The following is a 69,090-nucleotide window of genomic DNA, read 5'->3' as shown; positions in this document are numbered from 1 at the left end:
GTTTCCACTGTTTGGGCCAAAACCATCTGTGTGGTCTTGACTTTCAGGATCGCTGCTCCTGGGAGGAAAGTTGGTTGGTGTCAGGGGCACCTGACTTCACCTTTCTCATCCACTCCCCAATCCACCCGACGCTCTGTGGAATCTTCCTGGGAACCTCTCCTCTCTTCACTGACACAGACACGCACTCCAAGCCTAGATGTGTCCTCCTCGCCTGCAACCGGGGCTTGGTCCCTGTCTTCTACTGTGTCCTGGGATACCTGGGCTCCTTGCCCTGGGGAGCTTCAACAGGGCTTTCCTGGCCCGGAACCTGCCCAGTACCTTCAAGGAAGCCAAGCTCCTGACCTTCAGCGTCCTGCTGACCTGCAGTGTGTGGGCCACCTCCCTCCCCGTCTACCACAGGCTGAGGGCAAGGCCATGGTGGCTGTGAAGATCTTCATCTTCTCCATCTTGGCCTCCAGTGAAGGCTGCTAGGCTGCATCTTTGCCCCCAATCACTGCTAAGACCAGACGGGAACACCCTGAAACGGATACGGAATAAGACAGGTTCTGGGTGCAGGCAAAACAAATACAGACCCTTAAAACTAAATCACCCATTTTGCCCAGATATTTGACGAAAGATTAAACTTCCTACTTACACTCTGGTTGAGCAGGTAAGCTCTGTGTGTTCTGCAAGTTTCAGGGACCCCGGCCCATCAGTGATCAGGTCCAGAAGCTTCAGTCACCTTGGACACCTTCCTGGCACACGGAGTCTATACCTCATCGTCTGTTCCACCTCTTGACCCTCTGCTCCGGCCTGGGCCCCAGCTTCCTTCTACTTCCCGTTCTCTATTTTTCCCAATTACAAAAGTCTTCCCCACACTAAGGTTTTGAACCTATTTTCCCTCTTTAAGGTTTGTTTATGGCCTGATCTATGCCGCTTGCCTGACATTCAATTTTGTGGATGGTGAGTGAGGGGTTCCCATTCCAGGGCAGAAGTCATGGGGGCCCGCTTCTGAAGCCCCATGTGCACAGGGGTCCATGTGACCAGAGGGAAGGGGTCAGGACTGGGGGAGTTTCAGCTTCACTGAGTCCTCCAGGGACACAGGGAGTGGACAGATGCAGGCGGGCACTACTGAGACGGGACGATCCGAGGGCAGAGGTCCCGGTCATTCGAGGGGAGGGACTCTGAGGCCTGGGCCGGGGCTGGGGTGGTACATCCCCAAGCAGAAAGGGGACAAGGAGCCCGCTCCAGGCCCAAACCCCATGTGTGATCTTTCAAACTCAACGACAGCCACCGCAAGGCTCCACCTGGCAGAGCCCACAGGAGCTGCCCTCTCAGCGGACCTGAGCACAGCCCTGCACACAGTCAGTCTCTGGGGGTGCTGCAGAGGACCCAGGCTCCTGGGGCCACGCTCTTACCCACATCTGAACTTCTGCCCAAGCCCTTCCACTTGGGGGCCTGCACAGGGGCCCCCGGCAGAGGCCTCCTTACTGGGAGGAGGGAAGAGCTGGAAATACACCTCTCCACTCGACCTGGACTCAGGTCTCTGCTAGCCTCCCCGGCCCCAGGGGCCAAACAGCGGCAGGTGTCTTTTGTTCAGGGCTCTCTCTGCAGGGTGACACCCCGACTGCTTGTGCAGGTCTGCCTGACCCCCAACCTGAGTGCCACAGGAGAGTGGAACGGGCAGTCGGCCTTTCTCCTGCACCCCTCCTGCCCACGTGACCAGAGCAGCAACACACGCATGGCTGGTTCGCTCAGCTGAGCCCCCAGCCGGAGAGGGTCTCCCCCTCTGCTGTAGGAAGAGAGTCCTCAGAACAGCCATAAGGAAGAGGTGCTGATAACATCTGTCAAGCAAACGCCCTATTTTACTAAAAATCCACATAGACGTCACATTTCACAAAAACGGCATCCACTGGGATCTCTCGGTCCCTTCCCATACCCAACAAAAGACAGGGGTTCTGAGGAAGAGTCCCCCTCCACACGCTAGGGCTGCCCCAGGTACCCCCAGACCCCTGGCCCAGTGCATGGAGGTGGGGTTAGTGGAACCCACACCAGGATCCAGCCTGGGGCCTGTGCAGGGCCTTAACCGCCATCCTGGGTTAGGGACCTGCCAGGACCATGGACACACTCGCTGCCCACAGCCCGAGCCCCAGCTGGACACGGCTGAGGCCCCAGGAGGAGGAGACCTGAGGGTCTCAGGAGGAGGGGACCCGCAGTGGCTGCAGCCAGCCTCGCCCAGGGCCAGTGTCAGTGATGGCTGGACTTCCGCTCCAGCTCCTCCTCCTCCAGACAGTGCCGCGGGGGCCGGGCTTTGAAGAAGTCGGAGACGTAGCGGACCTAGCAGAGGAGAGGAGGGCAGGAGCTGACTGGGCGGGGACAGGACAGGATGGGGCGGCACAGGGCAGGGAGGGGCAGTGGAGCCCAGGAGCTGAGGGGTACAGTGGCGGGGGCAGTGAGGACGGCAGAGGTGGGATCTTAGGGGAAAGATGGGAGGAGAGGGCTAGGGTCCTGGAGAGGCAGAAAGAGGGCAGGAGGGCCCCAGAGGGGGGTCTCTGGTCAGGGCAGGGGGTCGGGGCCCGGGAGCTCACAGTGAGGCCGGCCACCAGCGCCCCCTGCAGGAGGCCAACGAGAACATCACTCCAGTGGTGTTTGTGGTCAGACACACGGGTGTAGCCCACGTAAAGGGCAAAGGCCACCAGGAAAAACTGCACGGTGGGCCGCAGCAGCCGTGCCCACTTCCAGCACAGCCGGGCCTGCACGTAGAGCTGGGGGCCAAGAGCAGCCGTCAGCATGGGAGCCTGCCAGCCCACCCCCACCGGACGCACAGACGGTGACACTGAGGCCAAGAGCCTGGAACCTGTAGGCCCAGGGCCTCCAGTTTTTATCAACAAACCAGAAGCCCATCCACCACCACCTCCACCCACCCCGCTTTACTGAGGCCCAGGGAAGGGCCTTGGCCTCGGCTCCACAACAAGCACGTCACAGAGAAACAAACTCACCGCCAAGAACATCATGCAGTACATTCCAAAGGAGGAGTGTCCAGAGTAGAAGGATAATCTGAGAAAGGAGAGCGCGGCAGGTTTCGGGAGGGCCCACACTCAGCACCTCTGCCGTCAAACACCCCCGGCCCCGGTCCCATCCTGCCATGCCTTCCAGAGTCTGGGAAGATTTCACGTAGAAACACGGCCACTGTTGGACACCATCAGTTCTTCCCTTTCCATTTCTGTGACAGTGCGATAGGGTCTCACGGTCTTTAAGGCCTCACCACAAAGATGCTGCAGGCCCTGAACACAGAACCGAGGGCAGACAACTGTGTCCACCCAGCAGCTTCACTTTCACCGTGTTTCTTTTCAAGACTATTTTCCACCTGTGGTCACTGATACAAGGCTCACATTTTCTTTTTATATAATTTCAAGTTTTAACAAAGGACATCAACGGACAAGAGAAAAGATGGCAGATTAAGAGACTCCAAAGGTCCATCCCCCCACCCCATAAAAGCAACTAAAAAACTGACAACAACGGTAAGAATCAGATTGGTGGTGGCTGCGGAGGGAGAACAGAGCTCACTTACAAAGAACTGAGATTGTCCGGTCCTGTCTGATGGCTCCCTGGATCACTGGTCGTAAATATTTACAGCAAATGTAATGGTCACCACTGCCTGGGGCAACGGATAGCAGTTGCAGCAAACAGACTAACCAAAAAGCTTGGGAGGAAAGGCCAGGGAATGAGAAGCTCTGGAGAATAAGGGCTGGGATTCCAGAGGCCAGGGCTGGGCCTCAGGGCTCAGGAAAGACCTGAGAAGGCCCTAAGCTCTCACCTCTGGCTGACCAAGCAAGAAGTAAAGGTTAAGGCAGAGTTGTCAACTGACATGCCCCAACATAGCACACAAAGCCCGTCTGTAAAATGGAAGGTTTTTTCCCCCGGTTCCAGGTATTTAAGGACATATCTGTCCAATCGCTAGCTGATCTCTCAGCTAACAGCAGAACTTCACGGCCACTCAGACTCTACAAAATTAGTTCACAACACTCACTAAGCAAACAACCAACAACTACAACAAACAGCAGAAACAAGCCCTGGGGAGAGTAGAATCTGATTTCCAGAGTTGCTAAATTATAACATTTAAAATGCCCAGTTTTCAACAACAACAACAAAATTATACAGCATGCATGAAAAAATGTGGGAAATAGCCGGGGGAAAAAAATCTATTACTAGAAGCTGTCCCTGAGGAGGCCCAGATGTTAGACTCACTAGATAAAGACTTTTAATCTGCCATTTAAAATACGTTCAGAGAGCTAAAGGAACTGTGAGAATGATGTCTCACCTAATAGAGAACACCAAAAAGAAACAGAAGTTATAAAAAGGAAACAAATAGAAATTGTGGAGTTCAAAACTATACTATCTGAAATAAATCACCAGGCAGAAAAAATCTGAGCAGGCAGAAGCGTGTGTGAACATGGAGATAGGTCAATCGAGACTTCTGGTCTAAGGAACAAAAAAAAAGAATGAAGAAAAATGAATGAACCGCAGAGTCTTGTGGGACACCATCAAATGTACCAACATATACACAAATAAGAGTCTCAAAAGGAGAAGAGAGAAAGCGGCAGAAAGAATGGTTGAAGAATATTTTCATCAAATGAAAAACATCAATCTACACATCCAAAAAGCTCAATGAACTTCAAAGAGGATAAACTCGAAGAGAGCCACAAAGAGACACAGTATAATCAGGCTACCAAAAGACAGTCAAGGAGAAAATCTTGAAAGCAGCAAGAGAAGGGATTCATTGTGTACGAGGAATCCTCAGTAAGATTAGTAGCTAATTTCTTATCAGAAACTATGGAGGCCAGAAGGATGACATATTCAAAGTACTGAAAGGATAAAAACCCCTGTGAATCACGAATTCTACATCTGGCAAAATGATCCTGTAAAAATAAAGGAGAAATTTAGACATTCCCAGACCAACAAGAACCAAGAAAATTCATAGTTCATACACCTACAAGCTCTACAAGAAATACTAAAGGGAGTCTTTCATGGAGGAATGAAGGATACTAGACAGTAACTCAAATCCACAAAAAAACCGTAAAAGTCACCAGTAAAAATAATTACAAAACATAAACAGCAGTGTTAAATGTATTTTGGTTTATAGTCCTGCTTTTCCCTACATGATTAAAAAAAGAAAAAACAACTGCACATAACTAGACTTACTGGATCATTCCACAATAAATACAAACATCTCATCATTATGTTGTACACCTGAAACTAACATAATGTTATATGGCAAATATAGCTCAATTTTTTAAAAACCGCATAAAACAGTAATTATAAATCTATGTTGATGAGCACACAATGTATAAAGATATAATTTGTGACAATAACCTCGTAAGGGGTGGGGGTGGAACTATATAGCTGCAAATTTTTTGCAGAGTAAATACCTATTAACAGAAAAGGCAGTAATGGAGAAATTGAAATACAAACAAAAAAGATACAATATACAGAAAACAAATAACAAGACAAAGAACATTATATAGTGGGAAAAGGATCAATCCATCAAGAAGGTATATCAATAACAGTTACAAAGATATAAGCACCTAACAACAGAGCCCAAAATACATGAGGCAAAAACTGACAGAAGCTACGACGTGGGTGAACTTGGAAACACTGCAGAATCCAGACCCAAAAGGCCACACAGTGTGTGATTCCACTGATGTGAAACATCCAGAACAGGCAAATCCACAGAGACAGAGAGTGGGTTAGTGGTTGTCAGGGGCTGGGGAGGGGGCGATAGCTCATGGACATGGACTTTTTTGTGTGTGATGAGAATATTCTGGAATAAGATAGCAGGGATGGATGCACAACACGGGGAATGTACTAAAAACCAACAAATTGTACCCATTAAGATGCTTAAATTGGTGAATTTTATGCTTTGTGAATTTTTATCTAATTTTTAAAGAAGGAAAATAAGGACCTCAATTAAATGAAAAGTTTCCCAGGAGAGACGGTGAGAGGACAGAGCAGAAGCATGAGGGTGGGGCCTGAAATTGAGGGGAGGTGGGTCACTCCTGACCCCTCCTGCTCTGCTCCAGGGCCCGACACCCCTGGCGCCACCTCACCCCCCTGGCTGCAGGACACAGGCCCACGGGCACCTGCAGGCCTTGCTCCTGCCTGTTCTCTGCCCAGCGTGGAGCCGCTGCACCTTCTATAGCTGACAACTCGTCCCTCAACATCCAGCTCCCGAGGGCCCTTCTCCAGCCCCCACTCTCCTCCCCGGGTGGGGTGTCTGCGGCCCGGGCCCCCCGCGGTACCCACCTGGACTCGGTGACGTCAGCAGGGCTTCCCCTGCACACCTCCACCTGCACGTACACGGAGCAGTTGACGCGGCTCCAGTCCGGGTCACACACGGCCAGGAAGTTGGGCCGCAGCCGGCCGGCCATGTACTTGGCCAGGTCTGTCAGCGACTGGCTCACTGCACCCCCGAACAGGAACGCCCCCAGCACCTTGTAGAGGGCGGCCAGGTAGTTGTTGAAGTCGGAGCGGGAGTAGAGGCGGTCTGTGTACACCAGGTAGGCCTCCCCGGCCGACACCTGCGGGGAACAGCCGGGGACTTCAGGGCCGCTGAAAGGGGTCAGGGTGCGCGGCCTCCCTACGGTCACTGGGGAGCTGGGAACTCCAAGGGGGCCCTCTTCCCCGCAGACACCACCCCGGGCAGGACTCGACCTGCTAACGCCCCAGCCCCCGCCCTCCACGCCCCTCCTGCCTTACAAGGATGATGGTGGCGGTGATGATGACCCCGGCCATGAGCCCATGGGTGATGGTGTCTGGACGGTAGGGGTACCGGATGGAGTCATCTCCGCAGTAGAATCCTCGCTTGTACGGGGTGTTCACGAGCATCAGGATGGCGGAAGGCAGAAAGGCTGGGGTTGGGGAGAGGAGGCCGGTAGCCACGAGGTTCTCTGAGCCCCAGGGCCACACAGACGGGCCTGCGCCGGCACCGAGCGCTTGGACGCCTGCCTCAGCCTCCCTCCGGGTCTCCTCACCTCCGAGCCCACCCGAGAGCCAGGAGGAGCTTTTGTCACAGCAAATGGGAGGTCACTGCCCCATTAAACCCCCTTGTGATTCCCCGTCGTCATCAGATAAACACCAACGTCCTGCCCAGGCCCAGTGTCCACCCCCTCAAGGTCGCCCACCCCCTCCCCACCTCGCTTCCCTCCAGCCTCCTCTCTGCCCTCTGCACGAAGCCGGCAGGCAGGGCCTCTGCTCACGTCCTCCTCGCGGCCCAGAACATCTCTAACTCCTTTCCGTGCTTCTGGGAGCCCTCTCACAGCAGGAAACTTCCATTCTTCATGGTTCTTGCCTGTGTGCAACTGTGCAATCACCGTGTGATACTCGAATGATTTCCCCGGCTACACACAGCGCTCTGTGAGCACCTGGGGTGGGGGTGGGGGGCGCGGGGGGCGCACCTGTCGTGTTCAAGGCTGAGTCCCTGGAGCCTGCTGGGGCCTGGCCGAGGCCAGTGTTTAACAGGCCGGCCAGAGAGATCAGGAACACACCTCATCCACACATTGTCCCTGAACCGGCCACACGGTGACCCGACAGGCCCGGCCCAGGCCCCGGGAGCTCAGTCCAAAGGTACTTTCAGGAGCCACAAGTCATGACCGGGCCCCCTGCCTGGCACGGCCGCAGCCCCGGAGTCCAGAGGCCCCACCAGCCAAGGGTGACCAAGGGCGGCTGAGACACAGGGCTCCCTGCTCCCCAGGGTGGGTGCACAGAGACAAACCCAGGCAGGGTGCCCTTTGGCCTTGGCAGGGCAGGTGACACGTGGAAAAGGGTGTGGCTCTGCTGGGGCCTGACGACCGGAGCAGGGGGAGGGCAGGGCCAACTCCTCCTTCCAAAGGCCAAATTCAAGGGCCTCCGGGACCACCGTGTGATGGTGCTGATACAGGGAAAGACTCGGTGAAGAACACAGAGATCTGCCTCATGGAGCTGAGAGCAGCTGGGAATAAAAATAATAGGCACACGATGACCGGAATCAGGGAGGTGGCTGCGGCCTTCAGTAGGGTGTCGGGGAGGCCACACAGGGAAGGTGCCTTAAAGGAAGAAGTACAGGGGAGACCTGGGGAAGAACATCCCCCAGAGGGGTGGCCAGTGCCAAGGCCAGAGATGGGCCTGAGCCTGGAGAGCAGAGTGCTGGGGAGAGGGGCTCTGCGGCGGGGGCGGGGGTCTCAGGAGGGTTGCAGCAGAGGGAGGGAGCATGTTTCCAAAAGACCTCTCTGGCCAGGGTGGAGGCCTAAGAGGACAGGCTGAGAAACCCCATGGCCTGAGCAGGGCAGGGGCTCCCATGGGGGCCCGGGCATCAAGTCAGCCCCCCACCTCCTGTCCCCAAGCCCCAGCCCTCCCCCTTGGAGATTCGGGCACCCCCGATCAGAACTGGAGCTGGGCTCTCCCGGGATTCAGGGCGCAGAGCTCAGAGCACAGGAATGCAGTCTCCCTGTGCCTGGGCCGCACCAGCTCAGATGTCCCCACAGCAGACACCAACAGAGCCTCCCTGCCCTGGTGTCAACCCCTGGTGTTTTCCCCAGGGCCCTTGTCACCATCTAAGACTGAACTGTTCGTGTCCTGAAGCTTCTAGACTGGGAGCTGGCTCTGCCCGGGCCCCCAGCACCTGGCACATGGCAGCTGCACCCAACCTAATCTAAGCTCCAACCCCTCTCCCCCGCTGCTGTGTGACCTCCAGCGGGCACCTGAACATCTCTGGGTGGAAACCGGGGAGCATAACAGCACTCCCTCATAGGCTGATTGGAGAAAAAGGTTTAATTATTTGCATGCTGCTTAGTGCCTGGCATACAGTCAGTGCCACACAAATGTTTAAATAAATAAGTGCTCAGGAAACGATGCCCAGGGTTGGCAGACACCACCTGGGGACCTCCAGTTGCCACCTGGAGCATCCCAAAAGGGGTCTCTTCTAGGACATGGGAGGAGAGCCTGGCCTCTGCCTGCAGTCAGGGCAGACCCCTCGGTCCCCAGCGGAGGAGCAGGAGCCAGACTGGGGGTAGGGCAGTTTAGGCTGGAGGGGCCCCTCCCTGCGCCGAGGGTAGAATTCCGGGCCCATTGTCCGCACAGCCCCGGAGCAAACACACAGCCTTTGTTTCCGGGACCCTGGAGGAGGGGCGGGGAGGGGGCCTCTGCCCCCAGCTTGGCCCGCAAACCCGCCCGACAGGTTTGGCCCGCGCCACGCCGAGGCCCCCAGTTCCACAACAGCCTGCGGCCCAGTCCTTCTCCCGGCTCTCCTGGGCCCGAGCGAGGAGGGCGACGGGGCGCAGGTTCGAATCCCACCACTGCCCGTGCGCCCCCGGCCAGGGCTCCGCCCTCCCAGAGCCCACTGGACCAGCCGACCCAAGGTGCGGGGTGGAGGGCCTCCCGGGGCGACCCGCGGCCGCGCCCCCCGCCCGGCTCGCCCGAGCCCAGCCGACGCCCGCGTGAATCACCGCCCCGGCCGGGCCGGGCAGGGCGGGAGGGGGAGGCATGAGCGGCCCCCGGCAGCGACTTCCTGCTGCCGCGGGCGGGGGACACCGACCCCCTCCGACCGGGGATGCGCGGGGGAAACTGAGGCCTGGGAGGGCGCGCGCGGGCGCCGGGGCACGCGGGGCGGGGGCGCGTTGCTCGATCCGCGGCCCGAGGGTCCTCCCCCGGCTCCCCCCACCTCCAGGGGGCCTCCGAGAGGTAGCGCCGCTGCAGCCCCCAGCCCGTCCTACAAAACTTTGCGGGGACCGGGGATGGGCCCGCCTCGGAAAGGGTCCTCCCACACACACCCGGGTCCCCGCGGCTCTTACCGACCAGCACGCACAGCACGTCGAGCAGCACGAAGACCCACCTCCGCTCCATGCCGCCCGCGACCCCCGGCGCCCGTCCCAGCGCGTCCCGTCGCGTCCCAGCCGGGCCGCGGGATCACATGGCCGGGGAGCCAGGCCCAACCCGGGAGGGGCGGGCAGGACAGGGGAGCGGAGGGCGGGGCGGAGCCTCCGAGGGGAGGGGGCGGACTCTGCCCCCGCCCCGCCCGATGCGCGCGGGGAGGAGGGGCGTGGGGAGAGCGCGGGGGTGGCAGGGGAACAGTGTCGGTACGAGACCCGCGGCAGGAGGGGCTGCGGGTCTCCGAGCTGCGGGGGGGAAGGGGGGTCGTCGGCGCCCAGCACTCTCCCCGCCCCCCGCCGGGAGGCTGAGGCTCAGGGACGGCCAGACCGGTGTCACCCCGGAGCGTCCGCGTCCGGCCGCACGCCCCGGTCACCCACGGATTGGGTCGGCTGAGTCGGGGGTCGGGAGAAGGAACGAACAAACGAAGGAATGATTGAGGGGTGAACGGACAGGCCAGCAGGAAGGGGTGTGGAGGAGGACGGAGCTCGGGCTCCCGCAGGCTGAGCCTCGGTTTCCTCTTTGGGGCACTGAGCTCCTGTGTGCCTGTCTGAATACGTCTGAATCAGGAAGTGCCTACAAATAGATGGGGGGGTGTCACGGCTTAACTGCAGGGTTTTTTTTCTTTCCTCCTGATGCTTAAAATCCTGGCAGCCCTTCCATCCCTGGCATTGGAAAGAAAGTTCCTCAACGCCCACCCTGTTTGTGCCAGGCCCTGCTCCTGGGCGGCACACTTCCTACCCCCTTTTACAGGGAGCAAATCGTGCGGGCGGTAGGAACTTGCCCGCACGCTAGGAAGGGTAGGGTTAGGGTCTGTGCCCTGCACGCCCACCTGGTCCCGAGGCAACCCTGAGCTGGGAGGCGAAGGAGGTCCACACACCCACACGGGATCCTTGGGGCTGGAACCAAATGAGAGGCCTTGGGGAGTGTCACCACCTCCTGGAGAGCCCTGCCTGGACCTGGCGAGACACAAGGGAGGTTCTGCCACTCTCTCAAGGTCACACAGTGGCAAGAGGCAGGGCTGGGGTTTGAACCCAAGCAGCCTGGCCCCAGCCCCACCCCCAAACCACGTTCACCGGCCCACCCCCTCCAACAATCTTAAAACAGAAAGATGTTTCCCGGCTTTATTTTAGAGATGAAGGAAGCCGCTTCCAGAGAGGGGCATCCCCCGGCCCAAGGTCAAGCAGCTGAGACGTGAACTCACAGTCCCCGACCGTGCTTCCTGGGAAGATGAACAGATGCCTGCACCGTGGGGGGAGTGGGGGTTGGGAGAGAGCCAAGGTGTTCGGTGGGGGGGGGGGGGGGGGCGACAATGCTCAGCTGATCTGTGTCTCCTCCACCATTGGCCAGACGGTGGGGTTGAGGGGGGTTTCTCTGGGCCGAGGCCCCTGAACCCCGGAACAACTTTCCCTAAGCAGGCCATCAGACACCGCCCCCCCACAACACACACTCAAAATAACTCAGCCCACCCCCAGGACATAACAAGGTTCTGCATGGAAGCTGCTGGACCTGGATTTTCCGCCCGCGGCGTGGCGGAGACAGTGCGGGAAGCACATCCCAGCAACCCCCCCTTTCCAGCCGCGCGCCCTGAGGAGTTGGGAAGGCACATCCTAAAAATGCAGCTTCCTCCCTCACCCCCAGACTTTCTCCAAGGCTTCCAGAAGAATCAGATTACTTGCCCGGAGGATTTTTCTCTGTCTGAGCAGGGGTGGGGCTGTCGCCAGGGACCAGTTTCGGGCTCAGGGGGATCCAGCAGCCCTGGACTCCTGCCAGCGTGGCCCCGCACCGGGAAGGCTCCGGCTCTGTCCACTGGCTCCTCCTGCTGTACTCACAGGGAGGGGTGGGCCCTGTCATTCATTCATCCGTTCATTCATTCACGCAACGGAATTATACGTGTGAAGGTACCTGGCATACATGTTACATGAATGTTAGCCGGCGTCATTATCATGGTACTTCTTTCACTTTAGCCTTGTGGCAATCGGGTGACTACTCCTCTCTGTGTAGTCTTGACACTTTCAGTTTAGGTAGGGAAGGTGCAACATGATACTGGCATCAATGAAATGTGGGGTTCTTTATTAAGCACCTACTGCGTGCAGGGCGGGGCCAGCCAAAGAGGAGTGTGGTGGGGCCCGACCTGGGTGGAGACCGTGGGGTTGAACACGGGAGGCTCCAGGGGAGGCTCCCGCGGGCAGAGACTGGGTGGGAGGGAGCATGGCCTGTTCCTGACGAGCTGGGAGACCAAGTGGCTGAAGGGAGAGCATGCGGCTGGAGCAGATGTGGCCACCCCCCGCTCCCTGCTGACCTGTCTCACCCTGCCCTTAAAATACCTGGGTGGGCTCAAGATCAAAATGTGGTGAGGGCAGCAAGGATTATGATCAGGGTTAAAATTCGGGCTAGCTGGGGAATCCCCCTGGGACCAGCAAGGCCCGCCCCGGGGGGAGCCGGGCTCGGTGGCATGATGTAACCGAGCCCCTAGTTGGGGCCCGAGCCTCACCTGTGTCTCCTGGAGACTGGGCCTCCCCTTGTGCCTGGCGGTCACCGCTGCCTCACCCCACCTGAGGGGCCCAGGCTTGTCTCAAGGAAGAGGTGCTGGGCGTGGGCAGAAAGGTGCTGGCACACAGTAGGTGCCAACTGAGTGCAGCCTGCAGCCCCGCCTCTCTCTGCACTTCTCATGGGGCTCAGGCCACCCTGGAGTCAGCTCCTTGACACGGGCCTCACTCCCTGCCGAGGGTCCTGGAACCCAGGCTGTACCCCAGGTGGCTGTGCCGGGTGCGTCCAGGCAGGGAAGGCTAAGTGGGCAGTCGGCGCCTCAGTCTCTCCAACTGCACGATGGGCACAGGCCAGCACCCGCCCTGGGGTCATAGTGAAGTGCTTGACCAGTGGCCTGCCCCACTAGGAAGCACTAGACAAAATGGTGGAGGTGGGCACCTAAGGTGGGCTTCCGTCAGAACCCAGCGTCAATTCACCCAGAATCCCAGAACCGCGTTGCTCCCAGGACTCCGCCACCCCTCAAGGGTGCACCACCTTCCAGTCGGGGACAGGGTGACCTTCCCAGTTTAGCACTGAGTTCCCATCCGGGAGCCCCAGTCCCAGTGACGTCGCCCCTCGTGCAGGCCACCCCGACCTCACGGCCCCCTCCCCACCCCTCCTGTGCTCTCAGACTGTATCTGCCGACCCCCAGGCTTGAGACCCAGGAGGCAGGCCAGCACAGACCCGGCGCTCAGTCACTGCTTCTGAATGAGGGCGAGCCCATGAGCAACGAACAGCCCAGGGGCCAGAGCCCGAACTCTCGCAGGATCACAGCCGTGCGAGACGGTCACAGAGCCGTCTTCACGAGACCTGGTCTCCACCTGCTTCTCAAGAAACGGGGGAAGACTGGGCAGGTCACACCATCGAGCATGCTGTCAAGCTCCCACCGCACCCCTCCGTCCCTGCCCGCAAAGCCACAGGCCTGGGTCCTTCAGGCAGGTTATGACTGATGAGGAAAAGTGACACAGGCGGCACAGGAGGGCCAGGGAGTCCTCCAAACCTCAGAGGCCAAGGACCCCCTTTCCGTGACCCCACCACTGTCCTGTGTGTCGCCCAGTAGGGACAGCCCACCGGCGCAGGGGCTGAGTTCACTTCCCAAGTAATCGCCGTGGAGCTCAATCCCAAGTCTCCTCTGAGCAAGGGCTGCGGCTCCAACTACGGGGCGCGGGGGCTGTGTGCGCAGGCGTCGGACGCCCGCAGGCGCCTCCACACTCCAGCTCCGGAGCCACCACTGCCCACCCTCCAATTCTGCTTCGGCGGGGAGGGCTCCTCCAGGGGCTGGCTTGGCCAAGCCCCACCCACTGGACCCCCGAGATAGGGAGGCGCTACAGGCTCCAGTCAGCCCCCAGGCCGGTGGGACGGGAGCGGCCTCTGCTGGACAAAGCCACAGCCCCGCCGCGACCTCCGGACATTCACAGGGTGTGCAACGTGCCAGGCGCCCAGGCTCCATATCCTTACAGCAACCCAGCAACAGGGCTGCCAGGTTCAACGAGGACACGCACAGGACTGCGTTAAATTTCAATCCCAGATAAGCGACAAACCACTTGTTACCATAAGTGCGTCCCAAATGTGATATGGGATATACTTACACTGAGATATCTGTCTACCCGTGACTCAAATCTAACTGGGTGCCCAGTATTTCATCTGGCAGCCCCATGCCAGAACCACAAACCAGGAAAACAAGAACTGTGGGGACAGAAGGGTTGGCTAAACAGTGGGGTCGGGTCTGGACAGCCCAGTCCCACTCCAGAGCCCAGGGAGGCCGAGGCCCCAGCCCAGGACTGTCAGCTTGTGGCCACCTCCTCCGTCCCCCCGCCCAACCCCGGGAGCTGCCTGTGGGTCCAGCCTCCAGTGTGGCCCTTGGCTGATGCCAGGCTCCTTCAGCAGAGGGGCTGGAATCAGGGTCACCTGATTCCATGCCATGGAATCCTGGCATGTCCCCTGGGAAGGCCCCTCAAACCAAGCACCCGGTATGGTTAGAATGTAGGTCACAAAAGAGCTCTACTGCCCCTGTGTAGAGTGGAGAAAACCCTGGACAACCTGGAAAACAGTAATAGTAGAAGTACAACGACACTTCTCTTTGTAAGAAGTCCATCCCAGGGGCTGTGCAGGTGTCCCCTACCACCGGGGACGGAACGGGGGACCTGGGTGTGGTGCGGTGCAGGTGGCAACTCTGCCCTCGGGTCTGGGATGGAAACGAGTGGACCTGCAGGCAGGCAGGGCCTGGCTCACCATCAAGACCCCTGAACCAGAGGTGGACGGCACGTCGCCTCCCGCTCCACTTTCAGGGCCTCTTTGGACACGACGTCCAGCGATAACCAACAGTACGGAAGGTTCCTGGTCAGCAGATGATGCCCCTGAGGGAAGCGACGGTCACTCTGCACCAGCTCAGGAGCCTCGGAGGCCCCTGCTACCTTGCAAGCAGATTTCCAGTCCCCGGGCCTAGAGGGACAGCCTCCTTCGCCTGGCCCTACACTGCCCCCTGGCCCCACTGCTGACGCCACTCCTGTGGGCCCAGCTGCCACCCTTCCTGCCCACGTGCTCTGTGCTCCTGTCACTCCTCCCCCTGGAACACCGGCCCCTCCCTGTGAGGCCTGTCGGACCATGTGAGGGGAGGAGGTGGCCCCCGCCCAGCCAATCTGAAGACCCCTCCTGCCCCGCCAGAGTTACTAGTGTGGTTATGGGTACAAGACCCAGAAACAAGGCTCACCCAACCTTCTGCAGGGACCACAGACTGAGGGTGGCCGCCTCGGTCACCACAAGGGGCCATGTGCCCAGGCATGACAGTAAGAAGCAGCAGAAGGAAGAGAAGCAGTAAACACCGCAGTGACGCTGACGCTTGACTCCTGAACCCACTCCCGTCCACGGGCATCCCTGGACAGCGCCACGAGCGGGACTCCCGTAGCCTCGTGCCAGGCGCTAACATTCTGAAAACCGAGGCAGACAGACACCAACGCGGTTACGGCCAGGAAGGTCCACAGAGCAGCAGCCACGGCCACAGGGAGGCCGGGCAGGGCACTGGCAAGATCTGAGCCGACACTAAGCAAGAGACTCCTTTAAAACAACCACAGGAATGGGAGACGTTGTGATCCATACCATGGGAAAACAGTTAAGAGATGTGTGTCCAGGAATAGCCCAGATGGTGAACTATGCAAAGGTTTAAAGTAACTATTATAAAAAGGATAAAGAACGTACAAGAAAAAAATTGGAGAATTTCAGCAAAAATATAGAAAAAAACAACTGCAAATACTAGAATCAAAACATAGAGCATGTGCGTCACAGACGCAGTGGGACGGGCCAGGTGGCAGGCCTGGAGCAGTGGAAGGAGGTATAGGGAGCAAGGACGGGTCCAGACACACAGGGAGGGCAGGACGACACATTCAGAGTCTGCGGACGACGACAGGGGTCTGCTGAGTAACCAGGGACCCAGAAGCAGAGTCCAGAAGGGGCAGCAGAAATACCTGACACATGACGGCCAGGAAGCCCCCAGCGATGAAAGGCATCAACCCTCAGGTCCAAGGAGCTCCATGTAGGAAACACCAGGCGCAACACATCCAAACATACAGAGAAAATCACGGTAGGAAAAAAAAGACATCGTATTTAGGGAACACAAGTGAAAATGCCAAATTTCTCGTCAGAAACAAGAGAACCCAGGAATAAATGGAACATCTTAAAAATGCTGAAAGAAAAAAAGGAAACCTAGAATCTTATACCAAGTTGAAAAGAAAAATAGTGCTTGAAAAACCAAGGAGGGGTACGGACATTTTCAGCCAGCGGGCGCGAAGAGCACACTGCACACTCACTTCCCGCCTCAGGAGGGTGAGCCTGCCGTTGGGGGCCGTGGGAAGCGCCTGTTGGGACGGTCCCGGCAGCCCCAAGCGCTGCGGGGCCGGGCAGCCTCAGGCAGGGGCGCACGCACTGGCAGCCACCCTGGAGGTTCTCACAAAAGCACAGGGGAACCGCCGCGCGGTCCAGCTCCTGGGTGTTCACCAAACACACACCTGCACACGGGGGGCTTACGGGCGCTGTGTCTACCACCACCACACTGGGGACACCGAGGCGCCCTCGGGCAGGCGAACGGAGCAACGCCACAGTCCGTTCCAGAAAACACACAGTTACTCAGCACGAAGAAGTGAACAACGAAGCCACGAACAGCCACGGAGGAACCTTAAACACACTGAGCGGGGCAAGAAACCAGCCTGGAGAGGCCACTTACTGAGAGAGGAGGAAACCAGAGGACAGCAAACGCCACCTCTGAAGCACTGAAAGCGTGAACAGACCGAAAACTCCGTCACAACCATTCCAATCCCTCCCGTCCCACCCAAACGCCCCGGGCTCCCACGCTGGCACAGCCAGCTCTGCTGGGACTTAGCCCCGACTCCACACACCCAGCACGACCGGCCCCGGAGCCTCCTCCTCCACTCGGCCTCCCTCCCATTCCAGGCGGCCCTCACCCCAGCCCGTCCACAGTCTCCACAGGGGCTGCCGTCTCTGCCCCACCGGCCTTCGGGCCCCTGCCCCGCACGTGTGAGGCCCCAGCCTCGCCCTCACGTGCGCTCACAGGCAGGCCTGTCCCCGTCAGGGTCCAGCTTGAAAGTCACCTCCACTTGCCCGGCCACCTCCCTCGCACCATCACTGAGACACAGAGCATGCTCCCCCACGACCCCCGTGCCCCCAGGTCCCTGGATGGGGCCCAGCACGGGGTCCACCGAGGGACCATCACCTCCTTGCGTCCCACCCGCCTGACCCACCACGAGGCACCCACGGGGCTTCAAATCAAGTTTAATAAATAAAACAGCAAGGGGGTCAAGGCAGTTGTCACTTCACAGTGCGGTCCTTGGTGGTCCGAGGGAAGGTCGAGTCCGGCCCTGCGGACGGGCTCGAGCCAAAGCCCCCCTTGGTGACACCGGGGCCGGGAGCGCTGCCCTGCCCCTGGAGGACCCCACTCCGATTTGTAAACAGAAATATAAATAAAACGAGGAGGCTGGAGAGGAGAAGGCCCAGGACCCCAAGCCGTCTTGCTGGAAAGCCTCAACAGAAACACGACCTAGGGGGTCAGGGAAACGGGCTGGAGCCGGGCCCCTCAGTGCGGCAGGCCAAAGGCCTCGGTACCAAGGGGCTGTGAGTTCTGCGTCCTCAGACCCACGCCCGAAGCTGACGGGGCCCCGGGGTGGGGGTGGGGTGGGGGCATAAAGTGCGGCTTTTCCTGAAGTGGAGAGAGCGGGTGGACGTCAGGGCGGGGCGGGCCGACATCGAGGTATATGGCTCTGTGCCCCACAGGGTTTGGCACCGAGTAGCAGCTGCCCCCTGAGCCCTGGGCGGGGGCAGCCCGCAGTCCGGCCAGGCGCAGGGAGACAGGCGAGCAGAGTGCAGAGGGTGCCGGCGGAGGCTGCTGGTAGGGGCGGCGTCCGGCCCCACCTCCCCACGTCCCTGGCGGGGCCGGGACGCCTTCCTCGCCTCTGCTGGCTGGACGGGCCAGCCCTCAGCGCCCAGCCGCCCGACCGGTCCTGTGGTGGCGCAGAGGCTGGAGCCAGGCAGCGGTGCTGGTGCGTGTGTGGCGTGGGGAGGGGCCACCGCTCAGCCCGGTCCTCGACGTGCTCTGAGCAGAGGAGCTACCGGAGGCCCGCGAGGAGGGGAGGGTCAGGAAGACTGACAGGCAGGCCTCACGGCGGCCCCAAGTCCAATCTGGGCCACACACGCCCGCCTGTGGCTAGGGATCAACAGGTCATCACGTTACAGCTGCAGGGGAGAGAGGGAGAGACAGGAGGTAAGTGCAACCCCAGAGCAAGAGGCCCGGTGCGGGGCGCGGGCGGGGCGTGGGCGGGACGCGGGCTGGACCGTGGCCCCGCCCCCGCCTCGCCGGCAGACGCCGCCCCCACAGCCCGCACAGCCGCCTGGCCTCCCCCTACCGAGGCAGCACTGTCCTCGGCTGCTGCCTGGGGAGGGCTGGGAGGGCTGACAGCTCGGCAGGGCCGGGAGGAACCTGGCACTGGCCCCGTTTGTACCTTCTTGGATTTTGAGCCACATGAATGTATTACCTAGCCAGGAAGCTAAATAAGCCAAATAAAAAACAGAGAATAAAGCCAAAGAAACCGCTAGCCTGCTCCGTGGGCCCTGCATCCTTGGGCCCTGGGGGCAACCCCTCCCGCTGGCCTCAGCTTGGCCTGAGGCTAGGGTACAGCAGCTGGGGGTGGGGCGGGGAGGGGCCGCACTCACTGTGACAGGGGCTCCGAGTGCAGCCCAGGGGCCGGGCACGTGGGGTGGGCGGCCAGGAAGGGATTCACATCCCCGATGCCGATGAGTCCAAACTCGGCAACCGACAAAGCCACCTGTGCGGGGGCCACGGCCTCCTCGGGTTCTCCGTCCATATCCACGTGGCTGGAGATGAGGGGCAGCTCCTCGGGGAGGGCCCCGGGCAGGGCCAAGTCCACAGCCAGCCTTGGGCTGGCACCGGGCTCTGAAGCAGCCGTGGTGGGGGAGTAGAAGGCCGGCTCAGCCAGGGCTGGGGGCCGCCGAGGCAAGGGCACGGCCGAGGGCGCGTCTACGTCCAGTGGCTGGAACGAACAGGGCCCTGGCTCCGAGGACGGGGGACCGTCGGGGCCCTCGCCGGGCTCACCGAGACTCCCAGACGTGCTGCTGCCCACACTCAGGGGCTCTGTGGGGGGAGAACACGGCTGTGGCCAGGCCCCGACAACACCCATGCCCAGCTCCACCGGGTCAAGGGCAACCTGGTACGGCCCGCTCGCCCAAAAGCCACGGTCACCTCAGGCTGTGCCCGGTGCGGGGCTCCAACCTGCCGGGTCCAGCAAAGCCAAGGACCCCTCCTCACAAAACGCTCTCACACAAACACGTAAGACACACAGGGATGCAGAAATGCCCTGTCACACCAGAAGAGCACACTGAGGCTAAGGGCCCTGCCTGGGAAGGTCGTGACCCCCATCTTTTAGGGCAGGACAGGACACAGCACGTTCACAAAGTGAGGGGGACATGGACTCGGGGAGCTTCTGCACACGGCCGTGGGGCCAGGCACGCGGACAACCCTCCGGGCAAACCACAGACCCAACTGGACCCTGGAACCAGGACAAGGGAAGCCCCAGCGTCCAGCAGCCCCACAAAGCAGCATCCTTGTCCCCTGAGGTCCCCTTCAGAAACTGCAGTCGCCACCTGGGCTCTGTCCTGCTCCCGCACGGCCCTGGGCCCGGACGCCAAAGGGGGCGCAACACCCCCTGGGCTGCCACCTGGGACTGCAGAGGAGCCCCACTTGGGGCCCAGGCCGCACAAGTTACCCCCATGTGGAGAGCCAAGTCCCAAGGATGACTCGTGTGTGACACCCTGTGAGACCACGTGGGGGTGAAGGGACATTGGCCCCCAGATGCCACTCGCTCCTCCGTGTCCACCAGCCCAGGTCGGGCTGCCAGGGAGAAGTGCCCCCCGAGAAAAGGGGCCACCCCCCACTCACCGGTGTGCACCCGGGCTAGGGCGTCCCGCTCAGGGCCCGGGCCGTCGGCAGTGGCGGGCAGAGGCAGGGGCGGCGAGGAGCGGGGGCGGCCAGGGCCATCGGGGTCACCGCCGTCCAGGTCCTGGTCCGCGTCCCTGCAGGGAGAGGAAAGGTGAGGGCAGGGGCTGCCTCGGGCCAGGGTGCCTCCCCCACTGCCCCGCGGGCACCCGGCACGTACGTGGTTCCCGACGGGCCGTACTTCCGGCGGCCCAGCCGCGTCTGCTGGGAGAAGTAGTCGTAGCGCTCAGACTTCTTCCACAGGTAGTAATACTCCACGCACTCACCCACAGACCGTGTGCGCACCTGCGGGCGGTGCCGGTCAGCTTGGCTCCCAGCCCCTTCCCAGCCTGCTCCCCACCGCCCCGTGCCCTTAGCTCAGCACCCCATCTCGTGGCTCCCGCTCCATGCCCAGCCTCGGCTCCAGGCCCACCGTCCGCCTCCCTCGTCCCAGACGCCCCGAGGACGGCCGCACCCACGTGTGCTCTGTTCCTCACGGGCCCGGCGGAGGGGGTCGGACAACCCCGGCCCAGAGAGTATGCGGAGCGAGCCCACTTCTCGCTGAGCGTGGGCGTCACTGGTGCTCCAGGGAGAGCCATCTGCACAAGGGCACGCCGGGTGCGTGAGCCAACTTGAGGGCATGTTTACAACGTAGCACGAAAAGCCAAGGCCTGCACCCTGGAAGGCCAGGGTGGCCCCGCGGGCTCGTGTCCAGGGTGAGCAATCGGGGCATCTTCCCATCTCGGAGGATCACCTGCAGCAAGGCCAGGGCTGCGCCCACAGCTGACAACCCCACCACCGCGGGACCCAACGCCTGTGCCCGGGGAGGGCTGAGACAAGCAGGCGCAGGGGCACCCAAGGACTGCCTGATCTTCTCACCGAAACCCCCTCGTGCAACAAGCCTCCCCGGGGCCAGCTTCACGGCAGACCTGAGACTCCAGTGGGAGAGAGGCCACGAGCCCTAAGCTGGGTGGGGGGCGTGCGGCAGACAGCAGGTCAGGACACAAAGGCAGCAGCCCAGGGCGTTCTGGGGCAGAAGCGGCCTCCGCTATGGGACAGGCGCGGCGGGAGCCGCGGGCACCGGTCCCAGAGGACCAAGTGCTGCCTGGGCGTGCTGGGCTCGGTCAGGGGGGCACCATCCCTGTCCTACAGCAGCCCCGCGAGGGCCCCTCACCCACTCCAACCTCCCAGGGAAGACGCCCAGACCCCAAGCGTGAGCCCGGTACTGGCCAGGCCCTGCTTCTCCAACTGCCGCATCCCCGTGGGGAGTGGGAATGGCCAGGGCTGCTGGCCCCAGGGGAGCAAGACAAGACAGGGGCGAGGGGCGGGAGTGGGAGCCACTGCGACAGCGCAGAGGGACAGTCAGGTTCCCAGACGGGCCACGGGCGCCTGGCCAGGCAGACCTCTCTGGGGGGAGAGGGCCAGGGCAGTGACAGAGGTCAACGTGGGAGTCGTTACAAGGGAACCGCAGGCAGGGAGCACCAAGGCAGGGTGTGGGGAGACCAGTGACCCAGGCCTGGTGTCAGGGACACCAGGCCTGGGGAGGACGGGGTGGGGGTGAGGCGGGGGGGAGACATGGATGTGGAGAAGGGCATGGGGACCTGGCGTTAGCAGCCACTTCGGTCATGCCCATTTGGTGCAACGGTGGGATAGAGTGTGTCCCTGGATGGAGTGAACATGGGACCCTCAGTGCCCACGACAAGGGGGTGACGGGGGGTCCAGGCGGGGGTCAGCGCTGGGGGACTGGCAGTGGGCACGAGACCCCTCCCCAGATCGGAACCTTCCCGGGGGATGGGGGAACTAGAGGAAGGTGAGCCGGGGAGCCCACCACGAGCCTGGGGGTTCGTTCTGACCCCCCGCTGCGGGTGGGCAACCACCGGGCCGGCTCCCAAGCCCTCCAGCCCCAGAGCAGCCCCCAGCGGGCCGGGGGCGCGGCGGGCGGGCAGGGCCTCACCTTGTTGGCCTGGATCAGGTGGAAGTTCTTGCCGTGCACACGGAAGCCGTGCTCGAAGTTGCGGCGCTCCTCCTCGCTCCAGGCGCACAGCCCGTCTGCGAAGGTTGGAGCGGTGGGGGGGCTTGGTCAGCGTGGTCCACGGCGGGGGGCAGGCGGGGGGGGCCGGGGCTGGGACTGCGCTCACCTCGGATCACCTTCACGTTGAACCGCAGCCTCCGCAGGGCCTCCTCGGCATTGAAGTTGCATTTCACCAGCTCATACAGTGCCTGGGGGAGGGGAGCCACCATTGCCCAGGACAAGTGGTTCCCCTTGAGTTCGTCACAATCACACAAGCACGCTGGCCCCCGCCCCACGGCTGCTCCACCCCCAGGGCCGCCCACCTGCTCGCTGTCTTTCACTGCCTCTCCCTCCGGGAGCTGAGACTCAGCCACCTCGTGCCACCGCCGCTTCGCCGCCCGGTACAGGAACTCCTCCACCTCCCTCTCAGGAAGGATGTTGGGGTCCCAGAGCAGCTGGTCTTCATTCTCATAGACTGTGCAGGAGGGGGCAAGTTCACGTGCTGGCACGCAGTCTGCACCTCCTCTGACCGCCTCCCCGAAAGCATCACCAGCAGGCCAACTCGGCCCCTCTGGAGGACAAGGGCCCATCGGGGGCCTGGGCCTCCACCTCCGCGTCTCACAGGGCCAGTTCCGGGCACCTGGGTGCTCGAGGTGGCGGGAAGGCAGGAAGGGGTGGGAGGTCAGTGGGCCCTGAGCAGCCAGTTATCAAGGCCAGGGTCCCAGAGGGGACAGCAACTAGCCCAGGCTGGAAGGGGGACTTCTGAGCGTGGCCCGTGAGGAGGGGCTGCAGGACGAGCTCAGGGAGGCGAAAGGCAGAGGCCCAAGGGAGCAGCGAGAAGAGCCCAGACTCAATCAAGCACAGTGGGGAGACCTGGGTGCCAGCGGCCTCGCTCGGGCAAGAGCGCCCACAGCTGCCTCAGTCCCCATAACCGCCGCCTCAGCATCACACGAGCCACGTGAGAGCAGACCTCCCAGGAGAGGAGGGAGGGGAGGAGAGGGCAGTAGAGGTCCTGCCCTGGCGGGGGAGGGGGGCAGATGCATTAAGGAAGGATAAGAAAGGGACTCTGGCTGCAGTCTGCTTTGGGGGGTGGGGGGCGGGGGGACAGCCTCCAGCGGGGGGAAGGACGTGGCGGGGAAGAGGCAGAAGGGAGAGTTCAGGGCCAGGCCCGGGGAGACCCCAGTGTCAGCATCTCTCGATTACCCAGGGAAGAACCACAGGGGCCAAAAACTAAACAACACACACAAGCCAAACACCCAGTGCAGTGGCTGAAGAGTGGAACCAGCTCCATGCTGGGCTCGCTCTTGCGGGGGAACCAGCGACTCTGGGGCTGGCGCCCCTGTAGACCTGCGGCCACCTCTCTCCATCTGCAAAGTCAACCCCGAGTCCCAGCCCGTCTCTAGAGAAAAAGCGACACCTGCCACCATCGCCGTGTGTCTACCTATGGCGTGAAGGTGAGAGGAAAACCACGTGACAACACGTAACTCCACAAACAGCTGGACATCAGAGCTAGCAGACAGGACTTCAGTATAACTATGATTAATGACTTAGGGAAAAGGACAAAATGAATGGAAAGCTGGAGAATTTCAGCAGAGAACTGAAATCAATTCAAAAGAATCACACGGACATTCTAGGGCTGGAAAATGCAATGCGTGAATTATGAACCCACTGTGCAGCTTCAACAGCCGCAGAAGACATGATTAGTGAAATTGGAAAGAATTTCATTGAAAAAAATCAAACTGAAGCTTAAAGAGAACATAGTGTGGGACATGTGTAAGATGGTCAAGCAACCTGAGACATGTATAACAGAGTCACGGAGGAAGAGGACAAAGCATAGGACCAATTTTGAAGAGATAATGGCCAAGCAGTGGTTAAGAACCCGCCTGCCAATGCAGGGGACACTGGTTCGAGCCCTGGTCCGGGAAGATCCCACATGCCACGGAGCAACTAAGGCCGTGCGCCACAACTACTGAGCCTGAGCTCTAGAGCCCATGGGCCACAACTACTGAGCCCGCATGCCACAACTACTGAAGCCCGCGCACCTAGAGCCCATGCTCCACAACAAGAGAAGCCACCACAATGAGAAGCCTGTGCACCACAACGAAGAGTAGCCCCCGCTCACCGCAACTAGAGAGAGCCCGCACACAGCAATGAAGACCCAACACAGCCAAAAATAAATAAATAAATAAATAAATTTAATTTAAGAAAAAAAGGAGTCAGTGCAGTAATGCAAGAAAAAGAAATAAAACATAAAAAGATCACAAAGAAAGAAGTAAAGTTATCATACACAAATGATATGATTGTATATGTCTAAAAGTGCAAAAGAATCTACAAGGTAATAAAATTAGTAAGTGAATTTAGCCAAGTCACTGTGTACAAGATTACTTAAAATAATAAACTGCATTTCTGCATTTCACAAGACTGCTACACTGAAAACTCTAAAACTGCTGAAAATAAAGAAGACCTAAGCAGAGAAGTAAGCTATGTTCGTGAACTGGAAGTGTCAATATCGTTAATGTATCAATCTCCCCAAATTAATAAACAGCCAATGCAACCATAATCAAAATCCTAGCAAGCATTTTTGAGACAAATGACAAGCTAATTTAAAAACTTATATGGACATACAAATAAAAGTTACAAAGTTGGAGGGTTTGCACCATCTCAGACTAACTTCAAAGCTGCAATAATTAACAGAGTGGTAAGGACCCAGGGTTAGACAAGAGAACAACAGAAGAGAAGCCCCAAAAGGCAGATACACATTACGGACATGATTTCTGATAAAGGCAACACTGCAGTTCAGTGGGGGAAAGAATGGACTTTTCCATATGCAGGGCTGGAGTGGGGGGGTCAGCCCTGACCCATACCTCCAAGCATACATTAAAATTAAATTAGATCATAGATGCCAACATAAAAGGGGAAATAAAAGAGCGTATCTTCAAGACCTGCAGACTCCCTAGACAGCATACAAACCCATTGTGGTTAAAATAAAGATAAGCTGGATTTCACTGAAACCAGACACCACAGACTGGGAGAAAACATCTGCCGTGCACACAGCCAACCAAGGACGTGCATCCACGCAGAAAGGACTCCCCCAAGTCACAAGAGAAAGGCAACCCAATTTAAAAGGGGAAAGGCCTCAGCAGGCACCTTGCAAGAGACACCAAGCGGCCAGTAATCGCAAATTAAAGCCACAACAGGGCACAACTCCACACCGGTCAACAAGGCAGGCCACACCAAGCGCTGATGAGGACATAGAGCAACTGGAACTCCCACACTGCTGGCGGGGGCCCCGCTCGGTGCCTAGTGATGACGCCCCAGGAACAAGTGTGTGTATCCACGAAGACAACCACACGGCAAACCACTGTGAACACTGACCAGCAGGAGGATGAGCCAACGCGGCGCGTGCACACGAGGGAACCCAACACCGTAGCGTACGCGACGCACACTCATGCCAGTGGTATCGAGAGACAGACAGACAACAAGTCCAGGGTGGTGAGCGCCCTGAAGAACGGGGCCAGGCGGAACGCAGAAAGACACACGTCTCTGAGGGCATGTGGGACGAGCCCTGGAAGGGGTGAGGGACTGACGCGTGGGTGACATGGGAAGAGCCCACACACCCAGGAGAACAAGCGCAGCAGCCCTGGGGGTGGGGACGGGGAGCGGGGGACAGGGTGGCCCACAGGGCCCAGGACCAGCCAGCGGGGAGGGACGGCCCCTTCCCAGAGTGTCCTGCAGGCTCAGCTGCCCCGGGGAGGTGGCCACCGGACCTGGGCCAGGACCCTCAGGCTCGCTCCGAGGACCTGGGAACTGGCTCTGGCTGGACCCGCAAGTCTCTCCTGGAGGAGTGGGGTTGGCGTTTCTCCTGCTCCCTGTCCCCCCACCTCCCAGGCCCACTTACTCTTCTCACCCTGGCGGTTCGAGTGCAGCTTGCTGAGGTCGGCTTGGAACTGAGGCCCAACCATGATCTCCTGCAAAGGCAAAGGCCCAGGAGAGTCAGGGCAGACGGAGGCCCAGGCGCGCGGTGCTGATGGGGGCTGCAGGCTGCCGCCCAGAGCCAGGCTGCCTGGCCCGAGGTGTGAGGGGGGAGGCAGAGGCCAGCTGTGCGTGTGACTGTGTCCAGTGCAGCCGCTCCTGGGGCGGGGGCGGGGGGGCCTCGGGGCTACGGCACTCACTCGCAGTCGAGTCCCAGCCCAGCAGAGGCCGCGCTGAGGGCGCCACCGCAGGGTCAGGGCCGCGCACCTTCTTACACTTGTTGGCGGGAAGCGGGTCCTCCTCGGTGTCTGATGAGCTGGAGGAGCCAGGCTCCTTGTCTGCATCAGGCAGGAAGCGGGCTTTGGGAAAAGAGGAGCAGGTGAGGCACCTCCTCGGCCCCGCGCGGCCCCCCAGCCAGCAGACCCCGGGGCCTCCATCCCACTCTCCATCCACCTGACCCCCACGTGTGCCCCTCCTGAGAAGCGGCTGGGTCCAGGCCCTGGCCAGGTGACGGGGTGTGACGGGCACAGAAGCGGGGACTCAGGAGGCCGCCCTCTGCTGCAGTCGTAAACCAGGGGCCCAGACCCCCAGCACCTCACGCTGCTGCTGCTCAGGCCACAGAGACGCACAAGGAGTGAGGGGTGCATGGTCCGAGGACGCTGGATCTAACAGACTTTCAGCCACAGGAACCAACACGTTCCCTCCTCACATAAACCAAAGTCACCAGCCTCAGCTCACTGGCAGGGCAGGGCAGGGGAGACGGGTCCCTACAGGGGCTCGAACAAGAGCAGGGCACCCCCAGGGGTCCCAACGTCTGTGCCCCCAGCGGCCCAGGGCCCCTCCTTGCCCCGCCAGCCCAGGGGTAGGAGCGGGTGGGACACCTACGTCCACTCTGATTAGGGAAAAGGTCAGAGGCCTCATGGGAGGTCACAGATGGGGTGAGGTCATCGGCTGAGGACTGTGTTTCTTCCTCTTCTTCCCCTGAAAGCAAATCCTTCGCTATTTGTTCCTTTTAACAAGAAAGTAGAGAACATTTTTGCAGTTTGTTTTAACAATCTCAAATAACCCTAACCCGAACAGCAGTAACGGTGCCAACGCGGACGAGCCTCCCTCTAGGCACGCAGGGCTCCCACGGGGCAGCTCTCCCTGCTCCGCGGACGAAGCACTGGCACGAGGGTGGGCCAGCCAGGGCCACCGAGTCGGGGAGGGACACGGCCTCCCCCCGAGGCTGAGGACAGTCAGAGCCCCTCCCTCCTGGCCAGGCCACGACCTGCTCGGGACCCGGAGCGTCTCTCCCTCCCAGAGCCGTCCCTGCGGCCACCCTGACCCCGGGTGTGTGGCCACAGCCAGCAGCACTAGCTACACCCGCACTGCCAGGCTATAAGCCGCGCTTCTGCCTGTCCGGGGCCTTCCTGCCCACCCCCAAAACCGCCCCCTCACCTTGTCCAGGGTCATGTCCGGGAGGTTGGCTGCGGCGTCGCTGCCCTCGCTCTGGCGCTCCGAGATGGGGTCCGAGGCCTCGTAGCCATAGAGGGCCAGCAGCTCGTCAAGGGGCATGTCGCTGCTCTGGGGGGCAGGGCTCTGTCGGCAGGGCTGCTCTGGGGCTCTGCTTCCCCACCCCCTGAGCCCGTCAGCCCCACGACTAGTCACAGGGACTCACCCCAGCCAAACCGCAGGCCCAGCCCCTCGTCTAAGGGCCCCTCACAGCCCCAGGAGGGCACTGATGAGATGCCTGAGCCCAGAGGCAGCCGCTGTCTGCCCAACGCCCCTGGCCGCGAAGGGCGGAGCCGGGCGGGCTCCCGTCCACCTCCAGCTCCCCGCCCAGGCCTGTGCAAGCTCCACTCAAGCACCGCAAGGACACCCAGTGTCTGGAAGTCAACTGTCACCACACGGGACATCAATAAACCAGAAGGGGAAAAACATGGCCCTTTAATAAACGTAAAAAAGGCATCTGGTCAAACCAACATCACTCCTGATTTTTTAAAACCCTCAGTATGCTAAGTAAAGAGATGGACGCCTCATCAATGTAACAGAGAGGCGGCTGACCCTCACCGCACCAACAACGAACACGAGGACGCTCGAGGGCCCCACGGCCTAACACTGCTGACACTTGGAGCCACCGCGATATGACAAGAGACAGAAATAAGACCCTTAATTACCAGGAAGGAAGAGACAAAAACTACCACTACCTTCCACTCTGGTACTGCTTTCCAATCCTGTTTCTGCAAACCTCGCCTGCTCGTGCCGCTGGCCATGCTACGTCCTGACCCAGTGAGGGTCACAGTCGGCTTCCAGAATCCTGGACACGCCCTCTCGTTCTCTGGCTGTCAAGTCCTGCCTGGGGGGCTTCGGATCCCCGCGGAAGACCTCCCCGCCGACCCCCAGCCCTTCCTCTCGGGTTTCCCTGACCAGGCTCTCTTTTATTCTCACAGCACCCCCGGTGGGGATCACTCACTGTGCCTCTCCCAGTTTCTAACTGTGCACCTGTGGGTGGGGTGGGAGCTGACACAGTGGCTCCCCAGGAAGCGACCTGAGGGAGCAGCATGGGGGCGGCTGGGGCAGCCTTTGAGGTCAGGGTAGGGGCACCAAAGTGCGTGAGCGTCAACGCGTGCTCACTAAGGGCTTCAAGAGATGCCCGTCTCACTAAAGAATACCCTGCAATTCCTGTGTGACACTACGGATTTTATGAAAGCTCACCCTGAGCGGGTGTCGTTTTGATCTTCTGTGGGAGGAAAGGGGAGGTAATGGAGACAGCACCCTGGAGCTCAGGGCTGGCGTACAACTCCCACCTCCCGCCAGGCACTGGGCAGACGAGGGAGACCACTGACTGCGCTTCTTGATGGAGTAAAACTCAGCGTAAAAGCTTTCAAGCACAAAATTCCAATTTTGGAAAACTTGGATCTGACAGCATGAACTTCATAAACCACAATGCCTGCTGGTAAGGGAATATAAAAGGCAGGTGTTTCTGATTTCACTTTGGATATTAAGTTCTTTCTTTTACTTAATCAGTTTACAAAAATTATATCTGAAGAAATTTTTTTTTTTTTTTTTTTTTTGGCCGTGCCGTATGCCTTGGGGGATCTCAGTTCCCTGATCAGGGATTGAACGGGGGTCACATCAGTGAAAGCGCAGAGTCCTAACCACTGGACCTCCAGAGAACTCCCCCGAAGAAAGCTTAGCTGAGGTAATTTAGCTAATGAATAGCTGGTTTTGTTTTTTTTTTTTTTTGGTTACTTTTGAGAAGTTCTGAATTCAAGCTGAACTCCTTAAAATTTGATTTTTCTTTTTTGAACAGAAGACATGTTTTGGTTATAAGACCAAATGGGCACCAAGTGATACACAGCACCAAGCTAAATAAATGCCCTATGATTACTCCTTAAAACAACACTCAAGTCCCAGGACTTAAAAGACATCTGGTGAGATCAGTGTTGACATTTAATGGACTGAATGTTTGTGTGTCCCCCCGCCCCAAATTGATAATGATGAAGCCCCAATGTGACTGTGTTTGGAGATGGGGCCTTTATGGAAATAAATGAAGTTAAATGAGGCCACAAGGATGGAGCCCTGATGCAACAGGATCAGTGTCCTCATAAGAAGAGACACCAGAGAGCTAGCTCTCCCCGAGAGGACATGGCGAGAAGCAACGTCTGCAGCCGGGAAGCAGGCCCCCACCAGACACAGCCCTGCCAGGCCCTGGTCTGGGACTTCTGGCCTCCAAAACTGCTCGAAAATAAATCTCTATTGTTTAAGCAGCACAGTCTGTGGTATTAACAAACGTGTGCCTTCTAGATTTCATACGGCGAGCTCTGTGGACATGTGGAAGACTCATACGTCACGGAACCAATATTCACCAAACATCTCATCCTCGCAGAAGGTGACAAGATCACACACGGGTCAAGATCACTCCAAGGTCAAGACCAATGGATCTTAACACCAAGGACAGAAACTTTACTGGATCTGGTTATAGAATTCACTCCACAAAACTACCACTTGCTGCATTTTGGAGCAGCATCAAAGAATATCCACAATTATCTGAAAAGATTGTTAAATACTCCTCCCTTTTCCAAGAACAGATCTATATGAGGCTAGATTTACACTTTAACCAAAAGAACAAATCACAACAGACTAACGTCTGCCTTAAAAAACAGCGTTCACAGAGATTTACAAAAATGTCAAACTAGTCCACTCTTCTCCCTAATTTTTTTGTCTGGAAAATAGTTATTTTTCATTTCCCTAAAAATGTGTTCTTTCTACTAATGATGGGTTTGTCATATCACCAATATAAACAAAGATCCTTGAGACCCTAAATAATTTTTAAGAGCACAAAAGGGGGTTCTGGGGCCAAAAAGTTTGAGAACAGTGAGTTCAATGTCCAGCCACCCGCTCGTCTGGAGCCCAGCGCCCCATGAAGTCGGGACTGGCCTGGTCCATCCCTTGACCTCAGTGCCCAGCATGGTCTGGCCTGTGCAGACAGAGGGCCGGTGGCACAGGTCACCATGGAGTCCGAGGAGCTCGGAGACTAAGCTGACGGAGCAGCTCAGAGGCCCCCTGGACGCCCCGCCCTCCGGGTACCTGGGAGACGAAGTCCTTCTCTAGCTCCTCCTCCGGCTTCTCCGGGCCCCGCGCGGCCCCCTCATGCTCCTCCCGGACGCCGTAGTTCCGAGACAGGATCTCCGCCAGGTGGAACTGATGGTCCGCGGACCCCATGGACACCACTGTGGGGAGACAGCGGCCCGTGTGAGCTCCTTGCCACCGTCCCAACCATCGAGCTTCTGCAGAGGACCACAGGGCGGAGGAAGCCTCGGGGGCCCAGCTGCCACCACAGGGGTGTATGCACGCGCGCGTGTCCACGCGGGCCGGGGTTGGCACGCAGCAGCCCAACCGATGCTCAGCCCTCCTCTGGCCTCGGCCCAGCAGCTGGGGGACGTGACCAGATCTCGGGTTTTCCCAAAAGAACCAGGATATGTTCACTGCTCTCTCTCCATGACTGGTCTTCAACGAGTTGATTTTTAGAAGAAACAAACAAAAAAGGAAATAGCTAGGTCTCACTCAACCCCAGCCAGGGAGCAGTGAGGGCCCAGGCTGGACCTGCACGTGGGTCCCGAGTGCAGCAGGAGGGGGCAGAGCCACAGGGAGCGGACAGGAGAGGCAGGCGGCCAGCTCAGGGAAGCGCAGGGCCCCGGGGAGGGAGAGTGCCTGCCCAGCACCGCCCCCTCCTGCAGCCCCCGCCCCCAGCCTGGGCCCGGGCCGGCCAGGAAGGTCTGGAGAACGGAGGCACTCGGTCTGGAGAACGGGAGACAGCCCTGGCCACCCCGCCCGCACGCCCCATCCCGGGGCTCCAGGGGCCGGTGTGCCGTCTCTCGCACCTGCCAAGGCCCGGGCCCCGGGGAGGAAGGTACCTGCTGTGGTCTGCAAGCCGGGCTCCCCGGGGCACAGGCTGTGAGAGAGGCAAGAGGCCAGGCCAGGGCTCCGCCTCTCTAGCGAGGAGGCCTGCGGAGGAGACGAGCAGGGTTAGGGCCGGCGGCCAGACAGAGCAGGCGAGGGTCAGAGCCAGCCCCGGGGGCATGGGGCACCAGGTAACAGGAGGCCTCCGAGGGCTGGGGGTGGGGCAAGGCAGGCCAGGTGTGCAGCCGCGCTGGAGTCCAAGCGTCCCTGCGGAGACAGGCAGGGAGGGCCTAGGGCCAGCGGCGGGAACGGCACCCATGGGCACCGTAAGGAGCCTGGGACGGCCGGCCACCAGCAGTGCTGACCACAGCCCAGGACACGGGGCCCAGGTGACCCAGGCCCACACACAGCCCTAGTGCCACACCCCGCAGCCAGGTGCTGACACCACAGCCACTGCACAAGGGACCAGCCTCCGAAACTTTGTCTTAAAAAGGCAAAGAGGGCTTCCCTGGTGGCGCAGTGGTTGAGAATCTGCCTGCCAATGTAGGGGACACGGGTTCGAGCCCTGGTCTGGGAAGATCCCACATGCCGCGGAGCAACTAGGCCCGCGAGCCACAATTACTGAGCCTGCGCGTCTGGAGCCTGTGCTCCGCAACAAGAGAGGCCGCGATAGTGAGAGGCCCGCGCACCGCGATGAAGAGTGGCTCCCGCTTGCCGCAACTGGAGAAAGCCCTCGCACAGAAACGAAGACCCAACACAGTCAAAAATAGATAAATAAATTAATTAATTAAAAAAAAAAAAAAAAAAAAAAAGGCAAAGAGCCGCTATGGAGAAATCTGGCAATTCCTCCAAAAGTAAACAGTTACCAAATGACCCAGCAATTAATTCTACTCCTAGGTACACACCAAAAAGAACCAAAAACATATGTCCATAAAAGGTGTACACACGTGTTCACAGAAGCATGACTTACCGCAGCCAAAAGGCGTAAACACCCAAATGCCCATCAACAGGTGAATGAATAAACAAGATGTGTCCATCCTTATGATAAAATATTACTTCTCTCTGAAAACGAGAGAAGCACTGACACTCGCTACCACGTGGACAGACCTTGAGAACACGATGATCAGTGAGAGAAGCCAGACACAGAAGGACACACAGGGTGTGATTCCACTGATGGGAAACATCCAGAACAGGCAAATCCACAGACAGACAGTGGGTTCCCGGTTGTCAGGGGCTGGGGAGGGGGTAGGGTGACTGCTGATGTGGTCAGGTGTTTTTCTGGGACGATGGAATGTTCCAGATAAAAGTGAAGGTCTCAAAACTTTGTGAACATACTAAAAATCACTGAATTAAACACTTTAGATGGGTATATTTTAAAGCACATAAGTTATACCTCAAATTTTTTTAAAGTGCAAATGAAAGCATCATAACAGCTACCACTGGGACTTTCCTGGTGGTCCAGTAGCTGAGACTCCATGCTCCCAACGCAGGGGTCCTGGGTTCAATCCCTGGTCAGGGAACTAGATCCCACACACCGCAACTAAGAGTTCACATGCCACAACTAAAGATCCCGCATGCCGCAACAAAGACCCAGGGCAGCCAAATAAATAAGTAAATAAACTTTTTTTTAATTGTCTTAAAAAAACCCTACCATTATCACGATGTTCAAAAATGTATTAAGAACAAGAAAACTAGACCAATATCTCTTACAAACAGAAACACAAAACTCAACAAAACCCAAGCAAACTGAGTTCAACGACATACAGAGAACACTGCACACCAATGAGGAGAGGCTCAGTGCAGGGACGCAGCACAGGTGTGACACCCAACACAACCAGCACAGCGACAGACTAAACACAAAATCCACACCAAAATCATCTCAGCAGATGCAGAGACAGCACTTAACAGAGTCCAACACCCTTTCATGATGAAAACACTCGACACATGAAGGCTGCAAGGGAACTTCCTGAAAAGGGCGTCCATCCAAACCCCAGCTACTGCCAACCCTGAGGCGAATGGCTAGCGCCTCCCCCAAAACCAGGGCACCATCTCTTCACAACGTCGTCCTGGAGGAGGCACCAGTCGGGGCAGGAAAGTAAAATAAAAGGAATCCAAATTGGAAAGGCAAGTCATGACCTGGGCCACAGAGGATACGAAAGAATCCACTAAAGAAACCAGAACTAATAAATGAGTTCAGCAAGGCTGCAAGACACAAGATAACCTACAAAAATCAACTTTACTCCTATATACTAGCAATGAACAATCCAAAAAGAAAATAAGGAAAACAATTCCATTTCCAATAGCACCAAAAAGAATAAAACACTTAGGAATAAATATAGCAAAAGAAATTCAAAACTAATACTCTGAAAAGTACAAAACACATTGAAAGAAACTAAAAGATCTACATAAATGGAAAGACATACTATATTCATAGCTCAAAAGAGTATTGCTAAGATGTCAATACTCCCCAATTCATCTACAGATTCAACAAAATGCCTATCAGAATCCCACCAGGCTTCTACGTAGAAACTGACAGACTCCAAAAATCATATGAAAACTCAGGGGACCCCAAACAGCTAGAACAATCTTGAAAAGGAAGAACACTTCCCAATCTCAAAAGTACTCCAAAGCTACAGTAATCAAAACAGTGTGGTGGTGACATAAAGCTAGATATTTAGATCAAATTAATAAAACTGAGAATTCAAAAACAAACCCATATATTTACAGTCAAGCGAATTTTTAAAGGGGTGACAGAAAAATTCAATGCAGAATGAACAGTCTTTTCAACAAACAGTGCTAGGACAATTGGATATCCAAACGCAAAATAATAACATTCAACTCCTATCCCACACCACACACAAAAACTCACTCAAACTGGATCAAAGACCTCAAATATAAGAGCTAACACTATAAAACTCTTAGAAGAAATCATAGCGATAAATCTTTCTTACCAGGCAATGGTTTCTTAGATAAGACACAAAAAGCATAATCAACAAAACAAAAAATAGATAAACTGGACTTCATCAAAATTAAAAATTTTTGTGCCTCAAAGGACACCATCATAAAAGTGCAAAGACAACTCACAGACCGGTAAAAGATATTTGCAAATCATACAGTCCCTTTCTAAAGAGACTAACAGGCAAAGTCTCTGAATAGACATTTCTTCAAAGAGATACACAAATGGCCAATCGGCAGGTGGAAGCAAAGCTCAGCATTAGGGACAGCAAATCAGCACATGTCAGACACCAGTTCTGTGACCAGGAGGACACATGATATCAAGTGTGGGGGGAATGCGGGCACTTGGGGGGGGACGTGCAATGGGACAGCACAGGGAACACACCTGGGTGTCACTGGATGCCCCCCAACACGCCACCCTGGCACAGGGTGACCATCAGTGAAGGCAGGTGAGAAAGCAGACCCGGCCCCGAGGCAGAGCACACACAGTCTACTGACCAGCCCCGCTCTCCTCCGCCCGCAAGGCACGGCCCCCAGAGGTCAAGGCCTTCCCTCTGCACTGACCGCCCTGCTGTTCACACGCTCCTGAGCCCTGACCACCCCTCTGGGGACTCCTCGCCGGGTTCTTCCGCATGATGCACACCACCTGGTTAACAAGCTGCTTGTTTCTCTCTTGCAAAGCTGCCCTTGTCAGCCTGAGCCATGGGGCCCCAGCCAGGGACCCAGGGGGGCAGAGGGAAAAGTTAAGCCTCTCCTCCCTGCAACACCCAAGACAGACAAAAACATTCATCCACGCTAAGACCTGTTCACGAGTGTTCTCAGCAGCACGATTCACAACAGCCAAAGGAGGAAAGAACCCAAATGGCCATCAGATGGAATATTACTCAGCCAGGAAAAGGAGAGAAGCACTGACACTCACTACAACGTGGACAACCTTGAGAATACGATGCTCAGTGAGAAAAGAAGGACACAGAAGGACACACAGGGTGTGATTCCATTGACGGGAAACGTCCAGAACAGCCAAATCCACAGACAGAGTGTCGGTTCCTGGTTGTCAGGGGCTGGGGAGACGGATGGGGGAGAGATGACTAATGAGTGCATGGTTTCTTTTGGGCTGGTGAAAATGTTCCAAAATTGACTGGTGATGGCTGCACAACTCTATGAAAATACTAAGAACCACTGAATCGCACACATTAAAATGAGTGAATTGTATGGTAAATGAATTATACCTCAGTAAGGCTGTTTACAAAAAAAAAAAATAGAATAGTTAATAAACTAAATTTTCAAATTTTAGAAAAAGAAGTTTAGTAGGAATTTCCACACTGATTTCCTCACTGGGTCCTCAAGAGGTTGTGTAATCATTTTCTTCATAAGAGAAATAAGGGACTTGAAGCTCAGAGAGGTCAAGTCAGTCACCTGCCCTGGATGGTCCCGCCCAAGCCTAAGGCCCCTGTTTTGCCAAGGTGGGAGAAGGAAACGGATGAGGAGCTGACTAAGCACGTTCTGGGTTAAAAAGAAAAAGAAGGAAAAAAAAAGGGGCGGGGGGGAGGAAAGAAGGAAGGAAGACAGCATTCTACGGACTTGGTCCCAAAGGCGAGTGGGGTGGAGAAGCAAGCCCAGGGCGGGAAGGCTGGGCCCAGTGCTCAGACGGAGGCACTGCTGGAAGAAGCAGAGCAGCGTCTGGTTCCTGCTCAGCCCTCCGAGCCTAACCCACAGCGAAGTGTGGGAGGCCATCCTCCAAGGTGGCTGCACCCAGGCACGCCACCCACAGGCGTTCCTCCAGGCACGGGACACCGACGTGCCTCCCCACCCTGTGCGAGGGCTGGGCCTGGGACTCTGGTGGTGGGAGGGCTTCCACGTGACCCCCAAGACTAAGCTGTGAAATGCAGTGCAGTTCCCACCAGCCGCCCATGCTGTGAGGAAGCACAAGCCACAAGGAGAGGCCACGCCAGCAGGCGGCATCACAGCCACACGGGGGCGAGGAAGCTTCCCTCCACTGGGGCTGGCTCAGCCCAGCCGCCAACCAACCGCAACCACATGAGGGACCAGTCAGCCCTCAGAACCGTGACAGGTAATTAAAAACCGAGGGCTGCTTTGAGGAACTGAGTGTCGAGGTGACTCATCAGGCAGCAGTGTTACCCAGACCCCCCCACCCCCCGCCCACACCCAGCAAAGGTGCCTGGTCCCGCTGGGCCACCCAGCACTTCATCCCTGTCTGACCGCCTGCAGAGCACCCGCTCTGGGCCGGGAGGCAAGAGGCACTGGGTGCACAGCACTCAACTGACAAACAGGTTCTGCCTGTCCAGTCTTGACGAGTCACCCATCTCGTTGGGGATACAGATAACAAACAAGCAGATGTGCACAGTACTGAGGGGGGAAAATGCGGTAGGGGGCCTGCACAACTAGGGAGGGCCTGTGTGGCCGTCTCCAGGCAGAGGCCTCCAGGGCAGCGGGACGGCACCACACAGAGAGTCCCCCCAAGGCTGCAGACAGCACAGGGAAACAGAAGGAGCCCAGGGGGTGGAGGAGGGTGCAGGGGGAGATCCTCAGAGATCACGCCACCGGGCCAAGGGTCACAGGGAGGAGATGCACTTTCCTCTAAGCACAACAAAAGGCCGTGTCTTTTAAGCACAAGACAGAGATGGTGGACTCGGGTTTTTCAAAGAGTAAGCTGGGATCCTCGAGGAAAATATGAAGCACCCCGCCTTCTCTCACGGTGCTGATGGCTACTTTGGCGACAACAAAAATCAGGCAGCTAATCCTGATCAAGCACTTACTGCTCGGTTACGAATCGCCATTTTTATCAGTTCAAGACAGTGATTGCACAAGTTTCAGCTTCTCTGTGCAAGCGCGGATCCAAGATCTCATGAGACCTCCCCATCTCAGAGAGAGTGACCGACCCAAGGTCACACAGAAGAGGCTCCAGAAATGCAACGGGCCTCCTGGGCAGAGGCTGGCCATGCCCACCACGACTGGAATTTGCACACCTGCTGTCCTTCACTGCCAGGCCCTAAGCGCCTCCCATGGAGCCAGGCATACGGACTTTCTTTTAGGAAACCAACCCCAATTCACTCAACAGGCACCACCCCAAACTGGACACAGGACAACAGGAGCACCCTGGACACCCGGCTGCCGTGACACTGGGCAGGGCAGAGTCAACAGCCAAACCCCGCAGCGCTCGGGGCGGGCTGGCTGGGAGTCTGCCCCATCCACCTGTAACACGCAGCTACCTGCCGGGCCAAAACAGCTGGCCCCTGGGGCAGACGCACACACAAAGCGCCGTGCCCCTGCTGGGCCGTCGGGAGACCCGGCTTCTGCCTCCGTCCCACAAGTCCAGCCACCACCCAGGAGGCCTGTTTCCCCAAACATCTTCTAAGGTAGGAAAGGTAGGAGAACTACTCTGGAAGGGCCCTTTGGGTCCAGCCATCCAGCGTAAGGCAGGAACTAGCTGGGGAGGTCTGGCCTTGGACTGAGATGCCCACACCCTTTTTGGCGCAAATGCAGGGCCTGTCGCTGCCCCTGAGAAGGTCACTGGTGGGAGAGTATGGCCAGTCCCGCCCTCCACAACATCCACCCACACTGTGCCAAGATACAAACACCCAGTGTGGCCCCATAACCAGGCCGAGCATCCCAGGACCCGGCTGCACCTCACCGCGTGGGTGCCTGCTCCTCTCTGGGCCTGGGCGGCCCCACCCATTGGATGAGGATCACTTGCTGAGTCCAGGGACCTTCTTGGCATCCCCAAACTGAACGTCTGCGCTAAGAGTCACGTTTGCTGAGTCCCTAATAGGTGCATTATTCATTTCATCCTCACTAGGGCCCTATAAAGTGAGAGCAGGTTCGCACTGTTTTATCCGACATTCAAAAAAGCCCTCAAAGTGAAAGTTTTTCATCCCTGGTTTGACCCGCCACGAAGCTATTCAGTGTCTTGATCCCGACGATCCCAGGTGAGTTTGCTCAAACATCACACCCCAAACCCTCAAATCCGAAACACTGAACTGCCAACATCCATCTGGCCCCAAGGATTTGGGGTAAGGGGCCTTGGGCCCGCTTTCCGGACAGAGAGAGGAAGCTCGGAGAAGTAACTTCAAGCCGCCGATAAAGGCAGCCCTACGCCCCCCGCGGGCCGGATCCGCGCCGTGAGGGCCCCAGGTCAGAGCTCCAGTCCCGCCCGGAGTCCGGCGGGAGCGCGACTCCTTGGGGTCAGTGCCGCGGGGGTGGGGGTGAGGGGGTCAGCGGGCTGGGGTCCGGAGGGAGTGCGACTCTGCTGGGCGAGCCCCGCTGGCGTGGGGGGAGGGGTGGCCAGCGGGCGGAGGTCCAGCGGGCGAGGGTCTGGTGAGTCGGGGTCCGGAGAGAGACCGTGCTCCGCGAAGTTAGCAGACGCGGGGCGGGCGCCGGGGGCGGCGGGCGGGGGAGCGGGAAACCTCGGGCGCGCACCCCTTCCCCGCCCCCGCAGCCCCCTCCCCACCCCACGCCCCCGCCCCCCCACGCCACACATGCGCACTGCCGCCCGCGATGTGGCAGCCGGGAGGGGGGGCCGGGGGCGGCTGCCGACGGAGCCCAGCGCCCCTCGGGCCCCGACGGGAGCAGCGCCGCGGCCCGGCCCCGAGCCCCGGGGAGGGGTCTCGGCGCCCGGGGCCCCCTACGCGGCCGGGCCGGGCGGCGGGGGCGCAAGCCTGGGCGGGGGCCGGCTCCCCCGGCCCGCTCACTCACCTCCGCCATGGCCGTGTGTGCGCGGGAGGCGGTGGCCGCGCCGGGATCCCCGGATGCGGGGCCGCGCGCTCATTGGCTGCAGCCCCTGGGCGGGCGGGGGCGCCGGGGCGGGGCCGGGGGCGGGGCGCGGGCGGGCGGGCGCGTAGTAGGTGCGCGGACGGGGACGCGCGGGCGGGCGCGGGATGCGCAGGATACGCGGGTTGCGGGGTCTCGCGGACCTTGGCCTCGTCTGGGAGGTGGCGATGCCGTGGTGGAAGTGCCAATTCCTGATAAGCACACCTTAAGCACTGGTCCCCGTTCCTCCTTCCAATCTGTAGTGCCCCCGTGTTACAGGTAAAGACACGGAGCCCAGGAATGACGGGCCACCCGGGCATGAGCAAGCGGTGGAGCCCGGACTGAAGCCTGGGCAAAGAGGTTCTAGAACTTTCCGCACGTTTGCACCAGTGATGACGGATCTCATTGGAGGCTTGGAACCCGAGTGCCCAGGGTGGGCAGGGGAGGTGGAGGCCTGCCCGGCCGCTGGCTCTGGAACTGTGGTTGTCATGGGTTGTATCTAATGGATGAAACGTGATGGGCCTGCGCTGGGCACTGAGGGGGAGAGTGAACAAAGTGGTCCTGACAAGGATTCCCCCACGTCTCGCATCTTAGACAGAGACGAGCTGGGGGCATCCAGGCAGAAGGTGTAGACAGAGGGGGCATGGGGGCCAGTGAGGAGGCCTGAGCAGGGACTAGGGTGTGGCTGGCGCAGAAGCAGAGAGCATGCCCCCAGGTTTCTGGCTTGCACAAACCGGGAAGAGTGGAATGGGGGAGAGGGGGGCCTCAGGAGCCCCAGTCCTTTCCAAGCTGTTGTTGATATCAGTGTCATCGGGGTGCTGAGGAGATGAGACGCACCGTGTTCAATGCTTGATGTAAAAGCATTATGCCAGCGCTCCGAGAACCTACCAGTCAGGAGAGAGAACCTCTGTTAGAAGGCCTGCCCTGCTCTCTGCGCGAGTCACATGTTACATGAGTCGTGGGCCCCCACTCACCTTGGCATACATCATCCAGACTGAGAGTTCAGGCCCTTGTGATGGAGGGTCCTTGCTCAATCAATCAGTCAGTCAATCAGTGTGCCCTGCCGCCCTCGACTGGGCGCTGGACAGCCAGAGTTCCAGTGAGGCAGGAAGATGCACCAACAGATGCAGTGACAGTGGGGCTCTGTGTCATCATCACACGTGGCAGGAACCGAGGGAAAGGGCTTGAGTCAGCCTGGGGCAACCAGAGGAGACTCTTTGGAGGGAGCTTTGACAAGAATCATCAAATAGCCGTGAAATGCGGGGGAGCAGGGCGATTCGGATGAAGAGAGGGATGCGTTCATCCCTCTCTGAAACTCTCTTCCCCATACGACAAAGCTGCAGTCATCAAAACAGCATGGTAGTGGCACAAAAACAGACATGAATCAATGGAACAGAATACAGAGCCTAGAGATACACCCACACACCTACTGTCAATTAATCTTTGACAAAAGAGGCAGGAATATACAGTGGAAAAAGGTCTCTTCAGCAAGTGGTGTTGGGAAAGTTGGACAGCCTCATGTAAATCAATGAAGTTAGAACACTCCCTCACACCATACATAAAAATAAACTCAACATGGCTCAAAGACTTAAATATAAGACATGAAACCATAAAACTCCTAAAAGAGAACAGAGGCAATACATTCCCTGACATAAATCGTACCGATATTTTCTTAAGTCAGTCTCCCAAGGCAACAGAAATAAAAGCAAAAATAAACAAATGGGACCTAAGCAAACTTACAAGCTTTTGTACAGCAAAGGAAACCATAAACAAAATGAAAAGGCAACCTACAGACTGGGAGAAAATATTTGCAAATGATGCAGCCAACGAGGGCTTAATTTCCAAAATATACAAATAGCTCATACAAGTCAACAAAAAAAAAAACAGACAACCCAATCAAAAAATGGGCAGAAGACCTAAATAGACATTTCTCCAAAGAAGACATACAGACGGTAAACAGGCACATGAAAAGATGCTCAACATCGCTAATTATTAGAGAAATGCAAATCAAAACTACGATGAGGTACCACCTCACACCGGTAAGAATGGCCATCATCAAAACGTCTACAAATTACATAATGCTGGAGAGGGTGTGGAGAAAAGGGAACCCTCCTACACTGTCAGTGGGAATGAAAATTGGTACAGCCACTATGGAAAACAGTATGGAGGTTCCTCAAAAAACTAAAAATAGGGTTGCCATGTGATCCAGCAATCCCACTCCTAGGTGTGTATCTGAACAAAACTATAATTCAAAAAGATACATGCACCCAAATGTTCATAGCAGCACTATTCACAATAGCTAAGACATGGAAACAACCTAAATGTCCATTGACAGATGAATGGATAAAGAAGATGTGGTATATATATAATGAAATATTACTCGGCCATAAAAAGGAATGAAATAATGCCATTTGCAGCAACAAGGATGGACCTAGAGATTTTCACACTAAGTGAAGTAAGCCAGACAGAGGAAGACAAATACCGTATGATATCACTTATATGTGGAATCTAAAATATGACACAAATGAATACGAAATGTTCTACGAAACAGAAACAGACTCACAGATATAGAGAACAGACTTGTGGTTGCCAAGGGGGAGGAGGGTGGGGAGGGATGGTTTGGGAGTTTGAGATTAGCAGATGCAAACTATTATATATAGAACGGAAAACAACAAGGTCCTACTGTATAGCATAGGAAACTATATTCAATATCCTGTGATAAACCATAATGAAACAGAATATGAAAAGAATGTATATATATGTATAACTAAATCACTTTGCAGTACAGCAGAAATTAAACAACATTTTAAATCAACTATACTTCAATAAAATAAATATAAAAAATAAAAAGGTGAAAGCCTCTTCCCACAGACTATTATTAGAGTGGATAAATGAGGCAACTTTTCAGCCAGGTGAGAAAAATGAACACCACAAGTGAGGGGCAGATGGGTGCCCAGAGAAAGGATCACTTATGCACAGGAATGCATAACCTGTGTCTGTATTTGAGGAGCTTCACACAAACCCGAAATAAGGAACATTCTATCAACAGGGGGAGAAAAGGACAGTATTCTTCAGAAATATTAGTGCCATAAAAGGCTGATCTGTGGAAATCTTCCAGACGTGACAACTAAACACAGTGCCTGATGCGAGGCTGGCTCCAGTAGGGCAGAGGGAAATTTTTTTTAATATTTATTTATTTAATTTATTTATTTAGCCTGTGCCGGGTCTTAGTTGCAGCATGCGGACTCTTAGTTGCGGCATGCATGCGGGATCTTAGTTCCCCGACCAGGGATCAAACCCGGGCCCCCTGCATTGGGACCATGGAGTCTTACCCACTGGACCAGCAGGGAAGTCCCTGGGCAGAGGGAAATTATTAGGTCAATTGACAAAACTGAAATTCAGATGTAGTCGGAATAAACACATTGCATCAACATTAAGTTTACTGGAATCAGTAGCTGTTCTCTGGTTATGTAAAAGAATGTTCTTCTTTGAAAATTCACGCTGAAGTATTTAAGGGCTACTATAGACTAAATATCTGTGTACCCTAAAAATTTGTATATGGAAACATAATCCCCAATGTGATGGTATTAGGAGGTGGGGCCCTTGGGAGGTGATTAGATCATGAGGGCGGAGCCCCCATGAATAGGATTAGTGCCCTGGTTAAAGAGACCCCAGAGACCTCCGTCGCCCCTTCTGCCTTGTGAGGACACAGCGAGAACCAGGAAGCAATCCTCACCAGACCCCAAATCTGCTGGCACCTCGATCTTGGACTCCAGTCTCCAGAACTGTGAGAAATACATTTCTGTTACTTATAAGCCCCCAGTCCGTGGCCTTTTTGTTAGAGCCGCACCAGTGGACGATGACAGGGGTAAAGTGCCACGATGTATGCAGCTCACTCTCAAGTACTTCAGAAAAGTATATTTTCTGTCTATAAAACAGGGACGGGGAGAGACAGCAAACGAGCAAGCAAGGGGGGCAAACTGTTAATAGCTGAATCTGGGGAAAGGTATGCAGTTTGGTTTTTTTTTTTTTACTATACTTATTCTTGCAATTATTCTGTAAACCTGAATGATTTTCAAATAAAGAGTACAAGAAATGAAACTAAGAAAATAAAAAGCAGTGTGTTCAGCGGAGAGGTCAGAGAGGAAGAGGGGAGGCTGCAGGGGGCATTCCTGGCAGCAGGAACAGCCAAGGTGAAGGCACGAAGGACACGCCATCCAGGAGGGCGGCCGGGCAGAGTGTCCCCGCGTCCCTTGCTCTTGGCGCTTCTCTGCCATTTCGACGGCATGTGGGGTGAGGTCTGGGCCACCCCAGCAGCTAAGCGTCTTAGACTGGAGGAGGGAGAGCTGGGGGAGGTGAGGGGTGGTGGGTGTGTGCAGCTCGGGTCAGCGGTGGGGCTGTGGTTCACCCACTAATCTTTCTATTCCAAGTTTTCCCCTAGAAAAAGAGATCCTGGAGGAACCATCTCCAGAACACATCACCCCGAGCTGAGCAGTTCAGGGGTGGGCTAGTGGGTGCTGTGGGCACCATCCGCCCCCCAAACACACACACAAGCAGTTTCCCAGCTGCTAGGAGCGTCGGTGGCTGAAGAGAGATGTCACCTATCCGTCGCGGAGGCTGCCGCGTCCAGGCCCAGCACCTGTGACCAACGGGGGACAGGGGTGAAGCTCCAGAGCTCCCCATGGGATCTACGGAGACTTTGTCATCTCTGCTCAGAGCCCTGCATCCTTCGCCGCCTGGCTGGTGATGACCACAAGGGCCGTACCCACTCATTTTCCTATCTCAGCCTCTGTCTCGCAGTCTGTTTCGTGGGGACCTAGCCTCTGACGCAAAGCATGAGTCGTATTTTGAAAGATTTAAGAAACACACAAAAGAAGTAACACCAGTTGAAAGTGTAACGTAAATAGGAAGAACTAAGCCCCGATACTGGTCCTATCAGGAGATGTAAACGGGCCAAACTCAGCGTGATCCCGGAGTGGGTCACAGGGCAAATCCCGACCCTAAGCTGTGAACCAGCATCAAACCCAAGAGTGAGAAGGTCACACAGAGTCTCCTCCCCCCGCACACCTACCCCGTTTACCTGCGCCCTAGAAACTCCAGCCTGTAGGGACACAGAGCAAGTGAGCGGTTGCCAGGGCCCAGGTGGAAGAACAGCCTGAATACAGAGCAGCCCCAGGGTTTTGGGCGGAGATAAAACTTGTGTATGTTGATTGCAGCGGTGGCTAGTTTACCTGCGTCAGTGCTGGTAAACCCGGAAAAGGGTAGATTTTCCTGTCTGTTCCGTCTCAACAAAGCGGACCATGGATCGCATTGGTGACATGCAGTATACACGCTTCTTTATCGACTCATTAAATCATGAGATAATGATTTAAGTGTAGGTAAAGTTACATTTTATTTCTTCAGGAGATGCGGTATGAAGTTTGTTTTTTCTCAGCTTGAAGAGGAACACTACAATGCGAGGAGGTCTTTGACAAGAGAACGAGCACGTCGTTTTGGACATTCAGCTGGTTTAAAGTTTTGGGCTTCCCTGGTGGCGCAGTGGTTGAGAATCCGCCTGCCAATGCAGGGGACACGGGTTCGTGCCCCGGTCCGGGAGGATCCCACATGCCACGGAGCAACTAGGCCCGTGAGCCACAACTACTGAGCCTGCGCGTCTGGAGTCTGTGCTCCGCAACAGGAGAGGCTGCGATGGTGAGGGGCCCGCGCACCGCGATGAAGAGTGGCCCCTGCTCGCCACAACTGCAGAAAGCCCTCGCACAGAAACGAAGACCCAACACAGCCAAAAATAAATAAATAATTTATTTTGTTTTGTCTTGCAAGGTCCCTAAGGTTGACCATCCCCCACTGGTGGACGTGCACTGTTTGCCAGCACTGCAGTCACCAAGGGTCTAAAGACGGAACCTCTAAGATTTCTAATCTGCACTGGTTTCCTCCTTCTGCTGAGGCAAATCACCACAAATCCAGTAGCTAAAACAACACACCTTCGTTATCTGGGGGGCAGAAATCACGGTGTCAGCAGGGCCTCGCTCTCTCCCGAGGCCCCAAGAGGAGACCGTGGGTCCTTTCAGGGTTGCATCCCTCCCTCTGCAAGCTGGAGCACAGCGGGTGGCTTTGGTGTCACACAGTTTCCTCGGCCTCCCTCTTAGAAGGATGTGTGGTGATATTGGACCCACCAGGGAATCCAAGATAACCTCCATATCTCAAAATCCTGGACCTCGTCTGCAGAGCCCCTGTGCCATCCAAAGTGCCAGGTCCACAGGTTTTAGGGGTTAGGACCCGGACGTCTTTGGGGCTGGTGTTCAGCTGCCCCCTCAGTCCACCCTGCTGGGTGCAGGGCATCCTGCTTCTAGGACGGACTCCCGAATCATCGGGGCTGTGAGTCTGCGTCGACCTGCTCCTGGCGTTCATCACAGCAGCCTCCAGCTGCCGGTTGTACCCCAGAGCAACGGGGACAGAGCCGAGGATTCTGTCATCACTGCACAAGCGTGCACTGTCATCGCCCTTCCCGCCCACGACAAGCCTTCACTCAGCAGCGCCCACAGGCTCGAGCGAGCGAGGTCATCCATCCATCCGTCCGTGTGTGTCACTGCATCATTAACCTTTTTCTTCTGAACCTCTGTCCAGGTCTGTACCTACAAATACTCAATAAATGTCCTTTAAGTTACTGAGTGAAGTAATGTCCTCAAAGAGTCTGGGAATAACTGGGTCTCAGATCGTGGCTCGGGACCTGATGCTTGCTGGGCTCTGAGAGATGTGAGGGGCTGTCAGCACATCACACCCTCAGGACCCAGCAATCAGTCCCCAAGTGGTCCAGCCGGAGCCAGAGATAAACGAGACTTTCTCTAGGGTTGCAGAGACAGAAAAGATCTCTCTCCCACTGTGCTCAGCAGAATAAGAGCTCCCAAAGACACCCACGTCCTTCCTGGGCCCTGCGGATGTGTCGCCTCACAGGGCAGAGAGGACTTTGCAGCTGGGATTAAGTTAAGGCCCCTGAGATGGGGAGGACCCTGGATTCCCCTAGGGGTCCAGCGTCATCCCAGGGTCCTTATAAGTGGGAGGCGGGAGGGTCAGAGGCAGAGAGAGACGGGAGATGCTGCGCTGCTGGCTGTGAGGATGCAGGAGGGGCCGCGAGCCAGGGATGCGGCGCCTCTAGAAGCTGGAAAAGGCGGGAACCGATGCTCCCCTGGAGCCTCCGGAAGGACCAGTCCTGCCCTCGCCTGGATTTAGCCCCGTGAGACCCGAGCCGGACTCCTGACCTCACGACTGTCAGAGAAACAACAGCCCCCGGTTCATGGTGAGTTGTCCCGGCCGCCACGGGAAACTCGTGGGGACTGTGGGTCTTTCACAAACTCTGTGACCCTCAGCCTCCACCTCAGCACAGGGGAGACACTGATAGTCCCCCCCGTTGGGTCACTGCAAAGATCATAATCACGCAACAGGCATTGGCTGGTTTATTATGGAGGTCACTGAGTTTGAGGTGCTGTGGACGCCCAGGATGCGGCTGGATAAGCAAGTTGGGACAGAAGAGGCTGAGAGGGAAAGGTCTGATGTGGGAGAGCGTGGAGTCTGCCATCCAAGGGGCTGGCGACGGCAGGGGAACGTGATTGGAGAAAAAGGGCTGCAGGATTGCAGGCTGGATGCAAACATAAACATTATTATTACCGGCTCCTCCGGGCCCCCGCTGCCCTCCCGGCTCCAGGCCAAAGCGCTCAGAGCCACACACAGGGTCAGGTTGCACTTGGGTTTTACTGGGAACAGGCTGAGGGGCCAGGCCTGGGCTGCTCATGCTTTTTTGGTGACGCTCTTGGGGGTGGCAAGCTCGTACAGGCGAGGGGACGCACGAGCCACCAGGGAGGCTGGAGAGACGCGGTAGGGGTTGTAGCCCTCGCTCAGGTCCCTCCGCACTTTGGGTTTGGCCAGGGAGACGATGCGCGGACTGGCCACCGCCTTCCTGGTGACCTCCAGCACCTCCCAGCGCGGGTTTCGGTCAGGAACACACTTGTCCGACTGGGCCTTGGGCACTGGAGAGGGCGGGAGAGGGGGGTGGCGTCAGGAGCCGGAGCCTGAGGCATGCGGCCACACACACCCCCGCCCCGCGGAGATCAGCCTTCTGGGTCAGAGCTCCCAAGTTTAATGGCCTGTCTGTCAACAGACGATGGATAAACAAACATGTCCCTCCACACATGGGAGCATCACTCAGCCGTGAAAAGGGGTGAAGCCCTGACACTCGCTACAACGTGGATGGACCCTGAGAACATGATGCTCAGTGAGGGAAGCCAGACACAGAAGGACACACAGGGTGTGATTCCATTGATGGGAAACGTCCAGAACAGGGAGATCCGCAGACACCGAGAGTGGGTTCCTGGTTGTCAGGGGCTGGGGGAGGGGATGGGGGTGACTGCTGATGGGGACAGGGCTTCACTTTTTGGGGGATGGAGTGTTCTAAAATTGACTGTGTGGGACATAGAGAACAGACTTGTAGTTGCCAAGGGGGAGGGGTATGGGGGAGGGATGGATTGGAAGTTTGGGATTAGCAGATGCAAACTATTATATATGGGATGGATAAACAACAAGATCTTACTGTATAGCACAGGGAACTATATTCAGTATCCTGTGACAAACCATAATGGAAAAGAATATGAAAAAGAATATATATATGTGTATGAGTCATTTGGTGTACAGCAGAAATTAACAACATTGTAAATTAGCTATACTTCAATAAAAAATAAATTTAAAAAATAAAATAATATACAATTTTTTAAATGACATAAATAATATAAAATAAAATTGATTGTGGTGGTGGTTGCACAGCTCTGTGAACGTACTGGAAAGTATTGAATTCTGCACTGTGAAAGGGTGAACTGTAAAGAAAAAATATTTCAAATGGCCATGGGTACCAGATGGGGGACTCAGAGGGAGCAGAAAAAGGTGCCCTGGCGGCTGGGGGTGAGGAGGGGGCTCAGGCAGCCCCCGCTGCCCCTGTACCTGCAGCCCCAGCTGGGCCCTCGCCACAGGGTCCCACCAGCCACATGTGACCAGTACCCGATATGGGATAGACTTTTATCCTTTTTAATTTTAATAAAATCTGTTAATTGATTTAAATCAATGGATGGATTGACTTTCATTCCATTTTAGTCGTGGACAGACTGCTCTCAGAACAGACCTGTGGCTCAGCCAGGCCCCCTCCGTTCACCTGCCGGGACCCCCGGCCCTTCTCCTGCTCAGCCCCCCTCACCACCTCTCTGCCACCCCTTCCTCCACAGCGGGAGCCACGGGGCATGGCCTGCGTGGGGACCAGGAGAGAGGTGACCACTGGTGGCCACTGGTGACCACTGCCTTAACTTTGGGCCCCTCGGTTTTGAGGGCTGCCTTTCCAAACCCCTCTTTGCTCCAACACCCTGCAATCGCAAAAGGGCCCTCCCCCTACTCAGCAGACAACCCACAGTTCGGGGGAGAGACCCTCGGTGAAAAGAAGGGGTGCCCTTCCACCAGCCTCAGGCTGGACTACAACTCCTGGGCAGGTGACATGTGCTGGGGCCCCCAAAAGGGAGAGGCTGGGGGACCTCAGGAGGACCTGCCCAGAGCCCACCTTTCTGGGAGTCCTCAGGGAGACTCAGGGGCATTCCCTTTGTTGTAACATCTGGGCTCCGAAAATCTGCTGGTCACAGCCTGAGAGTGTGACTGGTCCACGGCCACACGACACCCACAAATGCAAAATGGCATGGACCAGTGCCCACCCCACGTGGCCCCTGCACTGCATGCATCCTCACTTCACTTCTTAAATGCTGGTCACAACCATCAGTGGGTGGAAGTCTGCGGTTTGAAAAACACAGCCCTACACCAGTTTTATCCATACACACACAGATGTGCATTGATATGTGCTCCTGAAGCCTGGATGAATATACACGCGTGTGTATGTACAAATGTACATGTGCTTATATTCCAGACGTGTGTGTTCATGCATATGTGTGTGAGACAGGATGGTTTGAGAGAGAAGTGCATGTGTATTTGTGTTTCTGTTCATTTAACCAGTCATAACAAATTCAACAAATACTTTAACAAATATTAAGGGAACAGACGAATGAATGAATAAACAAACAAAAGATCCCACAAGCAAGCTCGAAAGAAAAAAGACTGGGAAGAAGTTATTTTGCAACGTGCTTGACATAGGGTTAGTGATCATCTTATATAAAGAGCTGCTGCAAATCAATACTCGCCTCCTCCGCAAAAAAAAAAAAAAAAAAAAAAAAACAGGAAATAGGAAACGGAGAAAATGACACAGCAGATTATACCAAAACAGCCAATCAAGCTCTCTGGTGACCACGTGCCAGGAGCCGGGGATACACAGTGAATTTTCCTAAGCCTCTGACTACCTTTGGGTGGCAAGATTCCTTTCTTCATGCTCTTCTGCATTTTTCAAACTCTCCACAATTAGTGCATATTACTTTTGTTGTGGGGGAACCAGGTATGTCCTTTGTTTTAAAGGACAGGAAGAGGCCCAGAATGGAGCCCGCGTTTCTGCAGAGCTGGAACTCCTAGCTCGGGGTCTCTTCCCTCCACCGTCACTGAACTGCCCCGGAGCCCGAGGGGAGGGCGGCCTCACTGAGGCTGCCAGCCCTGGAGGGGCCCCAGCAGCCGAAGCCACGACAGTCCTGGGGACTGCGGGCCGGACCAGAGGGCAGACAGCAGAAGCAAGAAGAACTACAATCCTGCAGCCTGTGGAACAAAAACCACATTCACAGAAAGATAGACAAGATGAAAAGGCAGAGGGCTATGTACCAGATGAAGGAACAAGATAAAACCCCAGAAAAACAACTAAATGGAGTGGAGATAGGCAACCTTCCAGAAAAAGAGTTCAGAATAATGATAGTGAAGATGATCCAGGACCTCAGAAAAAGAATGGAGGCAGGGCTTCCCTGGTGGCACAGTGGTTGAGAATCTGCCTGCCAATGCAGGGGACACGGGTTCGAGCCCTGGTCTGGGAAGATCCCACATGCCATGGAGCGACTAGGCCCGTGTGCCACAATTACTGAGCCTGTGTGTCTGGAGCCTGTGCTCCACAACAAGAGAGGCCGCAATAGTGAGAGGCCCGTGCATCGCGATGAAGAGTGGCCCCTGCTTGCCACAACTGGAGAAAGCCCTCGCACAGAAACAAAGACCCAACACAGCCAGAAATAAATAAATAAATAAAATTTAAAAAAAAAAAGAATGGAGGCAAACATCGAGAAGACGCAAGAAATGTTTAACAAAGACCTGGAAGAATTAAAGAACAAACAAACAGAGATGAACAATACAATAAGTGAAATGAAAACTACACTAGAAGGAATCAATAGCAGAATAACTGAGGCAGAAGAACGGATAAGTGACCTGGAAGACAGAATGGTGGAATTCACTGCTGCGGAACAGAATAAAGAAAAGAGAGTGAAAAGAAATGAAGACAGCCTAAGAGACCTCTGGGACAACATTAAACGCAACAACATTCGCATTATAGGGGTCCCAGAAGGAGAAGAGAGAGAGAAAGGACCAGAGAAAATATTTGAAGAGATTATAGCCAAAAACTTCCCTAACATGGGAAAGGAAATAGCCACCCAAGTCCAGGAAGCGCAGAGAGTCCCATACAGAATAAACCCAAGGAGAAACACGCCAAGACACATAGTAATCAAATTGGCAAAAATTAAAGACAAAGAAAAATTATTGAAAGCAGCAAGGGAAAAACGACAAATAACATACAAGGGAATCCCCATAAGGTTAACAGCTGATTTCTCAGCAGAAACTCTACAAGCCAGAAGGGAGTGGCGTGATATACTTAAAGTGATGAAAGGGAAGAACCTACAACCAAGATTACTCTACCCGGCAAGGATCTCATTCAGATTCAATGGAGAAATCAAAAGCTTTACAGACGAGCAAAAGCTAAGAGAATTCAGCACCACCAAACCAGCTCTACAACAAATGCTAAGGAAATTCTCTAAGTGGGAAACACAAGAGAAGAAAAGGACCTACAAAAACAAACCCAAAACAACTAAGAAAATGGTCATAGGAACATACATATCGATAATTACCTTAAACGTGAATGGATTAAATGCTCCAACCAAAAGACACAGGCTTGCTGAATGGATACAAAAACATGACCCATATATATGCTGTCTACAAGAGACCCACTTCAGACCTAGGGACACATACAGACTGAAAGTTAGGGGATGGAAAAAGATATTCCATGCCAATGGAAATCAAAAGAAAGCTGGAGTAGCAATACTCATATCAGATAAAATAGACTTTAAAATAAAGAATGTTACAAGAGACAAGGAAGGACACTACATAATGATCAAGGGATCAATCCAAGAAGAAGATATAACAATTATAAATATATATGCACCCAACATAGGAGCACCTCAATACATAAGGCAACTGCTAACAGCTCTAAAAGAGGAAATCGACAGTAACACAATAATAGTGGGGGACTTTAACACCTCACTTACACCAATGGACAGATCACCCAAAATGAAAATAAATAAGGAAACAGAAGCTTTCAATGACACAATAGACCAGATAGATTTAATTGATATTTATAGGACATTCCATCCAAAAACAGCAGATTACACTTTCTTCTCAAGTGCGCATGGAACATTCTCCAGGATAGATCACATCTTGGGTCACAAATCAAGCCTCAGTAAATTTAAGAAAATTGAAATCATATCAAGCATCTTTTCTGACCACAACGCTATGAGATTAGAAATCAATTACAGGGAAAAAAACGTAAAAAACACAAACACATGGAGACTAAACAATACATTACTAAATAACCAAGAGATCACTGAAGAAATCAAAGAGGAAATCAAAAAATACCTAGAGACAAATGACAATGAAAACACGATGATCCAAAACCTATGGAATGCAGCAAAAGCAGTTCTAAGAGGGAAGTTTATAGCTATACAAGCCTACCTCAAGAAACAAGAAAAATCTCAAATAAACAATCTAACCTTACACCTAAAGGAACCAGAGAAAGAAGAACAAACAAAACCCAAAGTTAGCAGAAGGAAAGAAATCATAAAGATCAGAGCAGAAATAAATGAAATAGAAACAAAGAAAACAATGGCAAAGATCAATAAAACTAAAAGCTGGTTCTTTGAGAACATAAACAAAATTGATAAACCATTAGCCAGACTCATCAAGAAAAAGAGGGAGAGGACTCAAATCAATGAAATTAGAAGTGAAAAAGGAGAAGTTACAACAGACACCACAGAAATACAAAGCATCCTAAGAGACTACTACAAGCAACTTTATGCCAATAAAATGGACAACCTGGAAGAAATGGACAAATTCTTAGAAAGGTATAACCTTCCAAGACTGAGCCAGGAAGAAATGGAAAATATGAACAGACCAATCACAAGTAATGAAATTGAAACTGTGATTAAAAATCTGCCAACAAACAAAAGTCCAGGACCAGATGGCTTCACAGGTGAATTCTATCAAACATTTAGAGAAGAGCTAACACCCATCCTTCTCAAACTCTTCCAAAAAATTGCAGAGGAAGGAACACTCCCAAAATCATTCTATGAGGCCACCATCACTCTGATACCAAAACCAGACAAAGATACTACAAAAAAAGAAAATTACAGACGAATATCACTGATGAATATAGATGCAAAAATCCTCAAGAAAATACTAGCAAACAGAATCCAACAACACTTTAAAAGGATCATACACCATGATCAAGTGGGATTTATCCCAGGGATGCAAGGATTCTTCAATATACGCAAATCAATCAATGTGATACACCATATTAACAAATTGAAGAATAAAAACCATATGATCATCTCAATAGATGCAGAAAAAGCTGTTGACAAAATTCAACACCAATTTATGATAAAAACTCTCCAGAAAGTGGGCATAGAGGGAACCTACCTCAACATAATAAAGGCCATATATGACAAACCCACAGCAAACATCATTCTCAACAGTGAAAAACTGAAAGCATTTCCTCTAAGATCAGGAACAAGACAAGGATGTCCACTCTCACCACTATCATTCAACATAGTTTTGGAAGTCCTAGCCACGGCAATCAGAGAAGAAAAAGAAATAAAAGGAATACAAATTGGAAAAGAAGAAGTAAAACTGTCACTGTTTGCAGATGACATGATACTATACATAGAGAATCCTAAATATGCCACCAGAAAACTACTAGAGCTAATCAAAGAATTTGGTAAAGTTGCAGGATACAAAATAAATGCACAGAAATCTCTTGCATTCCTATACACTAATGATGAAAAATCTGAAAGAGACATTAAGGAAATACTCCCATTTACCATTGCAACAAAAAGAATAAAATACCTAGGAATAAACCTACCTAGGGAGACAAAAGACCTGTATGCAGAAAACTATAAGACACTGATGAAAGAAATTAAAGATGATACCAACAGGTGGAGAGATATACCATGTTCTTGGACTGGAAGAATCAATATTGTGAAAATGACTATACTACCCAAAGCAATCTACAGATTCAATGCAATCCCTATCAAATTACCAATGGCATTTTTTATGGAACCAGAACAAAAAATCTTAAAATTTGTATGGAGACAAAAAAGACCCCGAATAGCCAAAGCAGTCTTGAGGGGAAAAAAACGGAGCTGGAGGAATCAGACTCCCTGACTTCAGACTATACTACAAAGCTACAGTAATCAAGACAATATGGTACTGGCACAAAAACAGAAACATAGATCAATGGAACAAGATAGAAAGCCCAGAGATAAACCCATGCACCTATGGTCAACTAATCTATGACAAAGGAGGCAAGGATATACAATGGAGAAAAGACAGTCTCTTCAATAAGTGGTGCTGGGAAAACTGGACAGCTACATGTAAAAGAATGAAATTAGAACAGTCCCTAACACCATACACAAAAATAAACTCAAAATGGATTAGAGACCTAAATGTAAGACTGGACACTATAAAACTCTTAGAGGAAAACATAGGAAGAACACTCTTTGACATAAATCACAGCAAGATCTTTTTTGATCCACCTCCTAGAGTAATGGAAATAAAAACAAAAATAAACAAATGGGACCTAATGAAACTTCAAAGCTTTTGCACAGCAAAGGAAACCATAAGCAAGACGAAAAGACAACCCTCAGAATGGGAGAAAATATTTGCAAACAAATCAACAGACAAAGGATTTATCTCCAAAATATATAAACAGCTCATGCAGCTCAATATTAAAGAAACAAACAACCCAATCCAAAAATGGGCAGAAGACCTAAATAGACATTTCTCCAAAGAAGACATACAGATGGCCAAGAAGCACATGAAAAGCTGCTGAACATCACTAATTATTAGAGAAATGCAAATCAAAACTACAATGAGGTATCACCTCACACCAGTTAGAATGGGCATCATCAGAAAATCTACAAACAACAAATGCTGGAGAGGGTGTGGAGAAAAGGGAACCCTCTTGCACTGTTGGTGGGAATGTAAATTGATACAGCCACTATGGAGAACAGTATGGAGGTTCCTTAAAAAACTAAAAATAGAATGACCATATGACCCAGCAATCCCACTACTGGGCATATACCCAGAGAAAAACATAATTCAAAAAGACGCATGCACCCCAATGTTCACTGCAGCACTATTTACAATAGCCAGGTCATGGAAGCAACCTAAATGCCCATCGACAGACGAATGGATAAAGAAGTTGTGGTACCTATATACAATGGAATATTACTCGGCCATAAAAAGGAATGAAATTGGGTCATTTGTTGAGACGTGGATGGATCTAGAGACTGTCATACAGAGTGAAGTAGGTCAGAAAGAGAAAAACAAATATCGTATGTTAACACATGTATGTGGAACCTAGAAAAATGGTACAGATGAACCGGTTTGCAGGGCAGAAGTTGAGACACAGATGTAGAGAACAAACGTACGGACACCAAGGGGGGAAAGCCGCGGGGGGGTGGGGGTGGGGGTGTGCTGAATTGGGCGATTGGGATTGACATGTATACACTGATGTGTATAAAATGGATGACTAATAAGAACCTGCTGTATAAAAAAATAAATTAAATAAAGGACAGGAAGAGAGTCAGGCCAACACCATGAAAAGAGCCCTTTTGCCCCAGCTTGGCTCTTTCGGCCCTGGCCCTGCACCCCAAGTTTCCCTTCTGCACCCACCTGCTGTGCTGGGAGACCCACAAACCGCCCCCCACCCAGAGGGAGCGATTCTCTCTGCCAGCCCCCAGGGAGCCCATGCAGGCCACAGATGAACTGCCCACAGGGATTCGGACAGCTGGTCTGCAGTGCAGGTGGAGCTAGGGAAGCACAAATCTGGCAGAAGCAGGTCCAAGTCGACTGGCTGCCCCCACCCGCATCCAGTGGGGAAGGACGCTTCATAAGATGTCAAGTCCCCGGGGACCTGCTTACTGGCCAGATGAAGGAGGCGGTTATAGTCTGACACGTGTGGCTTGGGTTTTGGCATGGGGTCCCACTCTTCCAGCAGGGTGGCTGGAGCCCTGGGCTTTGCCAGCTGGATGATCCTCGGACTGGGGGTGGCCATCCGGGCTGCCCTGGACACTTGGGACACCTAGAAACAGAATTAGAGGGGGAAGAGTAAAGTAGCCCATGATTCCTCATGGCCCCTGGATCAGAAAGACCCTGAAGGCAACACTGAAAGACAAAAGACTGACTGGGAAGAAGTTAGTTTGCAGTGTGTTCAGCAAAGGATTAGTAGTAGCCATCATAAATAAAGAGCTTCTCTAAATCAATAACATGAAAAATCAATAGGAAACTGAGCTAATCGTGCAGGAAAGTAAACCCAAAGGATCAATAATCCTCTCTGTGCACCAGGGATATGTAAATTAAAACAGCAAAATATCACTCCATGCCAACAAATTTGGCAAAAGTGAAAAAGTCTGGCGTTATCAAGCCCTGGCAGGAAGGTGGGAGGGGAGAGATTCCGATACATGGCTGGTAGGAGGGTGAATTGTACAAGCACTTGGTGTGTGTATAACATTTAATGTTTTACAGAAGCTCTCTGTTGGGTGCACTTTGGGTAGGAGACTGCCCAGAGGCAGAGGATTGGCTGTAATGTTCTCTAGGGAGACTGAAACATGAGTCCCTTTCCTCCTGAAAGTGTCCTGCTGAGAAATCACAGACACTACTCTTGTCAAAGACATCCTGGTGCTTACAATTTCACGCCCCTCTGAACCACCCCTTCCATCCCCTCTCGTTTCTTCCCCTCCTTCTCTGCCCACCACGACAGCCCCCACAGCCCAGGTCACCAGATGAGGCAGATGAGTCAGCCTGCGGTCTTGCCCTCATGGGGCCCCCCGTCTGCAGGGGTGACAGGCAGGGAAACAGTCACTTATCCATGCATTCGAAGAATATTGACAACCGCTTCATGCCCTGCACGGGGCAAGGCCAGCTCTGCAGTAAGGCCACAGCAGACACGGACACATGTCCTCGGGGAGCTCACATTTGAGGGAAGGATGACAGCCCATCCAGAGCACACGTGAAAGGGGCTGGGAAGGAGCAAGAAGGAGTGTCGGATGGGGGCCCCACATGCCCAGCTGCACGTGCCAAGGCCCAGGGGCTTGTTGAGGGACCCGCATTTAGTCCATCAGGGGGCACGTGGGGTAGTAGGGATGGAGAAGGCCCCATCCTGCTGGCTTTCCCGGGGCACTGGGGAGCCACAGAGGGTGTTGGAGCGCAGAAGGACTCGAAGGCTAAACTGGCAAAGGCAAGGCAGGGTCCGGGAAAACAGCAGGTACGTCTCCAGGTAAGAGGTGGGGCCAGACCCTCCTCCGGATCCTGATCCAACCAAACTGACTGCTGAAGCCTTTTTTTGAGACAACTGGGGAAACGGAACATGGACTGGGTATTTGGACACTAAGGTATTATTGTTAAATTCTTTCAGTGGGATCTTTGTTGTTAGGGGTTTTAAACTACCCTCACCTGTTAGAAATCCATATGAAGAGTTTCTGGGAGAAGCAGTGTGTTGTCTGCATTTAGTTGTAAGAGTGTTCAAGTTGGGGTTCTGTCAAACAACCACATGAAAAGACACGGATCCGACGCACATTAAACCACAAGGCCGTCCCGCCGCACACCTGTCAGGGCGGCCGGCCGTAAAGAAATAAGCGGACAAACCAGCAAACGGACACACGGTGCCAGACGGGGCGGCCACTGTGGGAGCAGGTGGTCAGTCTCTGATAAAGTCGGACAGGCCTCCTGGCCAGGACCCCGCTTCTGGGTGTTGACCCTGGAGATACGGCGACGTATCCCACAGAGACCCAGATGCTCACGGCAGCCGTGTGTGCAGGAACCAAAACCCCGAGACAAGCGCGTGTCCTTCGGTGGGTGCGAGATGCCCCCATGGCGGCCCCTCCCAGGGGAGCACGACTCCATGCTGCTGGCCAGGCCGGGGACCGCGCAGGCGCCGGAGGGTAGCTGTGGGCCGCCGGGGCGGAGGCGGGCCTGAGCCGGGGGCGGGGGGTGGAGCCTCAACTGGAGGAGCGCAAAGGACCAGATTGAGAATGGACTGAACTCCGCTGTCCCCTCTGAACGGCGGTTGTCCCGCCCCCGTGGGAGCAGACAGCTCCGGCTCCCCTCTGAGCTGACAGGCAGGGGAGGGTGGTCCCTGCGCTGCCTTCAAGGCCCAGGGGAGGAAAGTAAAGCCTTTTCTTGAACAAACCCCGGTGACTCCCGATGGTTCAGGGAAGCAGTCACACACCTGTTGCCTCTGGTCCTTCCGGACCCGCTGAGCCCCCGGGGGGAGCTGGGGAGCTCCAGGGGGAGAAGGGCACCCACCTCAGACATGTGTATGCTCCAGATGTTATTCCGGACCTTCGGGGTGGCCAGTTCCCGCAGGCGGCTGGACGCTCGGTACTCCAAGGTGGACCGGGGAATGGGCCAGATGGGGGTGGTCCTAAGGGAGAGCCAGGCCTGAGACCCTAACCCGCCACCCGGGGCTACGTCTGTGTGCTTGTGTGTGTACGACTCCTCTCTGACCCTGGGGCTCAGGGAGAGCCTGGTGCAGTGCAGGGTTTTCAAAATACCTCCAAGAGGGGCTCCTAAAAGAATCCCTAACAGAGCCCCCCTATTCCCGAGGATGGAGCAACCCTCTCCCTGGTAGTCTCCTCCCAGCCGTCTCCCCTACTCCCACCATCAGGCTGGGGGCAGGAGGTGGATCAAAGGGATGAAAGTCAGCCCTGCCACCACCCCACCTCCTAAAACCGGGTCTCAGCTCTGCCTCTGCCCCAGAAACAGCCATATTTCATTGATCCGAGGCAGACTCTTATCTTCACATCTCTGAGGCTGGAATGCAGTGGATAAACACTGTCAGCCCGACCGGAAGGCCCGGGGCCATCCACGACGGGCTGTGCTCCACGGAGCTGTTTACACAGAGGTCACCCCAGCTTACGGGTCACACAGAGGTCACCCCCCAGATTACAGATCACACAGAGGTCATTCCAGATTACAGATTACACAGAGGTCACCCCCCAGATTACAGATCACACAGAGGTCATTCCAGATTACAGATCACACAGAGGTCATTCCAGATTACAGGTCACACAGAGGTCACCTCCCAGATTACAGGTCACACAGAGGTCACCCCAGATTACAGATCACACAGAGGTCACCTCCCAGATTACAGGTCACACAGAGGTCACCCCAGATTACAGATCACAGAAGTCACCCCGCAGATTACAGATCACAGAGGTCACCCCAGATTACAGGTCACACAGAGGTGCCTCCAGATTACGCTCCAACCAGCATTAAGGTGAGAAGTTGTGGTCACAATGACGGCCACAGAAACGGTGGCTGGAGCCTGTCAACATGGGTGAGTGGGACTCTCAGGCATGTTTTCCTTTCCACACGTGCGTGAGATAGGAAACCAGTCTGTGTCTAATAACACCGGACCCCACGTCAGCAAGCGTGGAAGCCGCAAGAACTGAGACAGAGTCGTGCCAGGAGGCAGGCGCCTAAAACCATCAGTCTCACAACCACCAGCTGCCCAGAGTGACACCAGCACCTGCCCTGCAGCCCTGAGAGCCTCCTGCGTCCTGTCTGGGGAGCTGAGCTTCAAAGGCTCAGTGTCTGGCCGGTGTGAATGAGTCTCCTGGTCCCAGGACCTGGGCCCTCCCCTGCAAGCCCCGACGGAAAGGGGTCCCTGCCCGGCCGCCCCGTACCTGTTGTTGTTGTAATACTCCGAGTAGAACCTCTTAGGTCGGGCCAGCTCCTCCAACCGGCGGGACACCTCTGCACAAAAGGGGAAACAGCTCCCTGGAAACCCGCCCCTCCCCGCGGGCTTCCTTCCTCCTGAATCCAGCTTCACACAAGGGACAGCTCGCACCAGACACCCTCACCTGGGGACCGCAGGGCACACAGGGGTGGGGGGAACGGGGGCTCAGGCTCCTCTGCAGAACGGGCCTGGGCTCCGGGGGCCTCCGTGCTCACTGCAGGGGATTCTAAACCCAAGAGAGAACTCGCCCTGAGCGGCTCTCCAGAAATGAGTTTTCTTGAAATGGTTTATTCAAAGGGATCAGCGGCTCTGGGAAGGAAAGGGGTCTTTTGTGAAGTTAGTACCGACCCCACTTTGACTGAGGTGCAAACTGATTTCCCCTGGAGAGCTTGCCCCCCACCCCTCCCCCGCCAGGACCAGCCTCCAGCTTGGGGACAGACTCCAGAGAGGAGACCCCTGGAAGACTGGGGGTGGGGGCGCTCCTGGGAGGTGAGGGAGGGGCACTCCCGCAGGGACCCCTGGGAGGGTTGGGGCTGGGAGGCCCCTCGGTCTCCCCAAACAGAGCCAGGTGCAGGTCACGGTGAGATGGGGGTGACCCGGCCGCAGGCGCCTGGCCAGCCCCGCTCCCCCTGATGCCCCCCCCCCCCCCCGCGGAGAAGGGGTTAGGGTCAGGGTTAGGGTTAGGGTTAGGGTTAGGGTTAGGGTCAGGGTTAGGCGGGTCAACCTACCGGGCACCGTGATGGTGAGGGTGGTATCCTCAAGAAACCTCTCTGTCCAGTACACAGATGGCCTGGAACACACCCAGCGGGGCTCAGCGTGAGGGAAGCCAGGGCCCCGGCGGTCTGCGCCCCATTCAGCAGCACAACTCAGAGCACCCCATAAACACAGATAGCGGCGAGAGGGGCAGCTGGAGGGGGAGGAAGGGAGAGCTTCCAGGTGGGAAGAAAGGAGAGAGTAAGTAGATGGGCAGCAGAGGCAGGTCAGAGACGGACACGGGAGAAAAGTCTTAGAGGCACAGGGAGTGTAGGTTATTCTGAGCAAGGCTGGTGTTCAGAGAAGGAGGGAGCTGGAAAGAAAGAGGCGCAACTGAGAAGCGGCCCGGCGTCTAGGAGCAGACCCATCTCAAGCAGGGGGCTGGGGTCCAGAGCTCCAGGTAGAGCTGGGAATCCTGGGGCGGGGCCCCCAGTGCAGAGTCCTTCCCCCAACCCTGTCCCAGGAGAGGAAGGGTGGTTCGGTGAAGGCCCCCTTCCCGATGATGTGGGCAGCGGGGGCGGGGCGGGGCGGGACTCACCAGTAGACACAGAACTGCAGGTTCCTCATGCGGGGGGAGATCCAGGCATAGCCCCTGCAGCAACACCCCATCCTGCGAGAGACAGGCCCCCGCCCGCCTCTGCGCTGGGCTCCGCTGGTCCGGCCGGTACCCAGAGGCTGCCGAGGGCACCGTGTCCCCTCTCAGACCCCCCCATCCAGGCCGCCCGACACCTCACCTGTCTTTCAAGACTTGCCAGTTGGTCTTGGGTTTTGCCAACTCAAACAGCCGCCTCTTCCTCCTCCTCTCCCAGCCCACGGAGGTGCCGGGGGTCCTCTGGGAGATGGACAGCCGGCTGAGGGGAGGTGGATGCTGAGGCCAGAGCCCTTGCTCCCCCGGCGGGGTAGAACCATCCTTGTGTTCTCGCCCCGCCCTCTGGAGGAGAGCCCTGGCACCACAAAGACCTGATCTGAAATCCTAGCTTTGCCACCAGCCAGTGCCCTCGGTTCCCTCCTTTGTGAAATGGAACAGAGACCTGCTCCCGCCTGCAGGGCCACAGAGGGGATGCTGAGTCATGGACAGTGCCCCCAGGAAGCCCCCAGAGCACCAAGACATGCAGTCTCCTCTCCCGGCTCAGACCCCTCCCCGAGCGCCGCCCTCTACACGGCACGCGTCCCCTGCCTCGCCGGCCACGTCACACACCACACTGTGCGCTCATCACACGAGCTCCGTCACTGTGCCGGGAGGGCAAAGGCCCCTCTGCAGTGCCTGAGGGGACGCGTGCTTACCCAGCACCAGGAGGCGAGGGGTTCCAGCCGAGGAACCCATGAACACAATAGGGCACGAGGTCCCTCCCTACAGGGAGCACCCGCGTTTTTCCGGGTGTCCTCCTGGCCACCAAAAGCGTTTCTGGCAATTTACGGTACTTGCAATGGTTTCAGCTTTGGGGGTTGGGAGATTTTCCCCCATTTCTGTTTCTTTCTGTCAGGATGGAGGGCTCACGACCTCTCAACTCTGCCACCTCCAAAGTTGGCATTTGCATAGGGTTTTCCACGACGACTCACCTGCCACCTGGACAGGGGCTGTTTGCCGCCCTCCTCCTCAGAGCAGCGAGGTGCTGACAACTTCACCCCTAGAGTGAGCACCCAGGCCAGTGCAGCCACCCCCAGGGCCACCCCCGCCCACCCCAGCCTGGGCGCCCGCTCCTCCTGCCCACCTCATCTCAGGCACGCCCTCCTCCGCGTCTTTCTCCAGAACCCTCTCCAGCTCCGCGAGGGCCTCCTCCGGGTTCTGGGCGTCCACGAATTCTTCCCCAGTCACCTCCTCAGAGGAAGTTTCCTCCTCTTGTTCTTCCAATCCCAGGTCCCCATCATCCAGACCCTGGTATTTGGGGTCCCTGGACCCTCGTTTCTTATACTTGGGGCCCTGGAGGCCCAGGGTGCCGTCATCCTGCCCCCTTTCTGGCTGGTCCTCAGCCTCCGACATGCGGTGGCTGTAGAGCGAGCTTTGCTGGTGGTCCCCCATATGCTGGGCCCTTCCCAGCCCTGCAGCTTTGCTCCTGTTGTCTGTGGTCACCGGGCAACAGGAGCACGGCCCGCCCACATTCTCAGCCTACATTCCATGCCCAGAGCATCTGAGGCGGTGGGCACCCCTCGTGGGGCCGCCCACCCCTCCAACCTCAGCCCGCCCGCTCCCCTCCTGCCGCTCTGCTTTCCTGCTCCTTAAACATGCACCTACCTCAGGGCCTTTGCACTTGTCAGTGCCTCTGCCCGCACACGTCCTGGGGGCTCCTTCTCGGGAAGGCAGCCCCATTCCTGGGTCTCCCTGCATCTCGGCACTGGTTTGACTTCTCCATGGTGTTTGGCACAGCCTTGTAGCAAGTCGCCTTTCCAGGCCAGGGGCCGCGAGTGCCCCGTTCACTGGTGTCCCGGGGCCTGGGAGGGCTCTCGGGGAAGGGCTGCTGAGTGAGCACTTACCCTGGGAACAGGGCTCGGTGCTGGGGAACACACCCAGCTCCACCCTACGTTTCTTCTTAGTAAAGGACCTGTTTGTGTTCAGATGGGGGAGTCGGTGCTGGGGGTGACAGTTCACCAGGGGTCCCACCTCCTCCCCAGGACTGGCTCAGGAATGGGACCTGAGAGGAGGTCTGCAGGGGCTTTGAGGGATGGTGTCCTCTCTCGAGACAGGAGGAAGAGACCCTGTGTCTTCTTCTTGGTTATTTCTGGGACTGTGTGTGATGTCTAGAGCACAGGCAGACATCTTGCTACCAGACACACAAGTCCATGTGGCTGACACACAGGGAGGCCAAGCAAACTGTAACATCAGAGTTTGGAGCAGAGAAAGGTTTATCACAGGGCCGAGCAAGGAGACGGGTGCTAGTGCCTCCAAAACCCTGAACTCCCCGAAGGGTTTCAGCAAAGCCTTTTTAAAGGCAAGGTGTGGGAGGGGCGTGCACCTACGTCAGGTCATGATGTTCCTGTAAACCTCCAGCAAGACAAATGTTATTCTCTGTCCTGCACTTTTTATCTCCCTATGAATGGGCTCTTAAAGGTCAGAGCCCTGAGACTAGGGCTCTCCTGTATATTTCAGGCTACAGGCAACATTCTTGTACAAAAGTTGCAGAGCCAGCATGACTAAGCACAAGCAACAGGGCACAAAGATTAAAGCAAAAGAAACAGATCTTAACATGGAGTCAGATTTGTTCTTCCCTGTTACATTGTGACCATGAGACCTGCTAGTCTAAGGATGTGAGCTGAAAGATCATCGACTTGGCGACCCTGGAGCCTTCTGTGTCTGGGCTTCCTGTTACTTGACACAAATAGTTCTCTTAAGGCTGAGTTGTTGTAGCTGGGCTTTCTGTTCCCTGCAGCCACAAGCGCCCTGATACATACCCTTCCAGCCCCAGCATTTCATGAGAAATAACTTCAGCGATAGCTGGTGTTCAAAATAGGCTGTCTCACATGGTCAAAAGAAGGTGATCATGGGAATTCCCTGGTGGTCCAGTGGTTAGGACTCAGCGCTTTCACTGTCAGGGCCCGGGTTCAATCCCTAGTCAGGGAACTAAGATCCTGCAAGCCATGCGGCCAAAAAAAGAGGAAAAAAGAAAAAGCGAGAAAGTGATTGTTAGGATAGTTGCTTTGTCCTCACCGCCCCAACACCCGCTCCCCACCCCGGGATCCAGGCTTTGGGAAACCCCCTCAGGGCATCACAGGACTACATCCCCCAAACCCTCTGTGTGGAGACCCCACGCAGCGTGACTCTCCATTCCTTTGCTTGGCTGTTCCCTATGCATCATTTAAGACTCCCGTGCCCCTGATGCTTTGCCCCCGGGTGTGGCCTTGCCATCACCTCTGTGAGAGTCCCAGACAGGAAGGCCTTAGAGAGTGTCTGGTCCAATCTGGGAGACCCTCGAGAAATCCCATTGTTGTGAAGTGTCCTAAACCCTCACCTTGCACGCAGTGATGCGCAAAAAGATAAGTTCCACGTTGTTGCAACCAGAGAGATCTGTCATCATTGCAAAGTCCCATACGAAATCTTTGTTCAAAAGTGAGGCCACTTGTAAAAAACAAGGTCCTATATATAAAATAGATAACTAGTAAGGACCTAGTATATAGCACAGGGAACTCTACTCAACACTCTGTAATAACCTATACGGGAAAAGAATCTAAAAAAGAGTGGATATATGTGTATGTATAACTGAGTCACTTTGCTGTATAGCAGAAACTAACACAATATTGTAAATCAACTATATGCCAATAAAAATTTTTTTAAAATAAACAACAAGGTCCTTCTGAAGAGCACAGGGAACTATATTCGAATCCTGTAATAAACCATAATGGAAAAGAATATAAAAAAGAATGTATATATATATGTATAACTGAGTCACTTTGCTGTACAGCAGAAACTAACACAACACTGTAAATCAACTATACTCCAATAAAAATCTTTTTAAGAAGACACTAAAGCAATCGAGGCCACTTAGCTACGAGATGGCTCACTAGACCCACTTGCAACGAGCTGCGACCACGTCTGCCATCCTGCACGAGGTAGCCCATCAGGCAGTGCATTTGTCCCCATGACAACCCCAGGAGAGGGGACTGGTCACAGCCTGGGGTGCAGACTGGGCACCGGGCTCCAGGGAGGCTGAGACGTGGCCTCCCCCACCCACAGTCACATAGGAGGGGCAGGGTGTGGCTTTACGGTAGCCCCACATCCCTCTTTCCAGCCAGGCGCTCATATAGGGTCAGGAGAGGGCGTTCCAGGGGCCAGAGCTCTGCCAGCCCTTGAAGGAGAGCCGGGGTCCATTTCTGCTGCTCGGACAAGTAAAGAAGCAAGGAAGTTCACAGTCCAGGAGCTGAGATTCACCGGGCAGAAAATGAAGGGGCACTGGCACAGGCTGAGGGGCATTTGGAACTTTGATGGAAAGAGAGCAGGGGCAGCAGCTGGGAGACATCTCACTGCAGGTGCTGGGCCCGGGGCACGCAGACTGCAGAAAATAAGACCGGATCCCTCTGGATTCCTCTTCTACTGCTGCATACGAATCACCACAAACTTAGAGGCTCAAACGGGAGGGGTGTAACATCTGACAGTTCTGGAGGTCAGATGTCCAAGATGGGTCGCACTGGGTGGGGCTGGCTCCTTCCTGAGGCTCCAGAGGACCAGTACCCTGCCCCTTTGGGGGTCGGCAGAGTTCGGTTCCTCGCAGTGCCGGGACTGGGTCCCTGTTTCCTCCTGGCTGTCAACGGAGGGCCGCTCACGGCATCCAGACTCCCCCGCATGGCTCGGCCCAGACCCCTTCCTCCATATTCAAGGCAAGGCCTGTCTCTCTCATGTTTAGACTCTCTTCTCACTTCTCTGACCACAGCCAGGAGAGGGTCTCAGCTTTTAAGGACCCACAGGATCAAGTTCTGCCCACCTGGGTCACCAGGCTAGTCTGCCCACCTCACCGTCTGCATCCTTTTGGCCATATAAGGTGACAGGTTCCCAGGGTCTAGATAGTAAGATGGGTGCATCTTTGGGGGCCGTTATTCTTTCTACCACACTTACCTCACACCACACTCCAAAGCAACTCTAAATCAATTCAGGATTTAAAGGCCAAAACAAAACTTTAAAACTTATGGAAAGAAATTAAGGTAGCCATCTTTCTGCCCTTGGGGTAGGAAAGGGTTTTTATTTAACAAGACACAAAAATGCTAATCATAAATGACCGTGCTAAATTTTAGTTCTTCTGATCATCAAAAGACAATAAAATGAAAAATCTAGACACGTGGAACAATAACAGACACATAGATCAATGGAACAGCATAGAAAGCCCAGAAATAAACCCACACAATTAATTAATTGGTCAATTAATCTACAACAAAGGAGGCAAGAACATACAATGCAGAAAAGACAGTCTCTTCACTGAGTGCTACATGTCAAAGAATGAAATTGGAAGATTCTCTAACACCAAACACAAAAACAAACTCAAAAGGGATTAAAGACCTAAATGTAAGACGAGAAACCAGAAAACACAGGCAGGACACTCTTTGACATAAATCTCAGCAATACTTTTTTGGATTTGTCTCCTAAAGCAAAGGAAATAAAAGCAAAAGTAAACAAATGGAACCTAATTAAATTTAAAATCTTTTGCATAGCAAAGGAAACCATCCACAAAATGAAAACACAGACTACCAAATGAGAGAAAATATTTGCAAATGATATGACTGATAAGGGGTTAATATCCAACATATATAAACAGCTCATACAAGTCAACATCTAGCAGCACTATTTACAACAGCCAATACATGGAAGCAACCTTAGTGTCCATCAACAGATGAATGGATAAAGAAGATGTGGTACATATATACAATGGAATACTACTCAGCCATAAAAAAGAATGAAATAATGCCATTTGCAGCAACATGGATGGACCTAGAGATTATCATACTAAGTAAGTCAGACAGAGAAATACAAATACCATATGATATCACTGATATGTGGAATCTAAATATGACACAAATGAACTTATTTACAAAACCGAAATAGACTCCCAGACATAGAAAACAAACTTATGGCCAAAGGGGAAATGGGGTGGAGGAGGGATAAATTAGGAATTTGGGATTAGCAGATACAAACTACTATATATAAAACAGATGAACAACAAGTGCCTAGTGTATAGCACAGGAGACTATATTCAATATCTTGTAATAACCTACAATGAAAAAGAATCTGAAAAGGGGTATATATATATAAAACTGAGTCACTTTACTACACACCTGAAACTAACACAACATTGTAAATCAAGTATAATTCAATTTAAAAAAAGGAAATCAAGGAACTAAGAAAAAGCAAACTAACAAAAACCTCAACATCAAAAAAAAAAAAAAATTTTGATTAAAAAATGGGCAGAAGACCTGAATAGACATCTTTTCCAAAGAAGACATACAGATGGCCAACAGACACATGAAAAGACACTCAACATCATTAATCATCAGGGAAATGCAAATGAAAACTACAATGAGATATCACCTCACACCTGTCAGAATGCCCATCATCAAAAAGTCTACAAATAACAAATGCTGGAGAGGGTGTGGAGAAAAGGGAACCCTCCTACACTGTTGGTGGGAATGTAAATTGGTACAGCTGCTATGGAAAACAGTATGGAGGGTCCTTAAAAAACTAAATATAGAACTACTATATGATCCAGCAATTCCACTCCTGGGTATATAACCGGAAAAAATCACTAATTCAAAAAGTTAGGGGGGTCTCCCTGGTGGCGCAGTGGTTGAGAATCTGCCTGCCAATGCAGGGGACACGGGTTCGAGCCCTGGTCTGGGAAGATCCCACATGCCACGGAGTAACTAAGCCCGTGAGCCACGACTACTGAGCCTGCGCGTCTGGAGCCTGTGCTCCGCAACGGGAGAGGCCGCGACAGTGAGAGGCCCGCGCACCGCGATGAAGAGTGGCCCCCGCTTGCCACAACTAGAGAAAGCCCTCGCACAGAAACGAAGCACCAACACAGCTAAAAATAAGTAATAAATAATAAATAAATAAATTTATAAAAAACCAAAAATAGGTTCGGCTGCCTGGGACCTTCATGTACAGCTGCGCCGTGTTCGTGCCCGGGATGGTGCGGCCCACGCAGCTCGGCACGGTGCCCGTGGAGGTTACCCGCGTGAAGGCGGGCAGCTTCAGCGGCTCCTGCAGCTGGGGCTTCCGCCTGCCGTGGCGAGGGGGCAACACAAGTGAGCCGCGACCCCGACTCCGCCGACCCATCAGCGCTCCCGCCCCCGCTTTGCTGGCCTCAGCCCCACTGACCGCTTGGCATCGGACAGGTCGATGTTGGTGCCAAACTTGATGATGTGATGGTTCTTCGGGCCCGGTGCGCTGCTGCGGGGGTGAAGAGCACAGGCTGGTGGACACGCGCAGGGAAGGGAAGGAGTCGTGAAGGGCAGGGGCAAAGCGTCCCTACCTAGGAGGGGCTCCTGTGCTGCTGTCCGGCTCCCACTCCTCGTCTTCACCCTCCTCCTCTTGCTTGGCCACAGGGGTAGGCAGGCCTGGGTCAGCGGCCTTCCAGGAGCCCTCCCACCGCAGCCGGGGCTCCAAGTCCCCCGATTCTGCCACCCCTGCCTCTGCCCGTGCGCGCCCCTCACCGGCAGGGACTCCTGGAAGGAGGAGGCCTGGTCCTGCGTGTACCTGGCAATGGTGGTGTGGGAACGGGAGCTCTCGCAGGGCCGGATCTGTCGCGTGCCCGTCGGGTCCCAATTCTTGTCTGAGGGCTGCTGCACCCCCACCGTGTGCTCACCACTCGCCTCCGCCAGCGTCTTGGTGGAGAAGAGGCCCAAGTCTGCGAGGGAGGGCCGAGCAGGGTGTCGGGGCAGGGGCAGAGGGTGGGGAGCGAGGCCCCAACTCACCCTGGCCCTTCTTGCTCCCCAGGCCTCTGACGGGATGGACACGGGCTTCTCAGAGCTCAGCCCAGGAAGAACAGGAGAGAACCCCAGCCCCTCGTGAAGCGGGGAGGGTTGGCCCTCCCAGTGCCTGGCCTTTACCTGGATTACAACCAACCCCCTTTCTCCCACTGCTGCTCTGAGCTCCAGCCCCTCCCTCAGAGTCCTCAGGTGTGCATGAGGCCACAGGTGCAAAGCACCTGGCACACAGTGCGTGCTCAGTGAATAACAGTTTCTTTAAGTTATCACTGGATCCAATGAAAGATCTCGTCAAGAGAAAGCCTAGAATGTGCTTCAGTAGCAGTGGAGGATACATGGGTAAGAGAAGGCTACAAGTACAGAGGAAACAAGATTGACGTTTACAACGCAATATGGTTTCCTTTTACTTTTGTATGTGTTTGAAATTGTGCACAATATAATGTTGAAAAAGAGAAAAAAAAAAGACACATGCACCGCAATGTTCATAGCAGCACTATTTACAACAGCCAAGACATGGAAGCAACCTAAGTGTCCATCGACATACGAATGGATAAAGAAGATGTGGTACATATATACTATGAAATACTACTCATTTAAAAAGAATGAAATCTTGCCATTTTCAACAACGTGGATGGACGTGGAGGGTATTATACTAAGTGAAGTAAGTCAGACAAAGAAAGACAAATACCGTATGACAACACTTGTAGGTGGAATTGA

At 54.8% G+C, this 69,090-nt stretch overlaps 3 protein-coding genes across 11 annotated transcripts; all 3 read right to left on the bottom strand.

Moving 5' to 3' along the window:
- Window positions 1-2,081: 2,081 nt before the first annotated feature.
- On the bottom strand, window positions 2,082-9,963 carry PLPP2 (phospholipid phosphatase 2). 4 transcript variants are annotated; one of them, XM_057541428.1, is made up of 7 exons: window positions 9,804-9,963; window positions 7,172-7,327; window positions 6,736-6,887; window positions 6,283-6,557; window positions 2,979-3,036; window positions 2,568-2,744; window positions 2,082-2,316 (listed from the first exon to the last, which is right to left on the bottom strand). In XM_057541428.1, exons 1-7 carry the CDS (start codon window positions 9,853-9,855, stop codon window positions 2,227-2,229), a joined length of 960 nt encoding a protein of 319 aa, XP_057397411.1. In that variant the 5' UTR covers window positions 9,856-9,963; the 3' UTR covers window positions 2,082-2,226. The 4 variants fall into 4 exon arrangements, with proteins under 4 accessions (XP_057397411.1, XP_057397413.1, XP_057397412.1 ...); XM_057541430.1 differs by lacking the exon at window positions 2,568-2,744; XM_057541429.1 differs by lacking the exon at window positions 7,172-7,327.
- A 7,210-nt stretch (window positions 9,964-17,173) lies between these two features.
- Window positions 17,174-38,985, bottom strand: MIER2 (MIER family member 2). Of its 4 annotated transcripts, none has more exons than XM_057541234.1 (14): window positions 38,940-38,985; window positions 31,286-31,376; window positions 30,459-30,601; window positions 27,327-27,452; window positions 26,772-26,895; window positions 26,154-26,245; window positions 25,813-25,882; window positions 22,238-22,389; window positions 22,042-22,123; window positions 21,858-21,952; window positions 20,085-20,209; window positions 19,868-20,001; window positions 18,625-19,063; window positions 17,174-18,147 (listed from the first exon to the last, which is right to left on the bottom strand). In XM_057541234.1, exons 1-14 carry the CDS (start codon window positions 38,946-38,948, stop codon window positions 18,126-18,128), a joined length of 1,704 nt encoding a protein of 567 aa, XP_057397217.1. In that variant the 5' UTR covers window positions 38,949-38,985; the 3' UTR covers window positions 17,174-18,125. The 4 variants fall into 4 exon arrangements, with proteins under 4 accessions (XP_057397217.1, XP_057397218.1, XP_057397219.1 ...); XM_057541235.1 differs by lacking the exon at window positions 38,940-38,985 and adding an exon at window positions 32,242-32,265; XM_057541236.1 differs by lacking the exon at window positions 31,286-31,376.
- Window positions 38,986-46,435: 7,450 nt separating this feature from the next.
- SPMAP2 (sperm microtubule associated protein 2) lies at window positions 46,436-62,126 on the bottom strand. 3 transcript variants are annotated; one of them, XM_007176659.2, is made up of 9 exons: window positions 61,683-62,126; window positions 60,705-60,821; window positions 60,509-60,580; window positions 59,946-60,007; window positions 59,165-59,234; window positions 57,783-57,900; window positions 56,931-57,012; window positions 55,401-55,560; window positions 46,893-47,014 (listed from the first exon to the last, which is right to left on the bottom strand). In XM_007176659.2, the coding sequence occupies exons 1-8, from the start codon at window positions 61,988-61,990 to the stop codon at window positions 55,421-55,423; spliced, it is 969 nt and encodes a 322-aa protein (XP_007176721.2). In that variant the 5' UTR covers window positions 61,991-62,126; the 3' UTR covers window positions 46,893-47,014; window positions 55,401-55,420. The 3 variants fall into 3 exon arrangements, with proteins under 3 accessions (XP_007176719.2, XP_007176720.2, XP_007176721.2); XM_007176657.3 differs by lacking the exon at window positions 56,931-57,012 and having other exon boundaries at window positions 46,436-47,014; XM_007176658.2 differs by lacking the exons at window positions 56,931-57,012; window positions 60,509-60,580 and having other exon boundaries at window positions 46,436-47,014.
- Between the last annotated feature and the right edge of the window lie 6,964 nt (window positions 62,127-69,090).

Source organism: Balaenoptera acutorostrata, chromosome 2, assembly GCF_949987535.1.
Source record: "Balaenoptera acutorostrata chromosome 2, mBalAcu1.1, whole genome shotgun sequence".
In the NCBI taxonomy this organism is placed as follows: domain Eukaryota; kingdom Metazoa; phylum Chordata; class Mammalia; order Artiodactyla; family Balaenopteridae; genus Balaenoptera; species Balaenoptera acutorostrata.
The sequence above is the reverse complement of the archived record's forward strand: the minus strand, read 5'-3'. Positions and strand labels throughout refer to the sequence as shown.

What these genes read in the sequence shown, in the direction of transcription:
- MIER2 (XM_057541234.1), bottom strand. An exon ending in CGGCTTGCAGACCACAGCAG is followed by an intron (nt 30,602 to 31,285) that starts GTACCTTCCTCC and finishes GTCTCCCCACAG; the next exon opens with TGGTGTCCATGGGGTCCGCG. An exon ending in TTTCCCTAATCAGAGTGGAC is followed by an intron (nt 26,246 to 26,771) that starts GTAGGTGTCCCA and finishes CTTTTCCCAAAG; the next exon opens with CCCGCTTCCTGCCTGATGCA.
- PLPP2 (XM_057541428.1), bottom strand. Translation starts at nt 9,855, where the DNA reads ATGGAGCGGAGGTGGGTCTTCGTGCTGCTCGACGTGCTGTGCGTGCTG. An exon ending in CGTGCTGTGCGTGCTGGTCG is followed by an intron (nt 7,328 to 9,803) that starts GTAAGAGCCGCG and finishes AGTTGCACACAG; the next exon opens with GCAAGAACCATGAAGAATGG. An exon ending in ACTGCATGATGTTCTTGGCG is followed by an intron (nt 2,745 to 2,978) that starts GTGAGTTTGTTT and finishes CTTGGCCCCCAG; the next exon opens with CTCTACGTGCAGGCCCGGCT.
- SPMAP2 (XM_007176657.3), bottom strand. Translation starts at nt 61,990, where the DNA reads ATGGGGGACCACCAGCAAAGCTCGCTCTACAGCCACCGCATGTCGGAG. An exon ending in GAGGGCGTGCCTGAGATGAG is followed by an intron (nt 60,822 to 61,682) that starts GTGGGCAGGAGG and finishes ACCTCCCCTCAG; the next exon opens with CCGGCTGTCCATCTCCCAGA. An exon ending in GAGTATTACAACAACAACAG is followed by an intron (nt 57,901 to 59,164) that starts GTACGGGGCGGC and finishes GCTCTCCCTTAG; the next exon opens with GACCACCCCCATCTGGCCCA.